This window comes from Macaca mulatta, chromosome 5 (genome assembly GCF_049350105.2).
Source record: "Macaca mulatta isolate MMU2019108-1 chromosome 5, T2T-MMU8v2.0, whole genome shotgun sequence".
NCBI classification, from domain to species: domain Eukaryota; kingdom Metazoa; phylum Chordata; class Mammalia; order Primates; family Cercopithecidae; genus Macaca; species Macaca mulatta.
This window is the reverse complement of record NC_133410.1, coordinates 96,980,010-97,036,770: the sequence shown is the minus strand read 5'-3', so window position 1 is coordinate 97,036,770 and position 56,761 is coordinate 96,980,010. Positions and strand designations below refer to the sequence as shown.

The following is a 56,761-nucleotide window of genomic DNA, read 5'->3' as shown; positions in this document are numbered from 1 at the left end:
AGCCTCCCTCCCAGCTGCTTTCATGGGCTGGTATTGTCTGTGGCTTTTCCAGATGCAGAGGGCAAGCTGTCAGTGGATCTACCATTCTGGAGCCTGAAGAATGGTGACCCTCTTCTCACAGTTCCACTAAACTGTGCCCCAGTAGGGACTCTGTGTGGGGGCTCTGACCCCACATTTCCCTTCTACACTGCCCTAGCGAGGTTCTCCATGAGATTCCTGCCCCTGCAGCAAACTTCTGCCTGGATATCCAGGCATTTCCATATATCCTCTGAAATCTAGTCTGAGATTCCCGAACCTCAGTTATTGACTTCTGTATACCTGCGGGCTCAACACCACATGGAAGCTGCCAAGTCTTGTGGCTTGCACCCTCTGAAGCCACGGTCCTAGTTCTATGTTAGTCCCTTTCAGCCATGGCTAGAGCAGCTGGGATGCAGGGTACTGAGTCCCTAGCCTGTACCCAGCATGGGGACCCTGGGCCCAGTCCATGAAACCACTTTATCTTCCTAGGCCTCTGGTCCTGTGATGGGATGGACTGCTCTGAAGACCTCTGACATGCCCTTTAGACATTTACCCCATTGTCTTGGTGATGAAAATTCAGCTCCTCGTTACTTATGCAAATTTCTGTAGCCGGCTTGACTTTCTCCTCAGAAAACGGGATTTTCTTCTCTATTGTATTGTCAGGTTGCAAGTTTTATGAACTTTTATGCTCTGCTTCCCTTATAAAACTGAATGCCTTCAACAGCACCCAAGCCACCTCTTGAGTGCTTTATTGCTTAGAAATTTCTTTTTCTTTTTCTTTTTCTTTTTTTTTTGAGACAGAGTTTCACTCTTGTTGCCCAGGCTGGAGTGCAGTGGTGCGATCTTAACTCACTGCAACCTTTGCCTCCAAGGTTCAAGCAATTCTTCTGCTTGTGGCCCTGCTTTAATAAGTGCATAGTAATTTATGACTTAGATTTTTTACATACTAACAGTTCCCTTGGATTTTATTTTATTTTCCTACCCTCATTTCCCTTCACCCAGGTTTGCTCATCTATTTACTTTCTTCCCATTTGTGTATTTTTGTAAGCTGCCTCGAATCCTTTTATAGTAACAACACAGAGCTAAACTAAATTAAATGAAAATACAATTATCCCATTAAGTGTCCATGATTCTATTAGGGGAAAAATAATCCACTATGCACTTCAAGGTGAGTACAGGTTTTATCAGTAGCCAGCAATTGCAAAGTGTATGAGGTAGAAAATTGTTAATTTTGAAAGCCAAGGACTCAGACTCTTCTCAGTTAATGGTTATTTCCACAGTTTTGATATTTTACCTCCCAGAAGAATGACGATCTGATAAAACATGTAAAGAATACTCACATTCTTAACAGCCTGTCTCACAAGTCATGCTGTCCCAGCCAGATTACCAAGATGTCACTGAACTCATCCACTGGGATCCCCAACACTCTGTAAGGGCAGTGTGGATTCTAACACTGGACAGCCTTTTGCCGTCTGGTGGAAATTCACCGTTACCCAGCAAGACGCACCATAGTGACTTGTTTTTTTTGTTTTGTTTTTTGTTTTTGTTTTTTTTGAGACAGAGTCTCACTTTGTTGCCCGGGATGGAATACAGTGGCACAATGTTGGCTCACTGCAACCTCCACCTCCTGAGTTCAAGCGATTCTCCTGCCTCAGCCTCCTGAGTAGCTGGGATTACAGGTGCCTGCCACTGCACCCAGCAAATTTTTTGTATTTTTAGTAGAGACTGGGTTTCACCATATTGGCCAGGCTGGTCTCAAACTCCTGACCTCATGATTCACCTGCCTCGGCCTCCCAAAGTGCTGGGATTACAGGCGTGAGCCACCATGCCCAGCCTGACTTGTTCTTCAGTTATTCAAACTGCTCTGATTTTTTTCAGAATACATAATCATAAAGCAAACGCTTTGAAAAGTTCATTTGGCTACTTCTAGTGTTTATATTCCTTGATAAATGATCCTCTAGTGTACTCGTACAACTAGTTAGATGACACATTATACATATAGTAACTTAGGTGCTTTATGTATTATTACACATTGTTTCATTTAATCATCACAATGACTTATGAGATAATCTTATTTTCTTCATTACAGATTAAGAAATTGAGGTTCAAAGGGGAAAATTAATTTATCCAAAGTCAGATAATGACTTTGGGTATTAAATCTCAGAGCATGTAACTCCAGAAATTATCTGTTTTCTAAAACAGCATGCTATTTCTCTTGACTCATTCAGGTTCCTTCCCCCACTTTTTTTTTTTTGGCATAATCCTGGATAATGGGAATATTGTGTGTAATATTGCATGTGTGTGTGTGTGTGTGTGTGTGTATGTACATGTGGGTATGTATTTTGTGTAGTAAATCAGGGTCAGGTTCATAGTAGGTAGTAGATAATTCATTCACTCAAAAGGGTTTAACTTAAGAATGTAGTGAAGAGATTACCTACAGATGTATGGGCAGGCCTAAGGATCCCAGCAGAATGGTGAGGCACCCAGAGACTAGCCATAGTGGGACACCATTGCCACTCTTAGGTCTGAAGGTGCCAAGGGAGGGAATTTCGTTACAAGAGCCTGGTGAGATGCTAGCCACCTACTTAGGTAAGTTACCTGTTCTTTATTATCTTGCTTACGCATGGTCTCATACCAGTCTGTGGTCTATTAGAAACTGGGACACACAGCAGGAGGTGAACACAGGCAAGTAAGCGTTAACACTTGAACTCTGCCTCCTGTCAGATAAGTCACAGCATTAGACTCTCATAGGAAGGTGAGCCCTATCGTGAACTGCACATACAAGGGATCTAGGTTGTGTACTCCTTATGAGAACCTAATGCCTGATGACCTGAGGTGGAAAAGTTCCATCCTAAATCATCAGCAACATCAACCCCCTCACCCCATCCATTGAAAAATTTTCTTTCATAAAACTGGTCCCTGCTGCCAAAAAGGTTGGGGACCACTGTCATACACCATCTCCATGTAATAATAAAATAATCCTATACAAGTCCAACTTATGATTTGTAAAACCTAACATCCAGTTTTTGACATGAAGATCAGGTTATACAGTTGCTTGGTGTGCCAGGCTTAGGCATTTAGTCTCTACTCACCTGATATGGTTTGGCTGTGTCCCCACACAAATCTCATCTTAAATTGTAAACTGCCACAATTCCTACATCTTGTGAAAGGAATCTGGTGGGAGATGATTGAATTATGGGGGCAGGTCTTTCCTGGGCTACTTTCATGATAGTTAATGAGTCTCATGAGATCTGATGGTTTTAAAAATGGGAGTTTCCCTGCACAAGCTCTCTCTTTGCCTGCTGCCATTCATATAAGATGTGAATTGTTCCTTCTTTTCTTTTGCCATGATTGTGAGGCCTTCCCAGCCATCTGGAACTATAAGTCCATTAAACCACTTTTTCTTTCCAGTCTTGAGTATGTCTTTATCAGCAGCATGAAAGTTCAAGACCAGCCTGACTAACATGGTGAAACCCCATCTCTTAAAAATACAAAATTTAGCTGGGCGTGGTGGCATGCACCTGTAATTCTGGCTACTCAGGAGGCTGAGGCAGGAGAATTAAATGGTGGAGGAGGTTAATGCAGGAGAATCGCTTGAGCCCAGGGAGTGGAAGTTGTAGTGAGCCAAGATGGTGCCACTGCACTCCAGCCTGGGCAACAGAGCTAGACTCTGTCTCAAAAATAAATAAATAAATAAAGATGGATGGGAGTTGCTGAGTGGAAAAGGGGAGGGAATGTGCTTTAAATAGAGAAGATAGCCCAAGGAAAAGCAGAAAGTCAGAAACAGTGCTTCAAGCACAGCCTGTAGAGAGACACAGAGTAGAGAAATGTATGACAAATATGGGTAACAGCAGGTAATTTAGAAACGAAGATGTACATGGAGAAGTAAGGGAAGGAGGGACTGGAAGTCAGGGGCTTTTTGGCTAACTGAGACATCCAAAGATGTTAAGTAAGGAAACAACACCATCAGACTTGGCTTTTAGAAAGATCTCTCTGGTAATAGATTGGAGGACTGCACGTAAGTAAGTTTCACCCCTGTATGGTTTGAGATTGCTGATAATGATGGTCTGATGTATTTAGAATGTAATATTTAGAATGAAATATATAGAATGTAAAACTGACGTGACCGTGTGGTCAATTAGATTCAATAGTGAGTGATAAAGAAAAAGTGTAATTGAGAATAACCTCCAGATTTCCTTCTTGGGCAACTGTGTGGATAATGATACTATTCATAAAGATAAAAATAAAAGAAAATGAGAAAGAATAAATCTGAATTAATGAGTTCAGATTGGCCTTACTGATGATGAAACATCTGTGGGAGATCCGATGGTGTCTTATGGGACACTGGAGATATAGAAAGGCTGAAGAAAAAATGGTAATTGAAACATAGGTGTGTGGATAAGATTGTGAAGGGGGAATGTATAAAATTCCAGACAGAATCATGACAAACTCATAGATAAGAAAATTAGAACTTATAAAAGAAACCAGTCCTGTAATTCCAGAACATTGGGAGGCTGAGGCAGGCAGATCACCTGAGGTCAGGAGTTTGAAACCAGCCTGGCTAACATGGAAACCCCACCTCTACTAAAAATACAAAAATTAGCCAGGTGTGGCGGTGGGCACCTGTAATCCTAACTATTCAGGGAAGCTGAGGCACGAGAATCGCTTGAACCCCAGAGGCAGAGGTTGCAGTGAGCTGACATCATGCCACTGCACTCCAGCCTGGGCAACAGAGTGAGACTCCATTTCAAAATAAAAAAACAAAAAGAAACCGGTCAGAACTGGTCAGGCAGGAAGAGAACAAGTTACCAGGGAAGTAGGAGAGAGAAAAATATTATAAAAGAAGAAGAGTTCTGTATCATTAAATGCTAAGTAGTAAAATTGAAAATGAAATGAGCCAATGGGCTTTGGAAATTCAACTTTTGTTAACCATTTTTAATAAAGCATACCTGGGGGTGGTTCCAAGACAGACAAATAGGAACAGCTCCAGCCTCCAGCTCCCAGCGTGAGCAACACAGAAGATGGGTGATTTCTGCATTTCCAACTGAGGTACCGGGTTCATCTCACTGGGGTGTGTCAGACAGTGGGTGCAGGACAGTGGCTGCAGCCCACCAAGTGAGAGCTGAAGCAGGGCAAGGCATCATCTCAACCAGGAAGTGCAAGGGGGAAGGGAATTCCCTTTCGTAGCCAAGGGAAACCATGACACACAATACCTGGAAAATTGGGTCACTCCCACCCTAATACTGCACTTTACAAGGGGCTTAGCAAACGGCACACCAGGAGATTATATCCTGCGCCTGGCTTGGAGGGTCCCACACCCACGGAGCCTCCCTCATTGCTAGTACAGCAGTCTGAAATCTAACTACAAGGTGGCATCCAGGCTGGGGGAGGGGCGCCCACCATGGCTGAGGCTTGAGTAGGTAAACAAAGCCACCGGGAAGCTCAAACTGGGTGGAATCCACCACAGCTCAAGGAGGCCTGCCTGCCTCTGTAGACTCCACCTCTGTGGACAGGGCATAGCCAAACAAAAGGCAGCAGAAACCTCTGCAGATTTAAATGTCCCTGTCCAACAGCTTTGAAGAGAGTAGTTGTTCTCCTAGCATGGAGTTTGAGATCTGAGAACGGACAGACTGCCTGCTCACTTGGGTCCCTCACCCCCGAGTAGCCTAACTGGGAGACACCCCCAACTAGGGGCAGACTGACACCACACATCACACCTCTCTGAGACAAACCTTCCAGAGGAACAATCAGGCAGCAACAATTGCTGTTCAGCAATATTCACTCTTCTGCAGCCTCCGCTGGTGGTACCCAGGCAAACAGGGACTGGAGTGGACCTTGAGCAAACTCCAACAGACCTGCAGCTGAGGGTCCTGACTGTTAGACGGAAAACTAACAAACAGGACATCCACACAAAAACCCCATCTGTACATCACCACCATCAAAGACCAAAGGTAGATAAGACCACAAAGATGGGAAAAAGCACTGCAGAAAAGCTGAAATTTCTAAAAATCAGAGCGCCACTCTCCCTCCAAAGGAACGCAGCTCCTCACCAGCAACAGAACAAAGCTGGATGGAAAATGACTTTGATGAGTTGAGAGAAGAAGGCTTCAGATGATCAGACTTCTCCGAGTTAAAGGAGGAAGCTCGAACCCATCGCAAAGAAGCTAAACACCTTGAGAAAAGATTTGACGAATGGCTAACTAGAATAACCAAAGTAGAGAATGACCTGATCAAGCCGAAAACCATGACATGAGAACTATGTGACAAATGTACAGGCTCGATCAACTGGAAGAAAGGGTATCAGGGATTGAAGATCAAATGAATGAAATGAAGTGAGAAGTTTACAGAAAAAGAGTAAAAAGAAATGAACAAAGCCTCCAAGAAATATGGGACTATGTGAAAAGACCAAATCTACATCTCATTGGTGTGCCTGAAAGTGACGGGGAGAATGGAACCAAGTTGGAAAACACTCTGCAGGATATTATCAAGGAGAACTTCCCCAATCTAGCAAGGCAGGCTATCATTCAAATTCAGGAAATACAGAGAATGCAACAAAGATACTCTTTGAGAAGAGCAACTCTAAGACACATAATCATCAGATACACCAAAGTTGAAATGAGGGAAAAAAATGTTAAGGGCAGCCAGACAGAAAGGTCGGGTGACCCACAAAGGGAAACCCATCAGACTAACAGTGGATCTCTCGGCAGAAACTCTACAAGCCAGAAGAGAGTAGGGGCCAATATTCAACATTCTCAAAGAAAAGAATTTTCAACCCAGAATTTTATATCCAGCCAAACTAAGCTTCATAAGTGAAAGAGAAATAAAATCCTTTACAGACAAGCAAATGCTGAGAGATTTTGTCACCATCAGGCCTACCCTACAAGAGCTCCTGAAGGAAGCACTGAATATGGAAAGGAACAACTGGTACCAGCCACAGCAAAAACATGCCAAAATGTAAAGACCATTGATGCTAGGAAGAAACTTCATCAACTAATGAGCAAAATAACCAGCTAACATCATAATGACAGGATCAAATTCACACATAACAATATTAACCTTAAATGTAAATGGGCTAAATGCTCCAATTAAAAGACACAGACTGGCAAATTGGATAAAGAGTCAAGACCCATCAGTGTGCTGTATTCAGGAGACCCCTCTCACATGCAGAGACACACATAGGCTCAAAATAAAGGGATGGAGGAAGATCTACCAAGCAAATGGAAAACAAAAAAAGGCAGGGATTGCAATCCTAGTCTCTGATCAAACAGATTTTAAACCAACAAAGATCAAAAGAGACAAAAAAGGCCATTACATAATGGTAAAGGAATCAATTCAACATGAAGAGCTAACTATCCTAAATGCGCCCAATACAGGAGTACCCAGATTCATAAAGCAAGTCCTTAGAGACTTACAAAGAGACTTAGACTCCCACACAATAATAATGGGAGACTTTAACACCCCACTGTCAACATTAGACAGATCGACAAGACAGAACGTTAACAAGGATATCCAGGAATTGAATTCAACTCTGCACCAAGCAGACCTAATAGACATCTATAGAACTCTGCACCCCAAATCAACAGATTATACATTCTTCTCAGCACATCGCACTTATTCCCAAATTGACCACATAGTTGGTAGTAAAGCACTCCTCAGCAAATGTAAAAGAACAGAAATTATAACAAACTGTCTCTCAGACCACAGTACAATCAAACTAGAACTCAGGATTAAGAAACTCACTCAAAACCACTCAATTGCATGGAAACAGAACAATCTGTTCCTGAATGACTACTGGGTACATAACGAAATGAAGGCAGAAATAAGGATATTCTTTGAAACCAATGATAACAAAGATACAACATACCGGAATCTCTGGGATATATTTAAAGCAGTGTGTAGAGGGAAATTTATAGCACTGAATGCCCACAAGAGAAAGCAAGAAAGACAAAAAATTGACACCCTAACATCACAATTAAAAGAACTAGAGAAGCAAGAGGAAACACATTCAAAAGCTAGCAGAAGGCAAGAAATAACTAAGATCAGAGCAGAACTGAAGGAGATAGAGACACAAAAAAGCCTTCAAAAAAATCAATGAATCCAGCAGCTGATTTTTTGAAAAGATCAACAAAATTGATAGACTGCTAGCAAGACTAATAAAGAAGAAAAGAGAGAATAATCAAATAAACGCAATAAAAAATGATAAAGGGGCTATTACCACCGACCCCACAGAAATACAAACTACCATCAGAGAATACTATAAACACCTCTATGCGAATAAACTAGAAAACCTAGAAGAAATGGATAAATTCCTGGACACACACACTCTCCCAAGACTAAGCCAGGAAGAAGTTGAATCCCTGAATAGACCAATAGCAGGCTCTGAAATTGAGGCAATAATTAATAGCCTACCAACCAAAAAAAAGTCCAGGACCAGACGGATTCACAGTTAAATTCTACCAGAGGTACAAGGAGGAGCTGGTGCCATTCCTTCTGAAACTATTCCAATCAATAGAAAAAGAGGGAATTCTCCCTAACTCATTTTATGAGGCCAACATCATCCTGATACCAACGTCTGGCAGAGACACAACAACAAAAAAAAGAGAATTTTAGACCAATATCCCTGATGAACATCGATGCAAAAATCCTCAATAAAATACTGGCAAACTGAATCTAGCAACACATCAAAAAGCTTATCCGCCATGATCAAGTGGGTTTCATCCCTGGGATGTGAGGCTGGTTCAATATACTCAAATCAATAAACGTAATCCAGCATATAAACAGAACCAAAGACAAAAACCACATGATTATCTCAATAGATGCAGAAAAGGCCTTTGACAAAATTCAACAGCCCTTCATGCTAAAAACTCTCAATAAATGTGGCATTGATGGAACATAACTCAAAATAATAAGAGCTATTTATGACAAACCCACAGCCAATATCATACTGAATGGGCAAAAACTGGCAGCATTCCATAGAAAACTGGCACAAGACAGGGATGCCCTCTCTCACCACTCCTATTCAACATAGTGTTGGAAGTTCTGGCCAGGGAAATCAGGCAAAAGAAAGAAATAAAGGGTATTCAATTAGGAAAAGAGGAATTCAAATTGTCCCTGTTGGCAGATGACATGATTGTGTATTTAGAAAACCCCATCATCTCAGCCCAAAATCTCCTTAAGCTGATAAGCAACTTCAGCAAAGCCTCAGGATACAAAATCAATGTGCAAAAATCACAAGCATTCTTATACACCAATAACAGACAAACAGAGAGCCAAATCATGAGTGAACTCCCATTCACAATTGCTTCAAAGAGAATAAAATACCTAGGACTACAATTTACAAGGGATGTGAAGGACCTCTTCAAGGAGAACTACAAACCACTGCTCAATGAAATAAAAGAGGACACAAAAAAATGGAAGAACATTGCATGCTCATGGATAGGAAGAATCAATATTGTGAAAATGGCCATACTGCCCAAGGTAATTTATAGATTCAATGCCATCCCCATTAAGCTACCAATCACTTCCTTCACAGAACTGGCAAAAACTACTTTAAAGTTCATATGGAACCAAAAAAGAGCCCGCATTTCCAAGACAATCCTAAGCCAAAGCTGGAGGCATCATGGTACCTGACTTCAAACTATACTACAAGGCTACAGTAACCAAAACAGCATGGTACAGGTACCAAAACAGAAATATAGACCAATGGAACAGAACAGAGCCCTCAGAAATAATACCACATCTACAACCATCTGATATTTGACAAACCTGACAAAAACAAGAAATGGGGAAAGGATTCCCTATTTAATAAATTGTGCTGGGAAAACTGGCTAACCATAAGTAGAAAGCTGAAACTAGATCCCTTCCTTACACCTTATACAAAAATTAATTCAAGATGGATTAGAGACTTAAGTGTTAGACCTAAAGCCATAAAAACCCTAGAAGAAAACCTAGGCAATACCATTCAGGACACAGGCATGGGCAAGTACTTCATGTCTAAAACACCAAAAGCAATGGCAACAAAAGCCAAAATTGACAAATGGGATCTAATTAAACTGGAGAGCTTCTGCACAGCAGAAGAAACTACCATCATAGTGAACAGGCAACCTACAGAATGGGAGAAAATTTTTGCAATCTACTCATCTGACAAAGGACTAATATCCAGAACCTACAAAGAACTCAAACAAATTTACAAGAAAAAACAAACAACCCCATCAAAAAGTGGGCAAAGGATATGAACAGACACTTCTCAAAAGAAGACATTTATGCAGCCAACAGACACGTGAAAAAAATGCTCATCATCACTAGCCATCAGAGAAATGCAAATCAAAACCACAATGAGGTAACATCTCACACCAGTTAGAATGGCAATCATTAAAAAGTGAGGAAACAACAGGTGCTGGAGAGGATGTGGAGAAATAGGAACACTTCTACACTGTTGCTGGGACAGTAAACTAGTTCAACCATTGTGGAAGACAGTGTGGCCATTCCTCAAGGATCTAGAACTAGAAATACCATTTGACCCAGCCATCCCATTACTGGGTATATACCCAAAGGATTATAAATCATGGGGCTATAAAGACACATGCACATGTATGTTTATTGTGATACTATTCACAATAGCAAAGACTTGGAACCAACCCAAATGTCCATCAGTGATAGACTGGATTAAGAAAATGTGGCACATATACACCATGAAATACTATGCAGCCATAAAAAGGGATGAGTTCATGTCCTTTGTAGGGACAAAGATGCATCTGGAAACCATCATTCTCAGCAAACTATCACAAGAACAGAAAACCAAACACCGCATGTTCTCACTCATAGGTGGGAATTGAACAATGAGAACACTTGGACACAGGAAGGGGAACATCACACACCAGGGCCTGTTGTAGGGAGGGATAGCATTAGGAGATATACATAATGTAAATGACGAGTTAATGGGTGCAGCACACCAACATGGCACTACATATGTAACAAACCTGCACATTGTGCACGTGTACCCTAGAACATTAAATATAATAATAATAATAATAAAAAAGCATACCTACCTACTCCGAGGTACTCTTACAGGAGCTAGGGATATAGCAATGAAGAAAACACAGAAATCCCTTTCATCTTGAAGCTTACACTCTAGACAATAACAAATAAACATATTCCATAAGTAAAAAGTAAATTTGATTTAACTTTGAAGATAAAAGTGTTATGGGAAAAAATAAAATGGGGTAAAAAGGAAGGGGTGGTGAAAGGAGGGCATGGAGGAGGATGACTTGAGTCAACATTGTTGGCTAGGTGACCTTCAGGCAAACACATGAAAGACACGAAAGAGTAAGCCATGAGGATATCTGGGGAAGAGATTTCAGGTGGAAGAAGTGGCTCCTGGAAAGGCTACAGACATCCCTGGCATGTTTGAAAAATATGGAGGAGGCCAGTGAGGTTGGAGGAGGGTGAGCAAGGAAAAAGCAATGGAGTTGGGGTCAGAGAGTTCTGCTCATCTAAGACCTTGTGAGCTGTTGTAGGAACTTTGATTTTCACTTATTGTGAAATGGTGAGTCCTCTGGAGGGTTTTGACAAGAAGACTGACATGACCTGACTCCTCCTGTTTTAAAGACTCACTCTGTCTACAGGAAGGAGAATAGACTGTTGGGTGCGGGAGAGGACATATTAGGGTGGGGGTGAAAAGAGGGTGCTAAATAAAATGCTCGTACAACCCTCTAGGCAAGAGGCACTGGTCAGACCAGGTAGCCAAGGTGGTGAGAACAGAGCAGCTTCTAGATATTTTCTCAAGTGCCCGCAGAGTTTTCTGATGGAGATGATGTATGAAACCATGCATAAGCAAGTCCATAAAGAACAAGTAACTCACATGAGAACAGGGTATGAGATGAAGAGAGGAGCCACTGTTTTTGGCCTGAGAACTTGGAACAATGGAAATGTTATTGGCTGAGGTGGGGAAATAATGGATAGAACAAGTTTGGGTAGGGGAGAAATCAGGAGTTCAGTTTAGGACATAGGAAGTTTGACATTCTGTTAAATATTCTGTTGGAATAGGTAGTTAGTACGCAAATATAGAGTCTGTGCTCAGTTCATGGTGTTTAAAGCCATAAGACAGGTTGAGTTCATCAAATGGAAGAGAAGAGGACTAAAGACGGAACCCTGGAGCCCTCTAATATTAAGAGATGGAGAAGACAAGTCACTGAAAGAGTGGCCAATGAGGTAGAGGAAAAATCGAGTGCATGTGTTATCCTCAAAATCAAGTGAAGAAAATGCAGCAAGAGGAGTCTACCGATCAACCACACCAAATCCTGCCATTAAATCGAGTAGGCTGTGGAATGAGAATTGATCATTGAATTTAACAATGTCATTGAGGACTTTGAAACAGCATTTCACTGTAACAGTAGAGGCAACCCACTGAGTAAGATGAGTTTAAAAGAGACATTTGAAATACTGAGGAGTTTTGTTGCAAAGAGGAGCAAATAAATGAAGATCAGTCGGTGGAGGAGTGGGGGCAGCAGAAGGAGTTGTGTTGTTGTTATTGTCACAGATGAGAGATGGCTACAAACCATATTACAGTGGGATGAAGAGTGAATGGAAGTTGAAAAAAAGGCTGGGCACAGTGGCTCATGCCAGTCATTCCAGCACTTGGAGAGGCCAAAGCGGGCAGATCACTTGAACCCAGTAGTTCGAGACCAACCTGGGCCATATAGCCAAACCCCATCTCAACAGGGAAAAAAAAAAAAAAAAACCCAAAAATTTACCCTGGCATAGTGACGCATGCCCGTAGTCCCAGCTATTTGGGAAACTGAGGTGGGAGGATCAACTGAGCCCAGGATATCGAGGTTACAGTGAGCTATGATCACGCTACTGCACTTCAGCCTGGGCAACAGAGTGAGACCTTGTCTCGGAAAAAAAAAAAAAAAAAAGAAAAGAAGAAAGAAAAAGAAAACACAAATGATTCTTTCAGAAAGCTTGGTTGTAAAGTGATGGAGTAAGAGAAGGTACTAACCAAAGGATTATTCAGGGCAGAAGAAACGTTTGCTTCCTGTCTTTTTAAAGAAAAATACTGATGAATTGTGGCCCTGAGACGGTAGAAGAATTTGGGCCCCAGGGCACAGGTAGATGGTGCTGCCTGAACAGAATGCAGGCAGTCCTTAATTCAGCGTGCAGTAAGGATAAAGACGGAGGGAGTTGGAGATGTTTGTAGATGTGAGCATTGAGTGATCAGGGGGATTGTACTCGCTGGTTTCTATTTTCTTTGCAAAGTAGAAGAAACAGCCATTTCCTGAGAGTTGGGAGAACAGCGGAGATGTAGGAAGAAGTGCAGAGATCCTGGGCTCAGGTGATGAGGGAAACTCATGAGAGGGCATATGATTTGGAATGCTTGTTATTTGCTCTCTCCTGCTGGCTGAACACAAACTACTCTTCTCTAAGCACCCAAACATAGACACACAGCCACACACAAACATAGGTATGCAAATAGGAAAAAATGCAGCTGAGCATCATCTCTCAAATACCTCACTAGGATTGTAACATTCTTTCTTTTATTTACTATATAGCATATGCTAGGTGTGGGGCAGAATTCAAAGATAGCCTCCCGTGATCCTCACTTCCTGATAGTCATGGCTTTGTGTAATCCCCTCCTCTTAAGTGTGAGCTGGATCTAAAAACTTGCTGTCAACGAACAGAACACAGCAAAGGGATGAGATGTCACTTCTGAGATTAGATTATGGAAGACTATGACTTGTCTTGCTCACCCTCTTGCTTGCTTCCTACCAGTGGAAATTGACTTTCTTGTTCTAAGCTGCCCCATGGAGAGGCCACGTGGCAAAGAATTGAGGGTGGCCTCCAGCCAACAGCCAGCAAGGAACTGTGGCCTTCAGCGGGAAGAGCGGAATCTAACTAACAACCTTATGAGTGAGCCTGGAAGCAGATCCTTCCCCCGTTGAGACTTGAGATGACTATAGACCCAGTTGACATCTTGACTGCAGCCTATGAAAGACCCTAAAGCAGGCGACCCAGCTAAGCCAAGGCCAGGTTCCTGACCCATAGGAACTGTGAGATAATAAACATTTTTTTTTGTAAACCACTAAGTTGTGGGATAACTTGTTACACAGCAACAGATGACTAATACACTCACAGATTTTACACTTCTGTTTCTAAAGTACACAGGCCACTTTAAATAACTAAAACTTTCCCTGTCCCTGAGTATTTACCATGACAATAACAAAATAAATATATTGTATAGAATGGGCAAGAATTGGGTAGGAAGTGGAAGAGAAGTTTAAAGGAAAAGTGGGGAAATTGATTAGGATATAAATCAGTAATTTCACCTGTATGGGAGCAGACATAGGATACAAGACAACCCAGAGGAATGAAAAAGTGAAGGAGAAAAAGAAAAGGATTTTGAACAAAGAGAGTGGAGGCATGAAAGAGACAAACCCTCCCCAAACTTGCTTTAAATAAGCACTAAATAAACCCAGTGTTTAAGGAATGGATAAATGAGTAGCCCTTGCCACAATTCAGCCAAGATTCCTCAGTGTAGACACTGATTTTAGACAGTGAAATAGCAAATTGTGATACAGAAGCAAGTCAGTTGCCCAAGATAGCTCAGTGCCTATCTAGTGGGATAGGGCATTGGATTAAGTTCTTTAGGTTCAGTGGCACAGTACAGCATTACCTCACGTCTAGGCCTCAATAATTATGAGGCACATTGTCAGGTCTGTGCAGCCCCAGCCTCATCCCCCAGAAACCAATCTGCTGCTCCCATCTGCATGGTTAGGACACATCCATTTTGAACAACTTGATCGTATTCCACTGGTCACAGATGATCAGTCCAAGTTAAGCTAGTCAAACTTCGCCTTTGTTCTCCCAAATCACAGACCTCTTAATGCAACAGTGACAATATCATCAATCCTCTAAGTGTAAAAAGAGCATGTAGTATATCTATACATTCTGTCTAGTTATAATCCTTTTCTATTTCTTATTGGTTGTCTAGTCTGAGTAATATGGATAACATTTCTTTAATAAAATAAAAATAATACAGAGGTCCTAGTTAAATGGAGCCCAAATTAGATTTGAATCAAGAACTCCTGGATTTAGTCTCCCATACTATCTGTTTTTGTCTTTTAAGAAAAAGGCAGATTATTTGGACTGGGATCCTGATTTCATTATGTTTTCAATATTTAAAAGGATCCTACTAATGTCTCCTCTGAGTGTTAAATATGTTTATGATTCAAGTCCCCAGTTCTGGTGTTCAGTATAAGGAAAATTACATGTCAGAAATAGAATCTGTACTCCCAGAAAGAAAATTGCTACTCTTGGGTGTCTTTTTAAAGGTTCTGAGATTCATGATGGTGCTTCTGCCAAAATAGAGAAGCCAGTTCAGATCTGACTCTCACGAAAGTAAATTTTCAAAACTTAAAGCAATTCATTGAGTTATCAATTTGAGAATATAAGAACTAAATTTAAATCCTTCTTGACCTATATTACGATCTGCCACAAAAATCCTGGTGGACGTTCCAAGCCAGTTCAAAACGCTCTGCATCTTCAAATCATTCTGTTGCATTCACGCCATCCCCCACAGTTCCACCTTTTCCCTTTTCTTGTTTTGATTTATAGTACTTGGAGTTCTTTGATGCTTTCTCTCACCTTTTATCTAATCATTCTCCAGGTTGTACAAATTATGTCTCCTATGTATGTCCTCTTTTTATTATTCCTTCAACATCACTGTGGCACAGAACAGCATTACCTTACATGTAGGCCTCAATATGTACAGGGCACATTGTCAGGTCTTTGCAGCCCAGCCTCATCTTCCAGGAACTGACCTGCTTCTCCCATCTGCATGGTTAGGACACAACCATTTTGAACAACTTGATCGTATTCCACTGGTCACAGATGATCAGTCTGAATTGGGCTAATCAAAATCTTTCCCTAAGATTAACAAAAGAATCGGTTTCTGTGATGATGGAAAATGTAGGATCCGGATTGCTGGTCATCATCTTCTTCCTGTGTGTACCAAAAAAGAGGCCGGGCACGGTGGTTCACACCTATAATCCCAGCACTTTGGGAGGCCGAGGCAGGAGGATCACCTGAGGTTGGGAGTTTGAGACCAGCCTAATCAACATGGAGAAACCACGACTCTACTAAAAATACAAAAAATTAGTCGGGTGTGGTGGCACATGCCTGTAATTCCAGCTACTCAGGAGGCTGAGGCAGGAGAATCGTTTGAACCCGGGAGGTGGAGGTGGCAGTGAGCCGAGATTGTGCCACTCACTCTGCTTGGGCAACAAGAGCGAAACTCCATCTAAAACAAAAAGAGAGAGAGAGAGAGAGAGTGCCCATCTTCAAGAGAGAGAAGGAAACAAATATATAGATAAGAGCAAAGACAGAAATTAGAGCCAGAGGTCTGATAGTGGTCACTTTCCCTGTTGCTATTACTCCTCAGGCCTGCTGCTGCATTCCAATCCTTTATAATGAACTCCTTTTTAAATTTCAGTAATTTAAATAGCTCTAACGAAAACACTGTGGGAATCTCCTAATTGTTCCCCCTGCTTCCTGTCTTTCCCTATTTGTATCCATCCTGTATACCACTGTAGGAGAGGCCAAATTTACCCCTACACACTTAGAGGTTTTTGGCTGGGCCTGAGACTGAAATTGGCGTAAGACAGACTACTTGGAGAAAAGCATACACATTTATTTAATACAAGTTTTGCATGGCACAAGAGCCCTCATAAAAAATGAAGACCCCAAGATGCAGTTACAGTTGAAGATTTCGATACTGAATTGGACAAAGAGCAGCAAATTGTGAAAATGTGACAAGGCCAAGGGGTTTAGGCTAGGGGAGTTAACTAAGCGGAGATGTGATTAGGAAGATAAGGGTTAATTAAATAAGGTTTGTTTGTACAGATTCCCCTCAGCTTCACCTTTCCCCTGCTGATAAGAATGGAACTTTCCCTCTGGAATAGGAAGGACATCTTTCACATGGGACTTTCGTCGCCTGCTATTAAGAAACAGAAGGAAAGTCAGAGTGACCTTCTTGCACCTGCTGTTTTCCAAGTACCTTCAACTCCAAATAATCAGTATTCCAGAGCAGCATATTGTGACGCCATGTTCTTAACTCCTTCACCACTGACAGACAGATAAATTGGAATCAGTGTGTGAAAGCTCTTAATTTTCAGATTAAGGAATTAAGACTTTTTGTATAATCAAATGGAACTATGTGCAGTTGTAGGGAGGGGGCCACGTGGGGGAAAAGCTAATTTTACTAAGTGAAGCTAACTCAGTTTAATAAATAGTTTTAGAAATTTTTAGTGGTTAACAAAAGACTGCATCCCTCTGATGCAAGAACTGCCCATGTTTCATCTTGTCCGAGGTTGACCATCCCCCTGTGCTCTGAATGTGACTCTTCCTGGCCCTCAGGGACCACACCAGCGAGCAACATCGCCACCTACTGGGAGTTAGAGAAATTACAGAATTGGATTACCTATTCAAATATTCTTGGATTTCAGGGTTTAAAGGTATATTAAAAAATCCTGTTTTTTAAATAAGAAACATAAACAAGTTCCAGTTGTGTTTAATGATAATTTTTATAGTTTATGTCATAAAGGTATTGTTAAATTATAACTCTTACACTTGAACTCTGGGAAGGCTGCAATTTAGGAATTGATGCTGTCTTTGAGTAATTCACATTTTAACTCTCAATTGGTGTCATTAAATCACCAGCATTAAATCAAGAAACTATAGCCTATGTGTTTAGCAATAGATGGGGGTTAGGGCACATATGACTCTGTGATTCTCCATTCAAACTGGGTGGAAGAATAAATGTAATTAAATTAAAAGGCATCTTGCTAGAGGGAAAAGTTGTTCAGTGTTACTCTTGGTAATGGATGCTCTTTTCTTTAGTTAATTTACAAGAGGTAATCTAGTGTTTTAAGTAGCAAAATGATATTTGCCTAAAGTTGTTCCTTGCTTCACCATGAATAGCAAAAGAAAAAGAGAAGACGGACAAGTAATTAAGTAATGTATGACACCTTGAAAACTGTAAAAATCTAAGAACATGTAAATTAAATGAGGAAAATAAAATTGCTGTAATTGCAACTGTGGAAAAATATGCATGCTTATGGAATGGGATCCCAGGAAGTCAAGCTGTGTTTCTCCTTATGGAACTCTTCATGTTAAAGCATTTGCATGTTCGCTATGGTATCTTTGCCATGTATCATAATCCTAACCATATTAATCTAGTTTTGGCCAAGGTCTGAAGCACCTGTCCCACTTCCTTCTATAGAACCTTCTCTGGGCTCTCTAATCCACTGACTTCATATGGATTAGATTTCAATTTGCCATAAACCTTCAGGCTTGCTGTTGAACCTCTCCCTGTCTTCAATACTCTCCTTAATACTGCATTTGAAAAGTCAGGAAGGCACAGTCCACTCCCAATTAGAAAATCGTAACATTGCAGCATCAAGCACATACACAATCTCCAGAGGACAGTGAAAACAGTTATTTACTTTGGTCCTCAGACAATTATTAATCCATGCGGAATCCAGTTCCCATGGACATAAGGATATCTCTGGTCTCCCTTCTCTGTCTTCCTTTTTCTTCTCTCCTTTCGTGCCCTCTCATTTTACTCCTTTCTCATCCCTCAGGGTCATCTGGTTCCATCAAATTTACCCCTTGGTGAAGCTAGAGCAGAGAAAAGTGGGGAGAGTAATTCACATCCCTTAAGTCTCACATAGGAAAGGATAAAGGACAGTGGTCCTTTGAGGTCCATCCTCAGAGTGAAATATCTAAAAGACAGACAAAAACTTTCTCTTACTGATATTATCTTCATTTTAAAACATAACAAAGCTTGTCCTTTCTGCATCTATGTAAATTCCCTATTTATTATTCTCTTTTGATATTGCCTGGGATTGGAGTGGAAGCATGATTTAAGTGGGGAAACACCGAACCCCGGAAGGAGATGAGGAAGGGTTGAAGTTCTACTTGGGGTGGGGGTGGATGTGAGCCCACTGCATGACCCAGTCAGACTCCCCACTCTCCCTCCGCTAGTCAGGCCAGCTTAGCGTGCTTCCTTCCTCCCCATGGGGGATTTCCAGCCAATCTGCTAGACCTACAATTTATAAAGGATAGCTTGTGTTGCATAAAAGGATGGTAGCGGTCTCTTTCATATCAGTTACACAATGAAGCCTCTGAGCAAACTCTACATTTGCATTCAGTTGCTTAAAATAATAGTTATGATCTGTGCCGAAAAGGGAAGGCCAGACTTTCTGTTTCATGTGTCTGACCATGAGACCTCCGGTCTGTAGCTATTTTTCCTGCTGTAATTTCTTCCATCTGTTGTATTGTGGTACAAGGACAGAGGGAAACCATTCACAAGCTTAGGTGAGATTTCTTTTGATGACAAGGTAGATGCTAATGGAAAGCCAATGAGAGTGAAACTCAGAGACATTACATTATGATTGACTTTGGGTTGTGCAGTTTACCAAAAATTAAACTATTCTTACATTTTTTCAGATGACTGGTTATGCCTTCACTAGTCACCATATGTGAGCTGATCAAAGCTACAAGTGCCAGTTACTGAAATGCTGGGCCTATTAATGTGTTGGAAGAAGAAGCAGGAGAGCCTACGTGACTGAGCTAAAAATTTAACCCATCTTAAGAAACGGATCAGAGTTTGTTTAACATTCTATCTCCAATATTTGATCTATGCTTGGGACCCAAGAATGGCCAAAAGTTTCCAGAAGTAACTATTATATGATAGCAGGTGTTGTCAATGCTGACTGCACTTTAGAATTTAAAAGTACCACTACGGAGGCCTAACCTCAGAGCAGTTAAATGAGAATCTCTAGGATGGAGCCCAGGCAATAACAGTCTTTAAAAGCTCCTCAGGTGGTGTGCATCCAGGGCTGAGAACTAGTACTAGTAGGCAGACTACAATGGAATAGGAGCAAGCTTACATTCTGATCTCATTTTCATGACATTCATTTATAATGGACAGATTTGCAAACTGTAATTGCATAATTAATGTATCAATTTAAAATTCTGACCAATAATTATAGTTTCTGATGTAGCAGTTTACCAAACGGCATCTAGCAGATTTAAATTTTATTTTAGATTCTGAGGGGGGCATGTGCATGTTTGTTACACGGGTAGATTGTACACTGGTGGGGATCTAGGCTTCTAGTGTACCCATTATCCAAAGGGTAAACACTGTACCAAATAGTTAACTTTTCAACCTCATTCTCTCCCACTCACCCCACTTTTGATGTCCTCGGTGTCTATTACTTCCGTCTTTGTGTCCATATGTACCAATTGCTTAGCTTCCACTTATAATTGAGAACATGGGGTACTTGTGTTTCCATTTTCTAGTTAGTTTTCTTAAGATAATGGCTTCCAGCTCCATCCATGTTGCTGTAAAGGACATAATTTTTTTTTATGGCTGCATAATATTCTGTGGTGTATAGATACCACATTTTCTTTATCCAGTCAATTGATGGAAACTTAGGTCGGTTCCATGACTTTGCTATTGTGAATAGCACCGTGGTGAACAGAAGTACAGGCGTCTTTTTTGTATAATGATTTATTTTCCTTTGGGTAGATACCCAGTAATGGGCTTACTAGATCAAATTGTAGTTTTCTTTTTAATTCCTTGGGACATACTTTTACTGTTTTCCGTAGAGATTGAACTAATTTATATTCCCACCTAAAGTGTATAAGCATTTCCTTTTCTCTGCATCCATGCCAACATTTGTGGTTTTAAAAATTGTTTTGATAAACCATTCTGACTGACGTAAGATAACTCACTGTAGTTTTAATTTGCATTTGATAATTAGTGATGTTGAGCATTTTTTCATGTGTTTTTTGACCACTCTATTCTACGATCAGGATGAGCATCTATTTCAAATTATGGATTAATCAGCCCATTGCAAGCTGTAGCCCAGACAATTTCATATGAAGTCACCCTACCCATTATCTTATTATCAATTCTACTGATAAGAATATTCATGTCCTTTGCTCAGTTTTTGAGTTGTTTGCTTTTTTCTTGTTGAGTTGTTTAAGTTCCTTATAGAGTTTAAATATTAATTTTTTGTCAGCGGCAAATATTCTGTCCCATGATGTAAGTTGTCTGTTTATTGTTTATTTCTTTTGCTGTGGAGAAGCTTTTTAGTTGATTTAAGTACTGTTTGTATGTTTTTGGTTTTGTTATATTTGCTTTTGGGTTCTTCATCATAAATTCTTTGCTTAGGTCAATGTCTGGAAGAATTTTTTCTAGATTTTCTTCTAGGACGTTTACAGTTTCCCAAAACTTACTTCCTTTTTTTTTTTTTTTCCTGGAGACAGAGTCTTGCTCTGTCGCCAGGCTGGAGTGCAGTAGAGCCATCTCAGCTCACTGCAACCTCCAACTCCCTGGTTCAAGTGATTCTCCTGCCTCACCCTACCAAGTAGCTGGGATTAAATGCATGTGCCACCACACCTAGCTAATTTTTGTATCTTTGGTAGAGACAGAGTTTCACCATATTGGCCAGGATGGTCTCGATCTCCTGACCTTGTGATCCGCCTGCCTCGGCCTCCTAAAGTGCTGGGATTGCAGACATGAGCCACCGTGCCTTGCCCAGACCTTACTTTTAAGTTGTTAATATATCTTGAGTTGATTTTTATATATGATGAGAGATAGGGGTCCAGTTTCATTCTTCTGCATATAGCTAGCCAATTTCCCTGGTATTATTTATTGAATAGAGTGTCCTTTCCCTATTGTTTATTTTGGTCAACTTTGTCAAATATCAGTTGGTTGTAGGTATGTGGCTCTATTTCCAGATTCTCTACTCTGTTCCACTGATCTATGTGTCTATTTTTTTTTTAACCAATACCATGCTGTTTTAGTTACTATAGTGTCGTAGTATAATTTGATGTCAGGCAATGTGATTGATGTGGTTTGGCTGTGTACTCACCCAAATCTCATCTAGAATTCCTACATGTTGTGGGAGGGACCCAGTGGGGAGGTAATTAAATCATGGGGGCAGGTCTTTCCCATGCTGTTCTCATGATAGTGAAGAAGTCTCATGAGATCCGATGGTTTTATAAGGGGGAGGTTCCCTGTGCAAGCTCTCCCTCTTTGCCATCCACCCTCCATGTAAGACATGAGTTGCTCCTCCTTGACTTCCACCACGTTCGTGAGGCCTCCCCAGCCATATGGACCTGTAAGTACATTAAACCTCTTCCTTTTATAAGTTGCCCAGTCTTGAGTATGTCTTTGTCAGCCCCATGAAAATGGTATAGTAAACTGGTACCAGTGGAATGGGGCACTGCTGAAAAGATACCTGAAAATGTGGAAGCAACTTGGGAACTGGGTAACAGGCAGAGGTTGGAATAATTTGGAGGGCTTAGAAGAAGATAGAAAAACGTGAGAAAGTTTGGGACTCCCTAGAGACTTGTTGAATGGCTTTGACCAAAATGTTGATAATTATATGGATAACAAAATCCAGGCTGAGGTGATCTCAGATAAAAATGAGAAACTTGTTGGGATCTGGAGCAAAGGTGACTCTTGTTATGTATTAACAAGGAGATGGGTTGCATTTTGCCCCTGCCCTAGAGATTTGTGGAACCTTGAACTTGAGAGAGATGATTTAGGGTATCTGATGGAATAAATTTCTAAGCAGCAAAGCATTCAAGAGGTGACTTGGGTGCCAAAGGCATTCAGTTTTAAAAGGGAAACAGAGCATAGATGTTCAGAAAATTTGCAGCCTGACAACGTGATAGAAAAGAAAATCCCATTTTCTGAGGAGAAATTTAAGCCAGCTGCAGAAAATTACGTAAGTACCAAGGAGCCCAGTGTTAATCACCAGGGCAAAGGGGAAAATGTGTCTAGGGCATTTCAGAGTTCTTCATGGCAGCCCCTCCCATCACTGGCCCAGAGGTTTAGCAAGAAAAAATGGTTTTGTGGGCCAGGCCCAGGGTCCCTCTGCTGTGTACAATGTAGAGACTTGGTGCCCTGCATCCCAGCTGCTCCAGCATGACTACAGGGGCCAAGGTACAGCTTGGGTTGTTACTTCATGAAAGTCAAGAATTGAGATTTGGGAACCTCTGTGTAGATTTTAAAGGATATACATAAATTCCTGGATGCCCAGGCAGAAGTTTGCTGCAGGAGTGGGTCCCCCATGGAGAACCTCTGCTAAGGTAGTGTGGAAGGAAAATGTGGGTTTGGAGCCCCCCCACAGAGTCCCTACTGGGGCACAGTTTACTGGAACTGTGAGAAGGAGGCCACTGTCCTTCAGATCCCAGAATGGTAGATCCACTGACAGCTTACACCATATGCCTGGAGAAGCTACAGACACAATGCCAGCCCATGAAAGCAGCTGGGAGGAAGACTGTACCCTGCAAAGCCACAGGGTAGAGCTGTCCAAGGCTATGGGAGCCCACCTCCTGCATCAGCGTGACCAGGATGTGAGACATGGAGTGAAAGGAGATAATTTTGGAGCTCTAAGATTAAACTGCCCCACTGGATTTCAGATTTGCATGAGGCCTGTAGCTTCTTTGTTCTAGCCAAATTCACCCATTTGGAATGGCTGTATTTACCCAATGCCTGTATCCCCAGTTGTATCAAGGAGGTAACTAATTTGCTTTTGATTTTATAGGCTCATAGGCAGAAGGGAATTGCCTTATCTTGGATGACACTTTGGACTGTAGACTATTGAGTTAATGCTGAAATGAGTTAAGACTTTGGAAGACTGTTGGGAAGGCATGATTGGTTTTGAAATGTGAAAACATGAGATTTGAGAGGGGCCAGGGTTAAAATGGTATGGTTTGGCTGTGTCCCCACCCAAATCTTATCTTGAATTCCTACATGTTGTGGGAGGGACCCAATGGTAGGTAATTGAATCATGGGGGTAGTTCTTTCCCATGCTGTTTTCATGATAGTGAATAAGTCTCATAAAATCTGATGGTTTTATTAGGGGGAGTTTCCCTGCACAGGCTCTTTCTCTTTGCCTGCTGCCATCCATGTAAAATGTTACTTGCTCCTCCTTGCCTTCCATCATGATTGTGATGCCTCCCAGCCATGTGGAAATGTAAGTCTGTTAAACCTCTTTCTTTTATAAATTGCCCAGTCTTGGGTATGTCTTTATCAGCAGCATGAAAATAGACTAATACAGTGACACCTCCAGCTATGTTCTTTTTGCTTAGGATTGCTTTGGCTAGTCAGCCTTTTTTGATTCCATATGAACTTTAGGATTGTTTTTCTAATTCTGTGTAACAAAATGACTTTAGTAATTTGATAAGGATTGTGTTGAATCTATAGATTGCTTTGATTAGTATGGCGATTTTAACAATATTGATTTTTCTTGTCCATAAGCATGGGCTATTTTTCCATTTGTTTGTGTCATTTGTGATTTCTTTTATTAGTGTTTTGTAGTTCTGTTTATAGAGCTCTTTCACTGCCTTGGTTAAATGTATTCCTAGGTATTTTAATTTTTTGTAGCTATTGTAAATGGGATTGGGTTTTTGATTCTCAGCTTAAATATTATTGGTATAAAAAATGTTACTGGTTTTTTTTAATGTTGATTTTGTATCCTGAAACTTTAGTGAAGTCGCTTAAGTCTCAGAGTCTTTTGAAGGAGTTTTTAGGGTTTTCTAGGCATATGATATATCATCAGTAAACAGAGATAATTTTACTGCCTCTTTTCCAATATGCATATTTTTCATATCTTTCTCTTACTTGATTTGATGCTCTGGCTAGTACTTCTAGTACTGTGTTGAAAAGGAGTTGTGAGAATGAACATCTTTGTCTTATTCCAGTTCTTAGAGGGAATGTTTTCAACTTTTTCCCATTCAGTGTGATGTTGGATGTGATTTTGTCATATATGGCTCTATGGCTCCTATTCTTTTGAGGTATGTTTTTTTGATGCTAGTTTGTTGAGGGTTTTTATCATAAAAGGATGTTGGATTTTATCAAATGTCTTTTTTTCAGCAGCTATTGATTTGATCATACGGTTTTTGTTTTTACTTACTTTTATGTGGTAAATCACGTTTATTGATTTGCCAAAGTTGAACTATCCTTACATTCCTGGAATAAAACCCACTCAATTGTGATGAATTATTTTTTTGATGTGGTGTTGAATTTGGTTTGTTAGTATTTTGTTGAAGATCTTTGCATCTACATTCATCAGGGATATTGGCCTGTAGTTTTCCTTTTCTGTTGTGTCCTTGTCTGATTTGGTATCAGGGTGATGCTGGTTTCATAGAATGAGGGAGAAATTCCTCCTCCTTGACTTTTTGGAACAATTTCAGTAAGACTCATACCAGGTCTTTTTTATACATCTGGTAAAATTTGGTGGTGAGTCCATCTGGTCCTAGGCTTGTTGAAAGATTTTTTTATTACTGGTTCAATTTCATTACTCATTATTGGTTTATTCAGGACTTCTAATTCTTACTTATTCAATCTTGGGGTGTTGTATGTTTTCAGAAATTTAACCATTTCCTCTAGGTTTTCCAGTTTGTGCACATAGATGTGTATGTCACAGTAGTCTCTGATGATTATTTGTATTTCCATTTTATTAGTTGTAATGTCACATTTCTCATTTCTGATTGTGCTCATTTGAATCTCCTTATTTTTTCTTGGTAAATCTAGCTAGTGGTCTGTCAATTTTTTTATCCTTTCAAAGAACCAACTTTTTGTTTTGTTGATCCTTTATATAACTTTTTTTGTCTCAATTTCATTTTGTTATGCTCTGATTTTTGTTATTTATTTTGTTCTGCTAGCTTGAGGTTTGGATTGCTCTTGTTTTTCTAGTTTCTTGAGGTGCAATGTTAGGTTGTTAATTTGAGATCTTTATACCTTTTAAATGTAATCTAGCAGGTTCTTAAAATGGTGTAACTTCAATTTATTCCCATGGAACAGTGTATATGCTAGGGCAATCATTACCCAAATTTGCAAAGACTAAATATTTTATTCATTTTAACTGATTCTTTAGTGCATTTTTTGTATACCACATAGATTTTAGTAAGGATAGAGATTAAGCTTCTGTAATAAGGAGATCCTAAAATACAGTGCATCAAATAATGTTGAAGTTTGTTTCTCCCTCATAAAACAACCAAGAAGAAAATATCTTCTGGTACAAAAAGGTTATTCCAATAGTTGCCAATTTCCAGTCAATGGGAAGACAGAAAAGGAAGAAGGCATAACACATCACTTCTGCTCACATTTCACTGGCCGGGACTTAGCCACATTTGTATTCCTTGATGCAAGGAAGGCTAGGAAATTGGAATTTCCATCCAGGCAATTGTATACCTAACTGAAAACCGAAGATTTCTATTTCTAATACAAAGAAGAAGAGAATAGACACTGTGGAAATTGTCAGTCTCAACAACATCTTCATAAAACTCAATCTAAATATACTTGGAATATAAATAAATGATATTATTTATAATTTTATTTTGAGGGTATTTTCATTATGCCTTTTAACTCTTCAAAAGCTTACATTTTGTGTTTATTTGATCAGAAAGATATTTTATGATACACTATTTTCCTTTATACATAGTTTTATCTATTAACCCTAGTAAGTGACACATGAAATGTGGATCACAGTATACTTCTAACTCTCTAAGATCGGCATTGACTTGGGTTTTTCAAAAACATAAGAGTTTAACAGAACAAGGTCTAGACAGATCTTATGATTGTAAATGTCATTACTTTATTCAGTTGAATGGATTCCAGCAGCATACTCATGGACTCCTTTGAAAATCTCATGAAAATCATGGATTCTCTATTTACATAGATCAATAATTTTAGGGGTTTTAGGAAAACCTCTCCCTATGAAGCTCAATTTTAGAATGCCTTAACTATATATACAGGGATATCCTCCCATTTTTCACAGCAACCTGGCAAAGTACACATAAAAATCATGAATCTGTGTCTCCGGGACCCATCAGTGAAATTCCTGGAGCACTGGCCTAAGGTGAGATATCTAGCACAGGACCTGAGGCATAGTGCCTATGCAATAAATGTCAGTTGCCTTGCATTTCAAGGCTCCTCTATTTTCCGTGAGAATCCCTTGGTGTTTTACACACTCCCCTTGGGATAAGTGTTATGCCTCCCATCTTCCTCAACACAGATCATACCTCCCCACCACGGAAGTTGACTTGGCTATTCCCACATCATTAAATGCTGCTCCTCCTTCTGGCATGGACATGGTTCTTCACTTCATCAATGAAACATTTTTTAATCTTTTTGCTCACTCAGCACCTGAACCTTCTTTTTTTACATATGATGCATACATCATCCCTTTATATGTTTGCACGTGAGACAAAATATACCTTGTGATATAGATGCTAAAAATGCAAGATGCTATCTTTGTAAATTAACTTGTAACTAGCACATGGGCACTTGGTATAGGCTCTTCTTCAAATGGAGAATTAAGAACTTGTGATACAACAAACCAGGGCCTATGGAGAAAGGTCTCTGGCAGCAATGACAGCTGGAGATTAGGGATATCAGTAGTTCCAGTGTTATTGGCAGCATCTAGAGTTATTGCCAGTGGGATCAGCAGTACAAGCCACAGTGTCTAGTGCTTTGTGGCAATATCTGCAGCTTCCAGGCTGACTGAGTTCTGCTGTGCACTAAATCATGTTTGTTAAAGACTCCAGTATAACCTTCCATTTTTGGAAATCAATATTTCTAGAATTTCTCCAAAATCACCACTGCAGTTTTTTGTTTTGTTTTGCAAAAGCTTAAATAGTAATTCTTATCACTCTGATCTATATCTTCATGAGGAAACTTTGGGAGAATAAGAATGAACTCTACTCAATGTGGCTCTCTCAAAATAACAGAACTAGGAAAACAAGCCATTAGGAAGTGACTGAGAGGCTCTTGGGTTCTTTAAGTGTTGAGATCAAGCAGAGAATATAGCATTTCCCTTGCCTATTTTATTTTGAGCAGATAAGGTCATATTCATGAATGTTATTCCACTGCTTAAAACTTTCAGTGCCTTATCATTGAACTGAAATGAAATCTAGGCCCTGCCATTTCTTGGATTTTGAACTAGAGTAATTAACTTAGATTCCCTATGCTCCATTTGCTCTCCTTTATTTTATACATCTATTTTTAAGGGGGAGAGAGTTTATAATATCCATCTCAAAAACATTTGTGCTATGTGTAATATATCATGTATGAAAAATTAGTGCTGGGAAAGCTCTCAAGAAAAATGAAGACTACTCTCCTTAGTCTGTTACTCAGAGATCTTCCCATTGGATCCCAGCTCACCTTTCCAACCTCTTCTCTTACCATTTTCCCTCTTTCTTTTTTCCCCAAGCATCAGTGACTCCAGATTTTTTAAAATCACATCTTAACTTGCCATAAACAATTCTGTACATTTACTTTGGCGTTCCCTCCACTAGGAATGTACTTCTCTCCTGTTTTCTCATTCACTTCCTTAGATCAACCTTGTTTATGCCTAATGCCTGGATCATAGCATGTGCGCTTCATTGAAATAATGAATGTTAATGAGCAAATGGTCTGAGTTAGAAACCATCAGTTTGTATTTATCTGGGAGCCACAAGGAGGTGCCCACCTCACCAGAGATTTAGGATGAGTAAAATAAGACTGCCATGTAGAAACTAAATTTTAAGAGCTATATAGATATGTGAAATCATGTAAACAAGACAGAATGGCTCCCAGGCCAGCCAGACTCCATAGAAAGCAACTTGACTGTACTACTTTAAGAAAGAATGGCAATATTGGTGGGCATGTAAGCTGGTACAGCCACTATGGAGAACAATATGGAGGTTCCTCAACAACCTACAAATAGAACCAACATGTGATCCACCAATCTCACTACTGGAAATTCATCCAAAGGAATGGAAATCATTATATTGAAGAGACATCTGTATCCCCATGTTTATTGTAGAACTATTCACAATAGCCAAGATATGGCATCAACCTAGGTGTCCAACAACAGATGAATGGATAAAACAAATGTGGTATACATATACAATGGAATACTATTCAGCCATAAAAAGAATGGAATCCTGTCATTAACAGCAACAGGAATGGGACTAGAGGACATTATGTTAAGTGAAATAAGCCAGGAACAGAAAGCTAAGCACCACATGTTCTCACTCACATGTGGAAGCTAAAAATAGTTGATCTCATAGAAGTAAAAAGTAGGACAGAGGATACTAGCTGTGGGGAAGGGTAGGAGGAAGGTAGAGAGTTGTTAAGGGGTGCAAAATTACAGCTGGATAGAAGGAGTAAATTCTAGTGTTCCATAGCACTGCAGGATGACTATATTTAACAATAATATACAGTTTCATTAAAACGCAGGAACAGAAAAACAAATACTGCATGTTCTCACTTATAAGTGGGAGCTAAAGGATGAGAACACATGTACACATAGAGGGGAACAACAGACATTGGGGCCTATCAGAGGGTAGAGGGTGGGAGGAGGGAGAGGATCAGGAAAAATAACTAATGGGTACTAGGCTTAATACCTGAGTAGTGAAATAATCTGTTCAACAAACCCCCATTACACAAGTTTACCTATGTAACAAACCAGCACATGTACCCCTGAACTTAAAATAAAAGTTACCTTTAAAAAAAGAAATTGGTTGTCTGACGAAAAAGAATGTGTATATATATACATATTATACAAAATATATACATAATATATTTAAAAAGTGAGAGTGTGTGTTTGTATATGTGTGTGTATGTGTGTGTGTGTGTGTGTATATGTGTATATGGTTTCAAATAGCTGGAAGGGGGATATTGAACGTTCCCAACACAAAAACATAATAAATGCTTGAGGTGATGGATATCCTATTTACCCTGATCTGATCACTATACATTGTATGTATCAAAATGTCACTATGTACCCCACAAATATGTGCAGTTATTACTTTTCAGTTTAAAATGTTTTTTAAATAAAGAATGGGCAATTTAATGAAGAGTGGATCAGCCCTCACAAGTTTAGGAAAATAACCACTGAGGCAAAAGTTAATCATGGCACTTTAGAGCACTTTTCAGGGAGAGAGAATGTTTCAGTTCCTACTGTGAGGTTTCCAGGGAGCATTGTAGATGCACCGTCTTATTTTAGCCCAATGCTGTTAAGCATTCACACTGCATAGCTCCCTCTGTTCCCGTTTATGCTCACCATGCAGGCTTTTCATTCTTATTCTTTCCCATTATAAATTTAAAATTATTTGCTAATTATAATTTGGATTCCCAAGTGGACTCACCTACTACAGACTTCAAGAGGAACTCCATGAGGAAACTTGCACACCTTGAAAGCCAAAGAACAAGTCCAGCCACCTTTCCTTTGAGTAATGTGTCTCTACCACTTCCAACTGCAAGATGCACCGATGCCTATAGCAAGCACATCAAATGAGTCGATGGGAACTTAAAGGAAAACCCTCCTACATCTGCCCCAGAGGGGCATTCTATCATGAACATAGCTGAAGTACTTATCACTGTTCTTTCTTCTAAAAGTCCTGTGAATTATCCAGATAAAGGGGTTATAACAGGGTTCCTCATACCCTGATTAGGAACTAAGCCACAACAACAAAAGGTGAGAGGCAGGCGAGCAAGTGAAGCTTCATCTGTGTTTACAGCTGCTCCCCATTATTCATATTACTGCCTGATTTCTACCTCCTGTCAGATCAGCAGTGGCATTAGATTCTCATAGGAGCGGGAACCCTATTGTGAATTCTGTATATGCCTGATGATCTGTCACTCTCTCCCATCAACCCCAGATGGAACCATCTAGTTATAGGACAAAAAGCTCAGGGCTGATTCTACACTATGGTGAGTCGTATAATTATTTCATTTTATATTCCAATGTAATAATAATAGAAAATAAGTGCACAATAAATGTAATGCACTTGAATAACCCTGAAACCATCCTCCTCACCCCCCATCCCTGGAAAAATTGTCTTCCACGAAACTGGTCCCTGACAGCAAAAAGTTTGGGGACCACTGGGTTACAGAACCTAGGAACACTAGCTAACATAAGTTTCTAAGTCTCTGTTCATTAGGCACTTTGGTTGCCGGGAACAAAGACTCACTCAAGTTGCCTCAAGAAAGGTGGGTGCTCTCATGCAGGGGGCATTCGAGAAGACAAAACATCCCAGGATCCAGGAAGGGCCTGGGGGCAACAGGAGAGTCAAGTCCAACTTACAGGCTGGAAGTTGATTATTTTGCCCCTCAGCACCAGGAGCTCCATAATTTTCCATTTTGTGTGCCACATTAATGGGGTTTAGCCCACTCTCCATTTCTGCCTCTCTGTGTATTTCCTTCTGTTTTTGTTCTAACCGCTTTCTGACATCTCTTTCCCTAAATATTCAAATTTGCAGAGAAGGAAAATAAGATTAGACTTCAAGCCCCCATCATCCGCGTTCAGGCAGAGCCTTTGCAACATGCCTCCTTGGAGGCTGCCAGCCAGGCTCGCCTCATATCAGGTGGTCATTCTTTCCAGTCCCCTATGGTGAGGTGGGGCATGTGAGTGGTTAGAACCTGGCCACCTGTGCCTCAGGCAACCAGGAGGTCTGATCATGGGGCAGTTCTTCTTAGGAGGAGCAATGGGTTGGCAGGAACCTGTAGGTTAATGGAGTCAGATAATGAATCCAAGTGGAGACCCCAAATAGCGATATTGGATGGGCTCCATCAGAATTTCCTGGAATCCTTTTAGAGATGTGGAACTCTGAGTCTCACTCCAGACCTACCAAATTAAAAACTCTAAAATTTCAAGGGGAAGTATTAGAGAATAGCACACACACACACACATACACACACACACACACACACACACACACACACACGATTTTTAAATCTCCCCAAGTAAACACACCTTTGACCTTGTGAGGGAACAGAGAAATTGAAGGATGGGAAGGGTGAGACTGAAAGTTAGAAAATCTTCTTGATTCTTTTTTTTTTTTTTTTTCTTTTAGACAGGGTCTTGCTCTTCTTTACCAGGCTAGGGTGCAATGGCACGATCTCGGCTCACTGCAACCTCCACCTCCCGGGTTCAAGCGATTCTTGTGCCTCAGCCTCCTGAGTAGCTGAGACTACAGAGGCGTGCCACCACACCTGGCTCATTTGGTATTTTTAGTAGAGACCATGTTGGCCAGGCTGGTCTCAAACTCCTGACCTCAAGTGATCTGCTCACTTTGGCCTCCCAAAGTGCTGGGATGACGGGCGTGAGCCACTGCGCCTGGCCAGGAAGTCTTCTTGATTCTTTTAATAATTTTGTGGGGAATTCTGAGGTACTCTAGTGGAAGTGTAGGTAAAAACACATCTGTAAAGTAGAAGTGCTGAGATGAAGTCATTTCTTTCAAAGAAATAAAAATATAAGGAATACGGTTCTCTGTAGCTTCCAGAGCTTACACAAATGAGTCTGAGAGACCAGCAGGAACTAATGTTAAGCCTGAACATCATAAACTTTTAGTGTGGCCTCAAACAAAAATTGAGAGTTTGCTTCATTTTTCTCCCTGTTCTGTAACAGGTATAATTAGTGAAATATCATAAGCAACACATAGTACTTTTATCAAATGCTACCTGACTTACAAATAAAATTTTTTCAGCAAATAATTTAAGAAAATCTTGCATTTTAATAGGAGGAAGGTAATGAACAATTTGGGAATGCTTTAAAGAAAGAGTTGCTTAACATAAATAAATCCTAATAATCAACACCACGATTACAAATAAGCACATTTTTTGGGGTATTGTAATCTTTATTACAAAACAAGTATTTTATGTTGAGGTAATATTTCAAATGGTATTTAGCAAAAAATCAATAGAATCTTATATACAGAATTTTTCTCTGTAAAGGACTCAGAGAACAGTTTTTTTCTAGCATTGCACACAAACTGATTTTAGAAAAATAAAGCTAAAAAGTATCTATGTAAAGAGGAATTTCTTTCTCCCACTCTTCCCGACCCAATCCTTCTTATCATCACCAGTGATCAGTAAGGTGATGTTTATGGGAGTTCTACAAAAAAAAAAAAAAATGATGAATTGGTAAATTAATTGGGAGAAAAATACTTTCTTATCCAAAACAACTCACTGTGCCATAATTTCAAAGTGCTTTTGCAAACTAAGTATTTAATCCTATAGAATTTACTATTATTTATCCCAAGAATAGAATTCCCCAGTCTCCAACGAGGAAACCCTGTGCAACCTTCCAACTCCAATGTCTTCTGCTGTGAAGCCCTCCCTCGTTCTCCAACACATTGGTCACCCTTCTCAGTGCTTCCAGATAGATATCGTGTTCATAACTCTGTTTTGGCACTCACCATACTGGGTTGTAACAATTCTTGTTTCTCTTATACATATCCCTCTTTAACTCTGTAGCTTTGTGGATCCTTCTATAAGTTCCTAGGAGCAAGAAGCAAGTCTTAACCTGCTTTACATTTTCAACACCCAGCACAGTGCCTGGTACATCATGGACCCCCAGTTGCTTTATTTGTTAGGTTGATGAGTTAGGAACTATCTCAGCTGCAAAGTTATCATGCAGATCCTTTCTTGCTTCTAGCCTCTTTGGATGTGTTCTGGTGTTACTCCACAGTATTTAAACCTCTATGAAATGATGACACCCTAGAAACAAGTGTAACGTCCAGCAATTCCTTTCAGGAAAAAAATGGCATCTGGTTATTCTTTTGATCAACACATCAATAAATTATAGTTATCATGATACACCTTCAAGTCCCTAAGACTCCTTTATATGACAACTGCTTCTTAGGACAGCTGATGCTAATAGCCATCTTGGCAGTCATTATCATCTTGCTCCCCAATGGGTTTGTTGTGATAGGCATCAACTGTTAATTTCCGGCTCTCTATCTCAATGTTTTTCAACTGGCCATCTTCCTCACTGCTTGATTCGCTCTCCGTGGAGTTGCTATCTTCTTTGGATCTGCTGCTGTCTTGAGAGTCACTGTCGTCTTCCTCAGACTGGCTTTCCTCACTCTGACTCTCTGTTGAGGTGCTATGAGACTGCAGGCCTTCTTGGCTGGAGCTGTTCTCATCCTCGGGGGACTCCGGGCTTTCCTCTGAGAAGCTGAGGCTCTCACTGGATTTGCTGTCTGCTTGCTCCTCTCTGGATTCACTTTTTGAGTGGGAGAGTGTGTGCGAGCTGTCCTCCTCGCTGGAGTCACTGTCTTCCTGGTCTTCTACATGACTAGTTGTGGGGTCCGGGTTGTCTCCTCTGGACTCACTCACCACCTCTTGCTGAGACTCACTGCTGTTCTCTTGAGATGGCAGGTTGCCTTCTTGGCTGGACTCACTGCTGGGGCTATCTACCTTTTGGCTGTCTTCCTGGGACATATTCTCCTTGCTGTCTTCTTGAGAGTCACCCTTGCTGTCTCTACTGGGTTGGCTGAGGCCAGCATCTCTGGAGTTACTGTTTTCTGTAGAGTCACTCTTGACTTCTTCCATTGTGTTGTTGTCATCAAATTCACCTCTATCATCTTCCTCTGAGATGCGAGACTTCCTAAAAATTTTCCTACTGGGATGCTCCAGCAATTGGCTGTCACCTGAATCTTGAGTGTTTGCTTGCTCACTGTTTTCTCCAGATTCTTTTGATTTCATGCCTGCACTGTTCATCCTGGAGTTTCCCCTTTCACTTCTGATGCTGTCTGGGTCATCACTCTGCATTCCCTCATCGTCAAACTCAGAGCCGTCTCCATGGCTGCTCTCCCCATCGCTGACACCTCCCACCCAGTGCTCTTCACTGTCACTCTCAGGCCTGCTGTCCACCTGGTCCTCATTGTCAAGTTCCCTGCTCTCACTGGTGATATCCTGGGCACTGTCTTGCCCTTGTGGGGCACCCTCTTCACTGGATTGTATGGTGTCATCAGAGTCCTCATCACTTCCCAGTCTGGAGTTTCCTCCTTCTTGTCTGTCTTTGGGCCCTGGACCACTGTCATCATCGCCAAAGGTATCATCTCCACTGTCATCTTCATCGTCATCTTTATCATCTCCTTCTTTTCCTGTGCTCCTGGAGAAGCCACCAGCTGGCCTATAAATGTATTGATCATCATCAGATCCCAGGCCCTCCTCTGACTCAGTGCTGTCACTGGGGTCTTCATTTGCCTAGAATTTGGGGTTAACAGATATGGTCATTATTCCAGGAACTGATAGAGAAGGAGTTATCTAGAGCCTGTCTAGTCTTTCTGCTTCCTTCGTCCTACGTCCCCTCCTCTAATGGTCAGTTTTACTGACCTCTATGGTCAGTTTTACTACTCAATAACGTCTCCACCAGAGCTTAAACAGGAAGGAAGAGAAGTTGAAACTCAAGTGGTTCCATTTTATATAGGCACATTTCACTCAATGCTGCTAACATTTTCTCAAAAAGCTTTCTGGAAATCACATTTATGAAATTCAAATCATACTGTATATATAATTCCTTTAAAAAACAAAAACAAAAACTCTTGGGCCGGGCACTGTGGCTCACACCCGTAATCCCAGCAATAGGAGGCCGAGGTGGGTGGATCACGAGGTCAAGAGGTCAAGACCATCCTGGCCAACATGGTGAAACCCCATCTCTATGAAAAATACAAAAATTAGCTGGCCATGGTGCCACGCACCTGTAGTCCCAGCTACTCAGGAGGCTGAGGCAGGAGAATCACCTGAACCCGGGAGGCAGAGGTTACAGTGAGCTGAGATCGAACCACTGCACTCCAGCCTGGTGGCAGAGCTAGACTCTGTCTCAAACAAACAAACAAACACAACAACAACAACAAAACCTCTTAGGTAATTGTTTGTGAATTAAAGAGTTGGTTTATAATGCTCATGCATGAAAGTGTTTGGTGTAAAACAGAGTTTTCAAAAATAGTGAGTGATCTTAAAATGACCCCAATTTTTTTTCATCTGGAGAGAAAAATGTACTAGGACAGGAGGATAAAATATTTAGCTAAAATGAAAATAAAATATTATAGTAAGGTATATGCCTCACCCAAACCATGTTTCTACCTCATTAGTACAACCAGAAAGTTGCCTATAGATGATTCAGCTAGAAGACACCAACTAGTATGACCACCAAGGCAGCTTAGTGCTGAGTGGGAAGTCAGAGAGGTGAGCCCTGTAAGCAAAACAATTGGATGCACTGTACCAGTAAGGAAGGACAGTGAGTCTTCACACATTATGCTCCCAAAATATCTGCTCTCTTTACCATACCCTACAACAGAGCATACCTGCTAGTTTTTTGTTTGTTTGTTTGTTTGTTTAACACGTCCCGACTGATCAATGTCTGAGTCTGTAATTGGGAGTAGTTGTGTATATGCTGTTGACTTCTATTCCTAGCACTGGAGTTTGATGCTGGTATGGTGGAACTGAGCATGGGTTTAACCTGCTATACCTCGTTAACCCAACTCACAAGAAGGAATTGCAGGAATCACCATACTTCATTAACCCTTTCTCAAGCAGGGATTGCTACCGTAACTTGAGAGCTTAGAGACCCTTGAGGCAACAAATCACAAAGTCCCCAGCAAACAGCATTTCCCCAGTTCTATGCTTTTAAATTTCTAGAATGTTCCTTTGATAACCTCAAGTAAATAGGGATAAACAGGCTAATAATTCATCTTCCAACTCTGGCTAAGTGTAGAATGCAACATGGAACAAAGTTTTGGGGAGAAACCTGGCTCCTGGACTCTCTGGAGTCCCACAGGATTGAATTTGGTTAAAACAATAGCATAGCTAAGAAAGTAACAACACTTAGTCTTAGAAAAATGAAAAAGAATGCCAGCTTTAAGGGATATAAACTGAGTCTGCCTTTCTCACTCCCAGAGCCCGGTCCCACAGATGGGACTATTTTTAAAGAGAAAGTCATTAATGAAGTAATTGTTTTACTTAAAGTTTCCTCAGGGCTCTCCTGTTCTGTCTTCAAGCAGGACCCTTGACACAGAGAAGTTCCCAGGCACTTCTTCACCTGATCTGAACTGCTCCAGTTGTAAAAGCAACAGTTTAAGTTGATGAGTAAGTTTGAAATGGTCAATGACCATTTGTGAGTGCGTGTGTGTCTGTGTGTGTGTATTTTTTAACTAGGAGAGACATTTGGGGCTACAATGCCAGCAATCTAGCCTCAGTGATGAAAATAAGATGAATAGCATGTCTGCATGTGAATTCTCCTTACTCATTTTTCTCTTCTTATTTTATGGGACTCTTTAGCCAGCATAACTCATAGTTAGAAAATATTATATTTAGAACTGTTGCCAGGTAATTTAATCTAACATCATTTCCTTCCATTCCTAAGTAGCCTGAAAAGTTAAGAAAGGTCTGTTTAATTACGTGTTCCTCTGGGTTAACTTTACTTCCTTTCGATGACTCACTACTCTCCTGAAAGGGGAAAAATGTTTATTTTTCTTTTTAGTAATTCCTTAGGAAATAAAAAAACATGATACACATCAATTGCTTCCAGTCTGGATTTCCTACTTTCAAAATTGTAAAAGGCAATGGAAAGAGTGTTAAAGTTGCTTCATGAGATGTTTATGACAAAAGTAAATGAGATAGTTACCAAGGGAGGTGTTGGTGCCTGAGTCAAATGACCCTGCAAAAAAGGAAAGGAAGGAAAACAGATTACCCCCTCACAGATGGATTTCATTATTGTAATTATTTACAATAATTTTAGGATTATTTTTAGTTTCTTGGTAGAGATCTTACATTTACATGAGTAATTAGTGAAATTTTATGATGAAATAGTTCAAAAAGGAAGGTAAAATGACTAATGGCTTGAAAAGATCTTGGGATATAAGAGACCTAGACGATGTTTCTATTTCTGATATTTCATTTACACAAATAAATATGCTGTCTTTGAACCTGGCCGTTCATACAACCTAGAGGAAATGTAACACATGAAAAGCAGCATTGAAACTCAGAATCCAGATTTAAGTCTCAATTAACTCACTGGTCTTGGTTTTAGCCCTGAGAACCAATCATCTTGGTGTTAGCACGGAAAGTCATGTGTTGCAGGAAACCCCTAAGTTCCAGGTAAACCGAGATGGTTGGTTACTCTAGGTGAAGGTAGGCAATTCACTTCATGTGTCTGACCCCCAGTTTCTTGTTCATAAATTAAGGAAATTAACACCCACTGTGCTTACCCCACAAGGTAGTTATGAGGGCGAAACCAGCTAATGCCTATGGAAGTATCTCGAAAACTATTTATTCAACATGATATAAACTAAAGAAAAAATCCATTTGAGAACATCCATCATATAAAATTTAATAGTAAAAAAAACTGAATTGAGAAAGCCATTAAACCTTTCTCAAGTCATGTAACAGCCCTGGTTTTAAAAACAAATGCTAAGTCAGAAATTTAACTAGTCATACTTCTGATTTATTTCACTATCTTTAGTCTCATAAGCACTATAAGAATGCCTTAGCAACTTCTGGTACCCCTCCCCACCACTTCTCCCCCCTGCCCTTTGAGGAGGGCAAAGTCCTGTGTGGAACACCCAAGGCGCGAAGTAGAGCACGGAGGAGCTGCTATTGATATGTCTTCAACGTGCGTCTCAGCGGTGCTGGACTGGGGATATCTCCTTAGAGAAAGGAGCTATAATCACTCTGTCTTTGGCCTGCGACACTGCAGGCAGGTACCATGGCAGGCTGTGCTCCAGTCAATTATCATTTGGAATTAATGGGTGGAAGGGAGCAAGACATTGTTATTTTTCTCATGCCAAGGCTAGACTTGAGAACAGGGCATGTTTGTGTGTCTCTGGTTAAATGAGAGAGAGGATCTACAGTGTCTGCTTTTAAATTAACCAGCCTATGGATATCTCTGAAGAAAGTTCATAACAAATACTGTGAATTCTATTCCAGACTCAGGCATGGACAAGACCCCACCTCAGGTCACTGACATTATCTGGCCACCACCAAAAGCACTGGGCCCAAGCTTTATCATATGTAAAAGCCAGTAGGAAACAAGGTAGTGAACAAAATGCTCTGATTTCACATAAGATTTTAACCGTTAGTGCCAATCTTGAGAATTTTCTGACCTCTTAGATCAGGCTCCCTCCTGAGAGGGAGTAACACACTGGTTAAGAATGTGGATTCTGGAGCTAGAGTGAGTGACATAATCTCAAAGTCTGGCTCTAACACTAATTAACCACGTAACCTAGACAGATTGAGTTACTCTCTGTGGTCAGTTTTCTCATCTGTAAAGTGAGAATAAAACATAATGCCTAATTCACAGAGGTGTGAAAATTAAGAAAGTTAATATATGTAAAACACTCAGAACTGTGCCTGGCAATGATTCTTGAGTTATTGAGAGTTAATAATTCTCAATACAATAACATGCCAGCAACATTAGCTCTCATGCCAGAGACTGTAGTGTCCTCTCATTCTTCTTGCTTTTCTCACCTCCCAGGACTTGACCTCTTGCCCACCAGATAACTCTTGTTAAAACAGATTTCAAGTCATAATATCTCCTGAAAACTCTTGGTTCATTGTCATGCATCCCCTGGTACTATTATGCACATCCATTACAAGAAGAAAGCTAACAGAAAATATGCTTCCTTGCCAGAGTATATACTACTAACTTGGAATCGCAGCATTATTTTCATCTATGAACTCTATAGTTTAGCTTATTAATATGCTCATGAAGTCATTAGCAGTTTCAACATTTGCAATAAGTCAATTTGGTTATACTCATAATAAATTAAAATTAAAATATTTCAAAAAGTCATATTTCTACTCACCTTCCATTCTTCAGAACTCTCAGATTCATTATTTTGATACCTGGCTACCTAGAAAATTTAGTACACATGGTAAATCCAAAGAGAAATTTCTGAAGCAACAGTTATTAACACTTTTCATACATAGGAGTAGGGATAGTCAAATTTTAGGCTGCATCAGAATCACCTGGAGGCCTTGTTAAAACACTGATTTCTGTTTCCTATCCCTAAAGAGTCTGGTTTAGCAGCTCTGAGGTAGGGTCCATGAACTTGGATTTCTAACAAGGTCCTAGTTGATGCTGATGCTGCTGGTTCCGGGATGACACTTTAAGAACCACTGCTTATAGGGAAGAAAAATGTGAATGATATCTATATGAATGGCAACTGAACAGAATAAAAAACAACTTAAATGAAATTTCTTAAGAAAACAGCATTCTAAGAAACTACTATTTTTACTGGACTGGAACATATACAGCCATCTTGGTTCATAGCCAATGAAAATCACGGAGTTTTAAGTATGAAAGGGTTTTTTCACATATCCCTACCCTAATACTTACTGGGAGAGCGCAGGATAATCCCCAAAGGAACGTGAGCAGGATGCTGATCTTCATAGTTGGGTGTGATACGTCTACCTGGAACGAAGGACATAGATGTTTCTCTCCATGTTAAAGAAATAAAGTAGCTTCAACTTTTTAACAGTTTCTTCTTATTAACAATTCATCCAAATGTCCGTGAACTGATGAATGGATAAATAAAATTTACTATATCTATAAAACAGAATATTATTCAACCATAAAGAGGAATGAAGTACTGACACGTGCTACAGAATAGGGGAACCTTGAGAACACTATGCTAAGTGAAAGAAGCCAGATAAAAAGGCCGCATTGGAATGCTTCTATTTACATGAAATGTCCAGAACAGGCAAAGCTACAGAGACAAAAAGCAGATTAGTGGTTGCCCAGAGCTTGTGCAGATGGGAGGTTGAGGGGTGACAGCTAATGGGTACAGGATTTCTTTTGGAGGTGATGAAACTGTTCCATGTATCATAGTGAAGGTTGCACAACTCTGTGAATATACGGAAAACCACTGAGCTATACACTTCAAATTAGTGAAGTATGTGGTGTATAGATTATAACTCAACAAACTGGTTTTTAAAAACCTCACTCCTAAGAAATAAATTGAAAATGTTCCAATGAGGAGATCTACAAACACTAACACATAAAGTATGATAAATTGACGAAAAAGTAAAGAAAGAGGAATACAGAAATTTCTATCCATTCACTTTTACAATAATTACGCAGCTTGGTATGGCAGAGCACCCTAGCAAATGTATTCTCCCTAAAAACTACACTTATTGACACCAGTGATAGGTGGTGGGCATTTGTTTTCACACATACACAATGGCTTCTAAGTCACGTTTATGACTGCATAACAATGTCTACACAACATAGATTGTTTTCGCTTTTTTTTTAATCTACAAGAGATGTGCTAGAGTAGGCTGCATATTACAACTTCAGAAAGTTCTTAATATCTACTGTGACACATTTAATCATACATTATACATGATTATGCTAAATTATTTTTGCTGGCGTTCACAGTACTGAAGGATTTGGGGAAGATTAGAGGTTTGGGATACACTTGTAAATCATGCAGAGAGAAACATGCCAAATCAAACTGCTTTTCTGAAGGGTAACTTCATTTCACACTTCAAGAACTGTTGCTTTGGAAAACACTTTGTTCTGTATTTAAAAATAGATGTACTAGATGCTAAAGTAAAAATTTATTGAAATGGTTTAAGGAACGCAATTTACCCTGCACTAGTAAGCCCTGGTAGCTGCCTTAGCATACTTGTCCGATGAACTTCCATATATTCCACAAATAATCCTGCAAGTTTATTTCACTTTTGTTGATTTGTTTCATTTCTTTAAATGTTAAATGTATACCATGAAAGGAAAATAAAATCTTGGGACCCCAAACTCACTAAGCCAAAGGGAAAAGTCAACCTAGGAACTGGGTCACTCAGATCTGCTTCCCATTTTGTTCTTAAAAAGATAGCTACAGGGATAAAAAGCTACATACCTCCCTCACAGTTTTCTCACAGGGAAATTCCTGTGGGCCCTGAGATCTCTACCCTAAAACAGTCTGGCTGAATTTCACCATCACCATGTAAATTAACAGCTTACCTTCACAAGTTCAGGACAAAGGACAGAACTAAAAGTCATTCCTCTTCTTACCTGAGACAGATGCATGTCTGACAGCTTCCTCTAGTCTATGTTTACTTTATCTTATGTAAAAATGCAGATTCACTGAGCATGAGACAAATGCATAATTAACTATTCCTCTACCCTTTCACATATAAAATCTAGGTTCAGTGAACACTAAACAAAGACCCAAAGGAATGCAACCACTTGCCTCTTTTATCCACCCATTCTTTTTATCCCCTTCCTCTTTCTCCTATTGTCTGCTCTTTCCCCTTTAAATACTGAAGTCCTCAGACTCTCTTTGTAAAGAAACATTGACCATAGATGTTTCTGGTGGTTTTGTGTTCCTTTTTCCCAAATGTATCCTCAATTTTGACAAGATAAGTCTCCAAAAAATAATTGAGACTCAACTCAGTCATTTTCTTTGATTTGCAATAGTTTACTAGTGTAGCAACTCAGAAAACAATACTCCACAATGAAGGCCTCAGAAGCAAAAACTTCTCTCTGACCTTCCCCTGCCCTCCTATCTCTGGTCCCTCATTCTCCCCTGAGACTAACCATAGAAACTAGAATCCCTCTTCCCAAAGGCAGGTTATAGAAACCAGAACCCCTTTTCCCCAAAGCCAGCAATAAAACCTTAAAATATTCCCCTAAGTCCCCCTGTCTTTCTGTGTAACAACTGGCCATAAAGAAATTCTCTGACCCACCTAGTTTAATTGTAGGTCATAAGACCCCCACTCCAGAGAAGGTACTGTCCCATATCAAGAAGGAAGAAATGCTGCACAGAGACGCCAAGAAGAATCTGGACAGGCCTGGCTGGGCCACCCGACTTGGTCTACTAGTATAAGGTTAAAACCTTTTTGTCCAATCATATTTCTACATGGCTGCCCACGTTTTGTTGGACATAAGCATAAAGATGGACAGTTTCTCCTGTATCTTCAGGTGTTCGTTCTGAAGGCTCCTGTGTCACATAAAAATAAATTTGTGTTCCTTTTCTCCTATTAATCTATCTTTTGTCAGTTGATTTTCAGCGAACATTCAGAGGGTGAGGGGTAAGTTTTCCCTTGGCCCCTAAACTAATGATAGGAGTTAAAAGCCAAAGATTCTCAACCCTAAATGTATATTACTCTCACCTGGGAAAGGTTTTTAAAATGCCAATGCACAAATCCCATCCCAGGGCAATATATCCATTCACTTGGGTGGGCACAGGAATAGGTTTGTTTTTAAAGTTCCACAAGAGATTTTAACACTTGATCTAAGAAATAAAAATTAGCCAGTCATGGTGGCACGTGCCTGTAGTTCCAGCTACTCAGGAGGCTGAGTGGGGAGAATTCTTTCAGCCAGGGAGGTTGAAGCTGCACTGAGCCATGATCCTGCCACTCCACTCCAGTTTGGGTGACAGAGGAAGACCCTGTCTCAAAAAAAAATTATATGTATATGTATATATACACATATACACACACATATATATGTATTGCATATATATACATGTGTGTATGTATATGTGTATACACATATACGTATGTATATGTATATATGTATAGATGTGCATATACATATGTACCTCTGTATATACACACATATACATATATGTATGTATACCTGTATATGTATATATGTGTGTATACACATATATGTATGTATACACATATACATATATACATATGTACATATACATATGTATATATACACATATACATACACAGGTATATATATGCAATACATATATATGTGTATATATGTGTGTATATATGTATAGCACTCAATAATGCCTGAATATGCTGAATATTATCTGAAACATTGGGTTCAAGAAGTCATTTAATCTTATTTTTAATGTATTCAAGAAAATAATAGAAATCCTAAGATAAGGAGCCTGAACAGGCTTCTCATTTCTACCTTCACACAACTCAAACAACCTCTCATGTATATTATAGGCATTTTCTCTCCTCAGCATAGTTATTCTTAATTTGTGCTACTTTCTTTATTCTAATTCAGCATAGTGTATATCTGTCCTTATGTTTGATACTATCTTAATTTCTTTTAAAAATCCTTCAATTAGTATCAACAAAGAAAAACATATGAAAATACTTAACTATACCAAAATCAAGCTTAATTTAATAGATGTTACTTCTCTTTAGATCCCACAATCAAAACTGTTTTTTAAATTTGTTAGGTTTATTTCTTCAGGAAAGCAAAATTTTCTCAAATATGATATTCTCTTTTTTTTTTTTTTTTTTTTTTTTTGAGACGGAGTCTCACGCTGTTGCCCAGGCTGGAGTGCAGTGGCGCGATCTCGGCTCACTGCAAGCTCCGCCTCCTGGGTTCACGCCATTCTCCTGCCTCAGCCTCCTGAGTAGCTAGGACTACAGGCGCCCGCCACCGCGCCCGGCTAATTTTTTGTATTTTTAGTAGAGACGGGGTTTCACTGTGGTCTCGATCTCCTGACCTTGTGATCCGCCTGCCTCGGCCTCCCAAAGTGCTGGGATTACAGGCTTGAGCCACCGCGCCCGGCCTCAAATATGATATTCTCAAAATAATCCTGTCAATGGTTTTAGCTTCACAGATCAAATGAAAATTAGATAGCTCACCATTTTAATTTTCAAAGTGAAATTTGAATAGGGTTATAATTTCATGATTCTCTGAAAACTAGCAAATGTTAGAGCCTTGACAGAAGGTCAATGACTATTGAATTCTCTTGTATTTTCTTTAGTTTCTCTCATCTAAATAATTAGAAAATTGGGGGTGCCATTGTGCATTTATTCTAAACCAATGAATGTTGTTTTTTTTCCCAAAGAAGTGCATGCCCCTAGTGCTCAAGTTTCTTAGGGATGGAAGATTCTAAACCATAAGAAAGATGCCCTAACTTGCTCAGGATTCCAGAAATACTATTTAGCACCCTGACCTAAACCAGTAATTTCCCAGATGCAAGTCTAGTAAACTAAAATAAAAGACACCCTAGAGTTCTGAAAGAGCTGATGTTGCCACCCCAAGAATATAGTCCAACCTTAAGCATTAAAGAAAGTCAGATCTTAAACCCCATATTAGGTTTGCATTTGGTATTTTTGATAAAAATAATTGTAATTTTGTGAAGTGCTTTCCAAACAAGAGCTCCAAACTTTTTATAAACATTTTGGCTACTATTCAAAAAAGAGTAGAAGCAGATAGGCAGTAGCCCTATTCTGAACAGTAATTGTGAACCACAACTACAAGTCTGCAATTAAAAGTCCAGAACTTTGAGTTCTTCTTCAAGGATTGGCTAATGTTATTTCTACGTCCCACCGGCTGTCATTCTACAGTGAGATGACGTAACAAAAGGAAATCAACAACCTGAGTTCCATCCCTGTGGAAGGCAGTGTATTAGAGAATTTCTGACTTTTTGAATTGTTGTCATAGAGTTGAAAAGAGCCAAATGTTTAGAATGTGGAGAGGGAAACTAAAGTCAAGACTTCAGATGTAGCCAAAACTTCTCTGGGCTCTTAAGTAAGGAAATTTGTTCTAGAATTTTCTCAAGGTTAAGATACATTTGTAAAATATATGTCTTCTTTTATGTAAACCAAAATGAAGGAAATAGGCCAAAGGAAGAAAATAAAGGTTTGAAAAGTCATAGGCTCTTTTTTCTTTTGGAAAACAATTCATCATATTAATTTGCTTTGTTTGTTATCTTCAAGAACACAACTGAATGATACATTCATTCATTAGCAGTCAATAAATATTTATGAACATCCAATGTGCTAGACACTTTTCTAGGTGCTGAGTATACAGCAATTTGTAACAATAATAAAATAAGCTGGTTTTACAAAAGTAAAATTACCCTGAATCCAACTAACTAGAACCTGCTAGAATTTGTTTTCTTATTACTCTTTGAAAATAGAGTCAAACTTGGCCATGATATGAACTCTACCAGGAATCCAGAGAAACAAACAAACCAAAAAAAATTTCCAATTCTTCCTATTGTAAGTGTCTTAAGGTCAATTACAATGAATCCAATATTATATGCTTTTAACCACAGGAAAATAACTTTGAGGTGCCCCCAAAATTAAATATAGATTTGGAAGGCCTCTAAGCATCTGAGGCACGTTGTTTTACATCACCATTTTCAGGTAGATAAGTGGACTAATACCCTTTAGAAAACAGTTTGTTCACATTTTTAAACAAGGTTAAAATAGGTTAGTCAAGCCTCAGTTAAACGGAAAGTATGGTTAAGCACAAGTTACTGCTCTTAAGGAAGATAAGTTGCTGAAACACATGGACTCTTCTAAATGTCATACAGATGAAGTACAGTAAATACAGTACATAAAAACACATATGGACAGGAACATATACACAAGTTCTCTACACTAAAAAATATTTTTAAATGCAATTATAACTAACATTTATTGAATTCTGACTGTATCCAAGGCATCATGCTAACGTGAATACCCAGTTAAACAATACAAAAAATGTAATGATCACACCCTCAGTTATTTCAGTAGTTTAATCATCTTTTAGTTACTTACGCAGTTCATAAAAAATATTACTAGATGCTCTCTAAATGAATAACATTACATTTTTTAATTTAAAAAAATTATTTTGAAAGTCCTTCCATCCAGTTTAGATTTTTCTTCACAATCTTGTAGGCCATAAACATTCCCATATTCATGAAACCTAAATGTAAAAGTTTTGTATGTTTTGCTAATTAAAACTAAATTTCAAAATGACTTTCCATCTGCCTCCTGTTCTATAAACTTTCCCTTTTAGAAGCATCATGTGGAGATCTAATTAAAGCATTACCAAGAAAAACACCTGGCTCTGTTGACCTAACATGTCATTTTAATATCATTATTTACTGTGGCATAAACAACAGGCACAAAAATATGAACTGTTTTTACCTGAAGCGCAGCTCTCCCATCTCTCTCTACATGATATAATGCCTCAAACATGTATACATATTTAATATTTTCCAAACAATCAGCAAAAGTCATTTTAAAAAATTAAATGATATAAATGGCTTACCCTCCTTAGTTCACAAAGACTTTTTTCAAAAAGTCTCAGAAATCAGGTTGACGTTCCTCTCACGGAGGAAATCTATGCCCAATGAAGCCACTCTTGTGTTGATATTCTGGACACTTCTCTGATGGTGCAGGAATTTAAACTCTGCTGCAGCTCTTCATAGCCAATCAACCTCAGCCTGGGGGTGACTGACATCACAAGGTATCACCGGGACCCCGGTACACCCACACTTCCTCCAGCTGGCAGAGGCAGATTTTCCCTAAAAAGCTCTTGTGGTTCCCAAATGACTAGACTAGTTTCCATTAAATTGAAGATCTTCCCAAAGCTTTATTTTGATTTCTAAATATATGTCATTCACATTCAGGCAGGCTTATGAACATTATAAACAATGACAATGTCTTCTACCCACCGACAGATCCCAGCAGACCCAAGGATGGGAAAGGCGGAGGCAGGGGTGGGTAGAAAGTTTCCTGTTAATGTACATTTCCAGGTTGTACATGGAGAAAGCTACTAAAATACTAGTTTCTGAAATTGTTGGTTTTGAGAATATGGGCTTTTATTTCTTCCTTTTTCCTCTTTTAACAACCTCTACTACTCACCTCCTTTTCCTCCCATCTCCCCACTCCCATATACACACAAAGATCCCAAACTCCTACTCATCTAATAAAGCATCCACTAAAGTACCCCCCTTAGTAACTATAGTGTTATTTAAAAAATTTAAATCTAACACTTAATCATTTCCCCTGTTTGCCACATTTTAATGACTCTTTGAAATCAGAATTGGATTAAGAGGAATTGTAGTTGGGTAGCATCCAAGGAAACTAATCTTGAAGGAATTCTATGCCACCACTGAAAATGTAATGAAATTGATAAAATGATATTTACCAAAACATTTTCGAGGAAGTGTACTAAAAGTTGTAGGGAGCTGGAAATGGGTTTGGCAATTTCCAAGGCGTGTGTTTAAGTGACAGTAGGATGACCACTGAACAGGTATTTAGAGAATATGAGCTGCTAGACCTTAATTTCCCCAAAAGTAGGGATGTTTACTTGTTTACTGGTCTATATCACATCAGTGCCTGGATACCTAGAACAGTTCTTAAGCACTCAGTACTCTTTGAATGACTGAATGGATTGGCTGGAAAATTAGCCAAACTATTAACTTGATTACAGTATCTGCATAACTCACTGTGACTTTTTAAAAAATGCTTTAATTGTTAAAAAAAAAAAAAAGTTTAGCTGATGCTCCTAACATGGATCTAGAAAATTAGAGTGCCCAATTTATTCAGGCAGCTAATGTCAGATATATGGATTGTCAACGTATTTAGTATGAACTATAACATGGTGAGGGGGTGGTGTGCACAACGAGGAAAGAGATGTCTATTTTCATTTAGGGTTGATTAGAAAGCCAAAGTCCATATGGGGAAGCTATAAATTCCCTGTGTTTTGCTCTGGTTCTGAATTATACTCTCTGATGGTTTCATGGGTCTTGACTGAGATCTATGCTAGAAGAACCTTATAATCTTATGACAGAATTGGATTCTGGGCAGATTTGGGCAGATCATATTACAAGACATTATTTTAGACTCTCTTCAAATCCCTGCATAAAAACAGAGGAGCAATTAAATAACAACATTAAAAACTGTGGATAACATTTACAATAAAACCAGGCATTTTCGTTATCTATTGCTATATTAAAAACCACTTCAATATTTTGCATTTTAAAACAACTACCATTTTGTTATCTCTCACAGCTAGCGCTGTAGTCATCTGAAGACTCAGTTGGGGCAGAACATTTCAGATGCCACTTTCATAGTTGTTGCCTGAGAGCTCAGTTGGAGCTGTAATTCTGAGCACTTCAGTTCTTCACATGGCCTCTCCTTGGCTTGGCCTTCTCACAACCTGAAGGCTGGGGGCCAAGAGTTCCTAGAATATCAATTTTCCATATTCTGTTGATCAGTCAGTCACATGAAGATCTCAGATTCATAAGAAGAAATACTCTGTACCTTTTGGTGTCAGATCAGGATGCGTATGTATAGGGAGCAGAGGAAATGTTGAGGCCATTTTTGATTAGTTAACACCCTGTGTGACAAGTTATATCCACTATCTCCAAGGTGACTAAGGACAAACGACCAAGTGCCACAAGACCTAGAGAGTCTATGCAGGAGTGAGCAGAGGGAAGCAACAGGAAATCTGATGAACATAAGAACAGCAGAACCCAAAGCCATCAAGAATTATTGCTGATGGGTGCCAATGGTTCATAACACAGCTGAAGGATCTACAGCAGTCTAGCCCCTAAGGATTCTGAGCCACTACAGCTGCTTTCTAAGACAGACTCACATAGAGGAGAAACTTCTGGGAGTGGAATAAAAATTGCACAGGATATAGACAACAGAGAAAACATAGATAAGTATGGGAGAGGGGAATGCAAGAAATCTTAGAAAACTGCTCTTTTTTTTTTAACATAACATGAAAGCAACAGAAGAGGGAGCCGTGTGAAGTTTGAAAGTTACCCTGAACTTTCTAAAAGTACAGGAAACCCAATTTCATATAAAACAAACAGCAAAAAATCTATGAAGGTTAAATCCCATAGGAGCAGAATAACAACCTGCTAGACAATGAAAGTTTGCTTAGAAGACATAATTAAATAATAAACTAAAAACATAAGTTTCTATTTTTAAAATAGCAAAGAAGTATCAAGAAAATGACACAATAGGTGAAAAAAAAAACATGGAAACTATAATAACTCAGAAAATAAATATCAGGACTCAGGAAAATGTTGGAATAAAAGAAAAAAATTATTTTAGAAATGAAGACTAGTCTAGAAGGACCACAAAAGAGAATAAATATAATAGGTAATTATTCAATGGAATTAGAAGGCAAAAAAGAGGAAAGTATTTTAAATTTAAGAAAATAAAGAAAAAGTATTTGGGAGAAAGTCACATATATTAAAGACTGGCAAAGAACATCCAAATTACAGATTATAGGAGTCCTAAAGAAGATAACAAAAATAAGAGAACAGCAGAAGTACTAAAAAACAAATGAATAACAAACACATCATCCAAGGAAGTTTCCCTGAATTTAAAAAAAGAAGATTAAAAACTCTTATTTCAAGAGCATATCAGGTACCTGAGAATATGGGCCCAAAATGACCAACATCAAAACGCATTCTAATAAAATTACTGAACTTTGAAGATAAAGAAAAAGTCCTTTGGGCTTCTAGGCAAAAGCAACAAGTGATTCGTAAGGGAAGGAATATTAGATTATCATTAAGACTTTGACAGTAATGCTTCATGCCAGGAAAAATAAGGTAATATATTTAAGGCATTCAAAATAAGAAAATGTGAAGCAAGGATTTTGTAAGTCAGCAAAACTGACTTTTAGGTATGAAAGACTAAAGCAAACTGTTATCAACAGGCAAGAATTCAAGGAATATTATTTCCTCAAACCATTGCTGGGGAATCTACTAGATAAAGAGCTTCAGACAGCCAAAATAACTAGAGAGGCATTGTCACAAGAACAGGTGATAAGCATAAAACATATAGTTACTTGCAGAAATGTAATTAAGTGAGGCTAAATGGGAGACAGCACAGTATATAATGATTAAATACTTAGCATTGATATAGTGCAGCTTTTACAAAGGTGGGGCGAATGGAGAACATATATGCAAAAATAATTTCAACTGTTCTCAATAATTATACTAGTGATGGCAGTATTATTGTTATTCTGAGAATGTTGTATGTGTAATGTGGAATAAAGCATATTAGCAATTTTGAATTATTCTCTTTCTTTAATCAATGCATCCATGAGAATCAGGATTCTCAGTGTGAAAGAAAGGAGATGCAAATTTGATACAGAAGTGTAAGTGCCCTTTGGGAGGCCGAGGCCAGCAGATACCTTGAGCCAGGAGTTCCAGACCAGCTTGGGCAACATGGTGAAACCTCGTCTCTACAAATAGTACAAAAAATTAGCAGGGCGTGGTGGCTCTCACCTGTAGTCCCAGCTACTCAGGAGGCTGAGACAGGAGGATCGCTTGAGCCCAGGAAGTCGAGGCTGCAGTGAGCCATGATCATGCCACTGCACTCCAGCCTGGGTGACAGAGTGAAACCCTGTCTCATAAAATAAAAAATAAAAAATAAAAATTAAAAAAAAAGAGTAATGTCCTTAATCCAGTAATCCTGAATTTAAATGGAAAAGATTAGAATTTACTTAGGAATTATTATAAAGACACATGCACACAAACACACATCCCACATGTGTATCTTAGCTCTGTCGCCATAGAGACTAAAAACACAGTCGTAGCTAGGACCCCTAGAACCCGGAGTGTGATCTAGCATCTGGGGCCCGTTGGGAAATTGGTTGATCCCAGGTCTATGACCCAAAATATGCAAGATGAGTTTGGAACATCTTGTCGTCCCAGATTCCAGGACAGCTATCAAAGATTACCAATATTCTGTCAAAGGACTCAGGAGCCAACTCGAATAGGCCTCTACTGGCCAAAGATAGAGCAATGTAGACTTTAAAATAGATAATTTTAGATCTCTGAGTTCATAATGATGTTACAAAAATGAAATAGAATACTAATTGATCACCTTGGGATGATAACAGGAAGCCACTTCATGACCTTGAAAACTTGTAAGTAAGTGGAAAGAATGAGGCATTTGTGTAGACCTTTATGAATTAAACCAAATTAGACGTGAGGGGAAGCTTATCTTTGTAAAAGAATTGTGTGATGATTAATTTTAGGTGTCAACTTGACTGGATTAAAGAATACCTAGAGAACTAGTAAAGCATTGTTTCTGGGCCTGTCTGTGAGGGTGTTTCTAGAGGAGCTTGGCATGTGAGTCTGTGGACTTGGTGAGAAGGATCTGCCCCCAGTATGGACAGGCAATATCCAGTCTGCTGGAGACCCAGATAGAACAAAAAAGGAAACGGAAAATGATTTCCTCTGTCTCTCCTGGAGCTGAGACACTCTTCTTCTCCTGCCCCGGGACATGACAGCTCCAGCTTCTGTGGCCTTTAGGCTCCAGGATTTATACCAGCCTACCCCTCCCGACACCCAGGTTCTCACACCTTGGGCCTCAGACTGAGAGTTACACCATCAGCTTCCCATGTTCTGAGGCTTTCAAACTTGGACTGAGCCACACTATCCTCACCACAGGGTCTCCAGCTTGCAGGCTGCATGTTGTGGGACTTCTCAACCTCCATAATCACATGAGCGAATTTCTCTAATAAGTCCCTTATCAATTAATATGATATATATATATCCTATTTATACACATATACGTACATATCCTATTATATATATTTATATATCCTATTCATATAGGATATATACACAGATGTATATAATGCACATATATCCTATATAAATAGAACATATAAATATGCATATGATAGGATATATAAATACATATAAATAGGATATCTGTATATATGTATATATATAAATATATGCTATATATAAGATATATCTGTGTGTGTATACAGATATCCTATAATATATATATGGGATACACATGGATATATACAGATATATATATGTATATGTGTATACATATCCTATGTGTGTGTATATATATCCTATGTATATGTCTCTCTGGAGAACTCCAACTCTATATATATAGCTGTGTATACATATCCTATATAGATACAGATATATATATGGAGTCAGGGTTCTCCAGAGAGACATATACAGGGGTATATCTGTATATGTCTATCTTACTAGAATATGTTTCGGTGTTGGTTATGTAATATTATTATGAACTCACAGATTTAAAATTATTTGATAGGTCTCAGTCTGTTGCAATTACTATCTATCCTAAAGATTACATAGCTCCATCTTTGGCCAGTAGAGCCCTATTGGAGCTGGCTCCTGATATATATCTCTGTATATGTCTCTCTGGAGAATCCTAATACATATTCCAATTAATGAATTAAAAGAGCCAGGCACGATGGCTCACGCCTATAATCCCAACACTTTGGGAGGCCAAGGCGGGTAGATCACGATGTCACGATGTCAGGAGTTTGAGATCAGCCTGGCCAATATAGTGAAACCCCATCTCTACTGAAAATTCAAATAAGTGGCCAGGTGTGGCAGCAGGCACCTGTAATCCCAGCTACTCGGGATGCTGAGGCAAGAGAATCACTTGATCCTGGGAGACGGAGGTTGCAGTGAGCTGAGAACACACCATTGCACTCCAGCCCCGGTGACAGTGCGAGACTCCATCTCAATAAATAAATAAATAGAAAATGAAATAAGTCACCATTTTACAACTCGCAATGAATTTATCCAGGCATTGCAAATCAATGTCTACTTCACTCATGAAAAGAAAGACAACCAGACTATGTGGTTCCTGGTGAAAGAACACAATATCACCTACAGTCTGTTAAAGGGATCAAATTCGTTGTGATCAAACTTCTGGATCCAGTCATCAAGTTTCAGGAAATACAAATAGCAGGACTATTTTGAGTTGCATTACATATGTAATCAGTAACATTTAGACTGTGGGAAACTCTACAATTCAAATACTCCAGGTTCTTCAACAGATAAATTATTACGAAAAAAAAAATAAAAAATTGAAGTACAGTTTAAAAGATTTTGAGACTTAAAATACGCAGCAGTCTTTTTTCAATGGGCAAGACTAAATTATAGTGTCAAGATCACACACTTGGGTAATAACACTGTAAAAAAAACAAAGTCCAGGAAATGATTTCTATAAAATTCAGGATGGTTGTTACTTCTTAGAAGGTGTTTCATTGCGATAGAGCAAGAGAGGAACTCTAGCATGAGTTCTCGACCTCTATCTCTCAACCTGGGTGGTGATTTCAAGCATATCTTTCATATAATAACTCACTGAGCTACAGATTCATCTTGTGGAACTTTCTGTAACTGAAGTTATTTTACAATAAAAATTTTAAAATATATTTAAATCAATGTGTGTGTGCCTTTTTTAGAGGCAGGATCTCACTCTGTTGCCTAGGCTGGAGTGCAGTGGTACAATCGCAGCTCACTGCAGCCTCGACCTCCTGGGCTCAGGTGATTCTCCCACCTCAGCTTCCTCAGTACCTGGGGCTACAGGTGTGCTCCACCACACCCGGCTAATTTTTTTATTTTTTGTAGAGATGGGGGTTGGTCTTGAACTCCTGGGCTCAAGTGGTCCTCCTTCCTCAGCCTCCTGACGTGTTGAGATTAAAAGTGTGAACCTCCACACCTGGCCAGTTTTTTCATTCTTAATGATACCAAAAACAAAACAATGCGCATGCGCGCGCACACACACACACACACACACACACACACACACACACACACACACACAAATTTCCCAACAATGAGAATATTAAAGAACCAATTCATTATTTTTGAACTTTACCTAAATAAAAATAATCAAGCATTTATCCTCTCTTTCCTTTATAAACTATACCACTGGGTAACAAATGAGAAGTTTTTCTTTACAGACATAAATGAAGAAGGAACGATAAAATTAGAATATCATTATTTTGCAAACCCAAACCGAACTGCAAACTCAGTAAAATCCAGACTGAGAAAATCTATAGGATAAACAACTTTGTTTCTTCAACAAATAAGTCGCAAGTAAGAGAGCAAGAAAGAAAGTAGAACCTACAGATTAAAATAGAACTGAGAGACAAAGCAATCACTTATAATATGTGTATTTTATTTGTGTTCTAATTCCAAAAAAAAGCTGAAAGAGATGACGGTTACAAAACCATTGGAAATGTAAACCCTGACTTGAAATCTGAAGATTTTAGAGAATTCTTTTTGTTTTTAGCATGATAACGGTATTGTTACATTTATTAAAGATTACTTAGCTTTTTTTTCCTACTTTTATTTTCAATTCAGGGATATATATGCAAGTTTGTTACATGGCTACATTGCATAATGCTGAGGTTTCGGGGACAAATGATTCTGTCACCCGGGTACTGACCATAGTTCCCAATAGTTCGTTTTTCTATTTTTTCTTTTTTATTATTATAGTTTAAGTTCTGGGATACATGTGCAGAACGTGCAGGTTTGTTACATAGGTATACATGTGCCATGGTGGTTTGCTGCACCCATCAACCCGTCATCTGTATTTTAAGACGGACATGTATTAGGTATTTGTCCTAATGCTCTCCCTCCCCTTGGCCCCTACCCCCCAACAGGCCCCAGTGTGTGATGTTCCCCTCCCTGTGTCCATGTGTTCAACTCCCACTTATGGCTGAGAACATGCGGTGTTTGGTTTTCTCTTCCTGTGTTACTTTGCTGAGAATAATGGTTTCCAGCTTCATCCATGTCCCTGCAAAGGACATGAACTCATTCTTTTTTATGGCTGGATAGTATTCCATGATGTATATGTGCCACATTTTGTTTATCCAGTCTATCATTGATGAGCATTCGGGTTGGTTCCAAGTCTTTACTATTGCAAATAGTGCTGCAATAAACATACGCATGCATGTGTCTTTATAGTAGATTGGTTTATACTCCTTTGGGTATATACCCAGTAATGGGATTGCTGGATCAAATGGTATTTCTGGTTCTAGATCCTCGAGGAATCGCCACACTGTATTCCACAATGCTTGAACTAATTTACACTCCCGCTAACAGTGGAAAAGCATTCCTATTTCTCCACATCCTCTCCAGCATCTGTTGTTTTCTGACTTTTTAATGATTGCCATTCTAACTGGCATGAGATGGTATCTCATTTTGGTTTTGTGTTGCATTTCTCTAATGACCAGTGATGAGGAGCTTTATTTCATATGTTTACTGGCCACATAAATGTCTTCTTTTGAGAAGTGTCTGTTCATATCCTTTGCCTACTTTTGATGTGTTTTTTTTTTCATGTAAATTTGTTTAAGTTCCTTGTAGATTCTGGATATTAGCCTTTTGTCAGACAGACAGATTGCAAAAATTTTCTCCCTTTCTGTAAGTTGCATGTTCACTCTGATGATAGTTTCTTTTGCTGTTCAAAAGCGCTTTAGTTTAATTAGATCCCATTAGTCAATTGTGGCTTTTGTTGCCATTGCTTTTGGTGTTTTAGTCACGAAGTCTTTACCCATGCCTATGTCCTGAATGGTATTACCTAGGTTTTCTTCTAGGGTTTTTATGGTTTTAGGTCTTACATTTAAGTCTTTAATTCATCTTGAGTTAATTTTTGTATAAGGTGTAAGGAAGGGGTCCAGTTTCTGTTTTCTGTATAAAACTGGCTAGCCAGTTTTCCCAACACCATTTATTTAATAGTGAATCCTTTCCCCATTGCTTGTTTTTGTCAGCTTTGTCAAAGAGCAGATGGTTGCAGATGTGTGGTGTTATTTCTGAGGCCTCTGTTCTATTCCATTGGTCTATATATATGTTTTGGTTACTGTAGCCTTGTAGTATAGTTTGAAGTCAGGTAGTGTGACGCCTCCAGCTTTGTTCTGTTTGCCTAGGATTGTCTTGGCTACATATGCTCTTTTGGGGTTCCATATGAAATTTAAAGTAGCTTTTTTCTAATTCTGTGAAGAAAGTCAATAGTAGCTTGATGGCAATAGCAATGAATCTATAAATTACTTTGGAGAGTATGACCATTTTCATGATATTGATTCTTCCTATCCATAAGCATGGAATGTTTTCCATTTGTTAGTGCCCTCTCTTATTTCCTTGAGCAGTGGTTTGTAGTTCTCCTTAAAGAGGTCCTTCACATCCCTTGTAAGTTGTATTCCTAGGTATTTCATTCTCTTTATAGCCATTGTGAATGGGAATTCACTTATGATTTGACTCTCTGTTTGTCTATTATTGGTGTATAGGAATGCTTGTGATTTTTGCACATTGATTTTGTATCCTGAGACTTCACTGAAGTTGCTTATCAGCTTCGGGGGTTTTGAGGCTAGACAATGGGTTTTTCTAAATATAAGACAAATTCACTTCCTCTATTCCTATTTGA

General features: G+C 39.3%; 1 protein-coding gene across 2 annotated transcripts; it reads right to left on the bottom strand.

Moving 5' to 3' along the window:
* Positions 1 to 32,657: 32,657 nt before the first annotated feature.
* DMP1 (dentin matrix acidic phosphoprotein 1) lies at positions 32,658 to 46,943 on the bottom strand. 2 transcript variants are annotated; one of them, XM_015138768.3, is made up of 5 exons: positions 46,848 to 46,943; positions 40,212 to 40,286; positions 39,679 to 39,726; positions 37,500 to 37,532; positions 32,658 to 35,080 (listed from the first exon to the last, which is right to left on the bottom strand). In XM_015138768.3, exons 2-5 carry the CDS (start codon positions 40,263 to 40,265, stop codon positions 33,743 to 33,745), a joined length of 1,473 nt encoding a protein of 490 aa, XP_014994254.3. In that variant the 5' UTR covers positions 40,266 to 40,286; positions 46,848 to 46,943; the 3' UTR covers positions 32,658 to 33,742. The 2 variants fall into 2 exon arrangements, with proteins under 2 accessions (XP_014994254.3, XP_028704442.2); XM_028848609.2 differs by lacking the exon at positions 46,848 to 46,943 and having other exon boundaries at positions 40,212 to 40,480.
* Positions 46,944 to 56,761: the final 9,818 nt, after the last annotated feature.

Bases quoted from the DNA above. Each gene is read 5' to 3' on its own strand.
- DMP1 (XM_015138768.3), bottom strand. From the start codon at position 40,265: ATGAAGATCAGCATCCTGCTCACGTTCCTTTGGGGATTATCCTGCGCT. The intron at 39,727-40,211 runs GTAAGTATTAGG...TAAATTTTCTAG, and splicing joins GATTATCCTGCGCTCTCCCA to GTAGCCAGGTATCAAAATAA. The intron at 37,533-39,678 runs GTGAGTAGAAAT...CCTTTTTTGCAG, and splicing joins AGAGTTCTGAAGAATGGAAG to GGTCATTTGACTCAGGCACC.